We start from the raw sequence: 72,089 nt of genomic DNA, 5'->3' as shown, positions 1-72,089 counted from the left end.
ATATGCAGTGCTTCACGTATGGTGCTTCGAATGTAGTTCTTCAAGTGTCGTCCTCTCATTGATGACTTGTGCCGAAATCAATTGCCTCATTACAACTTTGACAAAGAAAAACCCAGTGGGACAAAAACTAGGTACAACTCTTCACATGTAGTACCTCACATGTTGTCTCGTACTTTACATGTAGTTCATCACATGCAATACGATGTTCAAAGATCGACGAGTCTAAGGTTAATTGCCTTGTTAAAACTTCGTCAGGAAAAACCCAGAGAGACAAAACCTGAACCAAATAAAAAGAGTACGATATTAAGCAAACTTAAACATAGTTGGACTCGAATATGTTGCCTCATTAGAAACCTTTCCAAGTAACAAAACCCTGTGGGAAAAAGCAACCTCGGAGAAGAAAAATAGTTCAACACACCATTAGATGCTCCTCCTGATGTCAGACAATTTTCATTAGTCTAATGCATTCAAAAGGAGTTTATCACACTTTACTTTCGTGACTTGAATATAAGACCATGTTGTTGATTCTGGAAGTTACGTTACTTAACAGACTATCATGTTTCATTTTTTTGATTCAGATAATTTCAGAAATATCAGCGCGGTCTTTATGTCTTCAACGTTCAACATACTTGATGTTTTTAGTGTTGTCTCACTAAAAACCTTGCCGACTAACAAAACCCTTTGGGAAAAACTATTCTCGGTCGAAGGGAAAAAGAGTACAACACAACTTCTATTTCGAAGTAAAATATGTCGACATCATATCCTTGGATCCTCCCGCTGATGTCGGCATCTCCCCCTGATTACTTTCAGGGTTGTTCTAGACAATTCTTTTAGTCATGTACTTTTTGAAAATGAAAATCGTCAATGACTTAGAAAATAGTCTACCATATCTCCCCATGATTACTTTCGTTAGAAAAGATATTATTGTTCCTTCATAATCAACAACTTTTGGATTGCACTTTCATTATTCATTTTTATGTGTTTGCAGGAATAAAACAATTTATGTGAATGGTTACTTTTAAGTATATGATTACATTCACTATACCATTCCAATGACGTTGCGTTGGCGCTGACCATATCTAGCTAACAAGTTCTCTGAGGATGCAAATTTTGATCGAGTACATTATTATGCAAAGTTTTATTATCGCATGTTGGACCGGAATCAGTTTTTTTAGGAATACAATTTTGTTCCCATATTTGATAAATAAGAATAAGGGGGATAGGAATAGGATTTTTGATTCTCAAAAGGTAAGGAACTCAAGACCCATGTGGATAGTAGGTTTAGGATTCCTTTTCTCAAGGGAATTAGGATTTCTGAAAATGAGATTTACTTTCCACCATCATGACACGCCGTAAGAGTGTTTGGACACTTTAAGTTTTGAGATGTTAATTTTCTGATTTCATTAAAAATGTAAAAGTTTTTTATGAAATAAATTACTTTTATTTCTGACTTTTTTTATTGATTTTTACAGTAAAGTAGTTTTACTTTTTGGTATCCGAACACCCTCGATTAAATTAGGCCAAACCCTCTTCCCAGCTTATCGATCAATCACTTTAGAGTTATATTTTCATCATCTTCTGCGGAAAATAAATCATGAGTCTCAATAGGTACAGTTTCTCTATGAGGAGTGTAGCTTGATAATATTGTTTGTACCCTCTATGAAAATAGCCCGCTAGTCAAACCCACCTAGCCCATTTTCATTTTCGCTAACCCAAAAGAAGGTTCCAGAAGTTTCCACTACCCAAGTTACTTGGATATAAATTTTACCTCGTCGATAAGGTCTAACATATACTATAAAAATACATTGTTTTATAGTCTAAACCCTAAAAAAGTACGATTTTAAATGCTTTCTAACCTAGATAAAAACCATTGCATCAAACACATCAATAAAATATATTTCCATATACGTATTTATCCGTGGATGTAGGCATAACTCATCGAACCACGTTAGATTCTTGTCTTCTTTATTTATCTTTGATTAATGTTCTTGCCTTATTTCACATCGTCATTATTAAATCAATTGGGTTTTGCGTTAAAAGTTATTTTTAGTACAAATAAATACAATAAAATGTTTGTAACTCTTCTGACATTATCTTTGGTGTGAAGTCGGTTAGCCACATAATAAAACTTACTTTTGTTGGTATTTTATTTTTTAAAATAATCTTACTGGGACACCAATGCACACTTTTTTGTCCCAATTTTTTCTCACGTACGGGTGCTTCGCAATTATGTATAAAGCTAGTAGAAATAAATTCTTGAAATATATCGTAGCAACATTCTCCCAGGATCAAACATTACGCCATCATTATTCTTTAAGACAAAACATAATGACAATTTTTAATAGCATATCGACTGGAAAACTTCTCCCAAAAACATTTAGATTTTATAAATGAACGTTTTACAATAGCCATACTGAATATCATTAACCACATGAGAATCATTCTTAATAAAAAGTCCTTGATAGTGTCAAAACTTACGGTGTGGTGAATAATTTTTTATAATTAATATAATATTTAGCGACTGCATGATGAGTGGTGTAACCTTTTAATGTTCAAACTAATGTTTTCTTATCGTTGTAGTTATTAACAGTATAACGTGTCAGGATTCATGTTTATAAAATAAAAACATGAAAACATAGCGTGTGGTGGCATTGTTCCAATCCAATAAAAAAAAATCTATTTGACATGAAGTTGGGAAAGAAGAATGTTAGTATCTATAATAATACGCACTGAGCAATGTATTTGCCTGTGATTTTACTTTTTGAGACGAATTTAGTGAACCTAGTATTTGTCTACTTGTAATCTGGCTTCTTATAGGCATCATATACTTGTTTATGATACTCATATGATAAGAGAAAGGTGAATGAAAATTACACCATGTATAATTTATATATGATATAATAGATATGGAACAAATGTTAATTATTACCATGGGTTGTCTTTTAGCATCATCAACCTAGCTAAAACCCTTTGACATTTGTTTTATTTCAAGATTTGGTTAGATGGTATCGACAAATTGAAGGAATCTTTCCAAATCTTCACTGCGAAGTTGTTGTTCAATCCATTTCGAAAATCATCTTCCACTGTTACAATATACCTTCCTTTAGGATGTGGTCAAGCCCAGGAAGCTTTTGTTTTAAATTCATCATAGAAAAGAAACTCGATATATATGTAAACCTAATGATGACATAATTGTAAATACTCTGCTAATTCTTATCAATATGTGTTTATAATATATATTAACAATAGTTCGTTATTAAAATTAAAAGAAACCTGGTATATATGAAAATTTGATGATTACTTAATGCTAAATACTGATCTACTCACTGTTCTCAACTTGTTTATAACAAATATTATCTTGAGGCGACAACTTATTCACTGAATATAAGTTTTTTCAGCTTTTGGGGACCATTTACCGAGTTTTATGTAGTCTATTTTCGAAGACGATGGATTAAACATATTATTTCCGAACGAAAATCGTAAAACCTTCCTCTTACTCATCATTTCTACTTCTTTTCCAGTTATTTACTTCTTCTATAAAGTTAAGGAAGAAACAACTTTTGGTGAGCAAAGAGAGGATGATATATGAGATGTGATTTATTTAGATCATCTAGTGACCCTAATTAGAGAGAGTAGATAAGAACCGATTCAGAAATATGTTCCTTCTAATCATATTCTACATCTCGAATCTTACGCCAATGGTCATGGCATCTATGAAAAGTTTGTTTGTACACTAATAATTTCTTTCTTACAAGAAAAAACACTTGGATCTTAACAAAATTAACTGTGATGAAGAAGTTAAGGAAGTTCTTGTTTGATTTTAAGGTTTTTTTTTTTTGGTTTTTCATTAATTAAGAAAGGAAATAATTTTATTAATTCTCTTTGTTTCCTTTGTATCTTTTTATTTTCTTTTTTGAATATTTGCTTTGGAATATATTTCACCTTTTCTTGCCAAAAAAAAAAAAGAAGAAGAAAGTTATCAAAAAAACTAAGGGAGATTAACAAAACTCTTTTTTGTATATCGCCAATTGATGAACCTATAATGTAGTCTAATGAATATGAATGTATTTAGGGGGTTTCATATAAGTATGTGCATCATTAACCTTCCACAAATTGAAGCATGGTGATTTAACCACGAAGAACATAGTTCTTTCTGTAATTCAAGGAAAGATTGAGGTGAAGGTCACATAGATTAAAGAGATTACCGATATAAAAAGTGGTAGGTTTTTTTGTTCAACGTCACTCTTGGGAGTAAACATATACGAGGCTCTATTCATTATTATTCATATATACCATGATTCGGGTAACTTTGGCTTAAATATAGAAATATCAGTTCGGAGAGCTTACATTCCAATTGTTTGGGATATTTTTGTTTGTGGACCTTATTTGACAAATGCTTACTATAGATTTTACTTCCTCTATAAATGTTGTTAGTGTTTGATGATAGTTACATTGAATGCGTATTTTGGTTCTTGATCGAATTTATATCTCAAAGCTATATATTTATGCTTGAAATGATATTTCCCAACATTTTTTGTTGTTGAATAAGTTTTGTTGATTTTTATCCCTGGACTTTTCTTCTTTAGCTTCTTTCAGATCAACTGGTTCATCGAAAAGCCTGTAATCTAGGTTTTGAAAGAAATATTGTAAGCATGGTCTTTAGCCATTCAATTCTCAGTAAATGTTTAATATTTAATTCTTTCAAGTTCCCAAATCTTAATCCGAGGTTACAACATATAAAACAAAACTTCATGAACCTTGACTGCTCCTAAAGCCAACACACGCAAATTTCTACCGTAAATTGGACGACTACTCCATCATTTACAAGCTCTTTACGGTTGTTCTCACTTGTCAAGCCTTCACATAGTTGGGAAAAAGTATGTGATTGGTTTCAGTCATAAAATTTCAGTGTGTAAATGTATCTAATTAAGGTGGTGATGCACTTGTCACTTTCATTTATTTGATTGGCGAGCAGCATAGATAAATCAGACCATAGCTTATGTTTTAACTGTTGGAGACAGCAAGAATATGATTCTTTTGACCGTACTTGATGTTACAAAATGTTTACTCCAGTTTAAGTTTGATGTAAATGCTTGTCAATTGCCTGCAAGGTGCGCTCAATGCTGTGTTGGGGTGTATTAGCTATATTTTTCACTACTATCATTAGTATGAGAATTGCGATTAGTCTTCAATTTTTCCACCTTTCCCCTCTTTATCTTTATGTATGAACTATGGAGGTGAAATATAAAAGGATTCTCATATGTTCTGTTGCATTTTTCTTAGGTTTCCATTGGTTGCGAGTCTGTAATAAACTACAAAGTACCAAATTGTGAGCATTGTAATGCTATGTTGTTTTATCTGCATACTAGATCAAACTTTTTTATGAGGTCACGTAATATACGGCAGCGGCAAACGGGTCAAGTGAACCAAGCAAAGCATGATTCAGTACACTGGAGGGCCTCTAAAAGCCCACCATTGGTCATTGGTCAGATACTTTTAGAACGTGCAATTGGGGATATCAAAACTAATTGGGGGATAGAGAAAAAAGACAAAAATTGGATCCAAATATCAAATCAGGGTCACCCCTTATCTAAGTATTTTTTTAAATCCTAATCTACTCCTCACTAATCAGGTTTAGTGGTTAATAATAATTAGTAAAAATCTTAAGTATTTGTTAAATGATTAGTATGTATTTGTATATGGGTGAGTAAGATGAGAGTAGAAAGATGGAAAAAAATTGTGAGGGACAAATTTTTTTGGTGAAAGTGGAGGATGATTGTGAAGAGAGAATCGCTGCTAAGAGGTTGAAAATTTGATTTTTTTTCTTTGAATCCACCATTGTTGCTGCTGAAATAGCTCGGTGCCAGCATTGTATTCAACCAAAAAAACCATGCCAGCATTTGTTGGAAATTTTCATAAATGTTTGCCACTATCTGGGGGACAAAACCTTTGTTTTTTTCATAATTTTTCAATCAAAACCTTTTTTTTTGTTTTAGTTAGTCCACTGTCGGCAAAGTCAGTTAATTATCGAGCATGCCGGTACATATGCCGGCATAGTATGTTGCTTAAATTTCTATGCCGGCACATGATGAAAAGTATCCAGAAAATAGATTTTTTTTCACTTGACTACCGGCATTGATAGATTCATCACTTCCGGCATGGCCTTCATCATTTCCGACATGTTCTTCATCACTTCCGGCATGGTCTTCATCACTTCCGGCATGACCTTCATCATTTCCGACATGTTCTTCATCACTTCCGGCGTGGTCTTCATCACTTCCGGCATGGCCTTCATCATTTCCGACATGTTTTTCATCACTTCCGGCGTGGTCTTCATCACTTCCGACATGGTCTTCATCACTTCCAAATGTGAAAAAAAATAAATTCTTTTTAAAGTGAGGAGCCGGCAGAGAAGGAGAAGAGAATTTGAAAGGGAGTGGGAAATTTTAGAATTTGAAAGGGAATGGGGAACATTTGGGTTTCAAAGCTTTTAACCTAAAAGAAATTAATAAGAAGTGGAGATGGAAATGGGGATATGATTTTGTTTTTTGATTTTCAGTTTTTTGATTTTTATTTTGAGGGAAGGGTACTTTAGTATTTTACCCCCAATAACACCCCTTAGCAGACACTATTGGTTGGGGGAAATAATTCATATCCCCCAATAGTGGGTTCTACTTTTAGCCTTTAGATTTAAGGGGAATTATGCAATTACCCCTACTTTATCTATTAATTTTGAATTTCCCTTACCTTCGTATTTTTCATTCAAAAAAAACACTAATTTAGTGCCTGCGTCAATCGCACGATTTGGTTGACTTAATATATATTTTTAATAGACGATTCTACCCTTCACGTGATAACGCACCTTATTTAAAAAGATCCAAAAATGACGACTGAGTTTGGGGTTTTTGTGTTTTAGGGGTTTTTAGACCGGTAATGATGAAAGGATAAAGTTACATTCATATTAGAAGTAGAGTAATCTTGACAAGTTTATGATTTTTGATTTCGTTGTTGTAGTGAAAAGGTAAAACAATACAAAAATGAAACTATTGCTTGAAGTAGTAATATGAATGGCAGTGCAGTCTGATTATTCAGATCACTTTTTATTGGTGCACTTTTATTAGGAAATAATATATATGAGAGTCTATATTTAGGAGATATGTCTATGTTTAGAGTTTGATCTTAGTTAGGAAAGTAGTTTGAGTGGTCGACAAGTTTGTGAACAATATAAATAGGTTGTTAAGCCATGAGAATTAATATACCAAGATTATTATCAATGTAGTTTATTGCTTCCGCGCGTTTATGCTCTCCTCTCTCTTGCTCGATCCTTAACATGGTATCAGAGCGAGGTGAGAGGAAGAGAGAGGAGAAGGAGAAAGAGATATAGAAGTTCTATTGTTTTTCGTTTTAGGGTTAAAAAAAAAGAATCGTTGTTTTGGTTGCTGTTTGCGTGAAGAAGAAAGAAGTTGAAGGTTTGTCAAGCCTTGTTGCTGTTGCTGAAGTGTTCGTTGGTAATTGAATTACGTCTGTGAGTTCAATATGTCAAAGCTGGACTATTGATTAAGTGCTAAGGTCATCGCCGGTAAAACATTGGTTTAGGTGAGTTCGTTGATGCTGAAAAAGTTTGAGCATGAGTTGATGTGTTTATGGTCAATGCTCATCTGCATGGAGCATGGCAGCGATGGGGACGATGAGTGATTGGAACTGATACCACAACATGTGACTGTTGGAGCTGAAGATGACAGCAATAGAAGATAGTTTCGCTATTACCATTGGAGGTGAATAAAACTGAGAGATACTCGACGCTGTGAAGGCTTGGTGTTATCGATCATGAATCTGTGATGTTGCTGATAACCATGGTTGATCATGGTGGTGATTACAGAAAAAGATCTCAAACTGGTGATGAAACTCGATAGAAGAGAAGATGATGTTGCTGCCAGCGAGATGATGGGGATCGAATTTATTTTGTGAGAACGCTGAGAAGGACCCTCATGATTAATGGTGCGATGTGCTGGAGTTTTAGGAGGCTAAGGTTCGCAAGTTTTTACAAGAAGAACCTGCAGCTCAGATGGTTTGGTTGAGATGAATTTCAAGGTGTGTGGCTAAATTAGGGTTTGATATGAACAAGTGATGGCAGATATGGCGTCGCTGTTTGCCGGAGGTGTAGGGAAGGTTGTGAAGTTGAGTCAGGGACAAGGAAGTTCGAGTAGAACCGAGAATATTGCATGCTAACTAAGGCATGTTTAATTAGTTTTGGTGGTTCTTAATTTGTATTGCATGGATTAATGTTGATGTGAAGGAATGTTGCTGTGTTCATCAAGTCAAGGATGAACAGGGTATGGTACGTGGTGGTGATCGATGTTGAAAAATAATGGAGCTTGAGAAAGTCAGCTTGGCAGGTGAGAATGGTTTGCTTCCAAGGTTGAGCAGAAAAGAACTTAACGATTGCTGGCAGATTAAGGATGGAACTCGAGCCATGGAGTTTTATCTGCACTTGGTGACGAATATCGACGATGGAGATAGGCCATGACCGAGAGAAGTAAAGGGACAGTGTTGATTGATGGTGACAGCTGTGGGTGAGATTTGATTTTACTGTTGCTGCCAATGATATGGAAGAAGGTTTTCGGGTTCTAGGTCATCACCGAGAGAAGTAAAGGGACAATGTGTGAAGAACATGCTCGATTCTGTGGTCGAAAGAAAGTTTCCTGAAATCAACAGGGAAAGTTACGGTAAAAAAAAAATTATGTGAGGAAATGTTATTGGAATATTGTAACAGTTACAGATGAATATCACTGTTTGTACCAGTTGGAAAACATAAGATGATAACAGAAAACGTGTGATAGTTTTCTGGCAGAGATGCTGCAGAAACCAGATTTGATGATGATTGAGGTAGTAAGCAAGGGTTGTTGTGGCAGAGCATAGGTTGATTTTGGAAGGTAAAGAAGCTTAAGGTGAGTGGTTGTTTGAAGGTTTAAGTCAAGAATTAGAAATCAATGAGGATGGAGGATCAAAGCTTGTATTGCAGTCAAGAAGGATTGGTACGGTTTGATGGCGGATCAAAGGTATTTCAGTAAAAAGGACTGGTACGATTTGATTAAATTGACTAGAATTTAGAAACTTAGAATGATAAGGTAAGTTGAGTGGTTATGTTTGAACTTAAGGGAGGATAGTATCATATTAAGCTCAAACATGGTGATTGAAGAGTTTGTGGCAGAAACTTGGAAGTCTTACAAAGTGTGGCAGACTTTGTGTTAGTTATTGCTTGTGGCAGAAGCGTAACAAGAGAAAGATTGTGAGAAAATCTTGAAAAACAAAGAAGTGTGAAGGTTTCGCAACAATAGCGTGACTGGAACAAGAGAAGAAGAAACAACATTCATGTTGTGAAAAAAAAAATCACCAAGACGTGATGAGAAAAAGAACAACAATAATAAGTTAAAATCCTATGAGTTGCCGAGAGAGTACAAAAAGTATTCTATCGAATAAACCAAGAAAACAAGAGTACAAGAAGTATTCTTCCGAAGATGGGACCGTAATGTCCTAAAACTACAAAGATGGGACCGTAATGTCCTTAAACTTCCGAAGATGGGACCGTAATGTCCTAAAACTACAAAGATGGGACTGTAATGTCCTTAAACTTCCGAAGAGGGGACCGAAATGTCCTTAAACTACGAAGAGGACCGAAATGTCCTTAAACTACGAATATGGGACCGTAATGTCCTTAAACTACGAAGAGGACCGAAATGTCCTTAAACTACGAGGATGGGACCGAAATGTCCTTAAACTTCCAAAGAGGACTGAAATGTCCCTAAACTACGAAGAGGACCGAAATGTCCTTAAACTATGAAGGGGACCGAAACGTCCTTAAACTACGGTCTGAAGATTTTTTTATTTTTTTCGCGAAAGCGTTGAAAAAGAAAGAAGAAGAAAGAAGAAAACCGAAGTTAAATTTCTTTTGTCCAAGATAGGCATTCGTGATCTACATGCTCCATCTTGAGGGAGGGTATTAGGAAATAATATATATGAGAGTCTATATTTAGGAGATATGTCTATGTTTAGAGTTTGATCTTAGTTAAGAAAGTAGTTTGAGTGGTCGACAAGTTTGTGAACCATATAAATAGGTTGTTAAGCCATGAGAATTAATATACCAATATTATTATCAATGTAGTTTATTGCTTCCGCGCGTTTATGCTCTCCTCTCTCTTGCTCGATCCTTAACAACTTTCCATAGGTTTTCGTTGTTGATACTCCGTATTGAACGACAATCTTTTAATTGTTGTGGTCAGTATATAACTCAGGTTACTAGGAAGAGTAATAAACTTGCAAAATCATGGAAAATGGATTTCAATGTTATAGATATACTTGGTGGTGGTACCAACTAACGTCCACTAGTTTTTGTAGACCTAGTAAGATTGAGTGATGTACCCGTTTTGTCAAAACTCTGAATTCTCTTTTGGCTAAACTCAGAATCAACATAGTTGGTGAAGCTGAACATAAATTATTGTGTGGGGGTAAAATTGGGGGTTTAAAAATCATACGAAGCTATTCACATCGTGCAATTGGCACAAGTACCATGTAAAAAAAAAATTGGGTAGAAAATTCAAAACAGGAGGAAATTTATGACAATATTATAATACTGATTAATTAATGACCTTAATTAAACCCTCATTGAGATTCAAAATCAAAAATGAAAATAACCGAAAATTACTTGGATTGGACTTACTTTGAGATCTAAGACATAAAAGAATATATTCTTCTTCTCCAAATTGACACACTCCAAATACATATAACGATGAGAAGAACTTCCACAAAGAGAGAGAGTTAACAACTCCATAGAGATCGGACTTCGGAAACATAATAAAACAAAAGAATTAGTTATTTTCTTATTTTTCATATTTTACTCCTTAGGACACCAAATGATCTAACACTCTTAAGACCCAGGACCTGGCGAGATAGCCATATTTGGCCCTCTGAAAATGGTTTACCATGGATTATTGAGTCAAGTGCTGCACATTGAGACGACCATCTCAAGTTGAGCGGAGGCTCATCTCAATATATGTTCTACAACAACAATTATTTCTCAACAGCTAAACCACGCTTATTTTTTCGAAACCATAAATATTACATTCATTTAACTTACTTTACACATACCAAATTCAACCTTTTGTATATTTTTTTTACTAAAAATCTTTCCAATTATTATTTAACTTCTCTAACGGGTTTTTAATAACTTTGTGAGAGTTACGTGAACTATGAAAAATCTTGTGGAGTTATGCAAAGTAATCTAATGTCTTAGAGAGGTTTGTAGAGTTCTGGAAAATTGTAAAAACAAGTTTTACATAAAAATCTCCATAGATCTAAGTTTGTCAACAATCGACGGTCAACAGGGAATTGTACTGATAAATATGACAATACATATCCTTTAGCTTTATATTTATTAGTTAAAAACAAATTTAGCAAATAATTGATTGTATGATATATTGATGTTTACTTTCAGCTTTGGTGTGAATACATATTCCGGTGTTGGTGTACCGAGACTTTTAGACTACATCAAAAAATATTTCTCTCACACTTAGGGTTGAAGGCGATAACTAATATAAAAATCAAAAAGATGCAAAGGTAAATAATATGTATGTATGGAGATACCAACACATTATTTTTTTTTATACAACAATATTCCGGAATTCAAAAAATTATCAGAGTGTATTTGGACACCATTTCAGAACTTACTTTTAGGCTTAATTAAGTGAAACAACCAAAAGTTATTAACTTCTTACAAGCTTATTGTATTCACTTATTACCCTCAGCTTTACTCTTTGCTAATAAGTCATGGCTTCCTTTCCTTTTGTATCTTAACAATATTCTGGAATTCCAAAAGTTATTTAGATTAAAAGTTTACAATTTTTCTTGTTTCTGATTTTTGGAATTAACTTCTACAATGCAAATTACCCCTTAGTATTGTGATTAGCACTGTTTCTTGGTTATTTCTTCTGTAAAATTAAGACACTGATAAGTCTCTTGGTTATTCCTTAAAAGGTCGTTTCTTCCTAGTCGGCTTCAAATTAGGCAATCCAAATAGATATAAAACACACAGAGTTTTGATACCGTCGATTTATAACTATAGATTATACACATTGTATCGAGCAATAAAAAAATTTAAGAAACCAAAAGTTTTTTTTATTTAGGTTGGTTTAAAAATTGGTGAGACAGATAAATATGTGTGGATGTAAAATGGGGATAAAAAAACAGTAGAAGGTACAATTTATACATCTCATGGCTGTCGAGAACTTTTTACTCATCTATAAGGTAAATAATACCCTCCGATACTTATATATTTCCTCCATTTCAGAGAAAGAGTTATATACTTGTAGTATTTTTTTTCAGACCAAGAGTTATATACTTGTAGTATTTTTTTTAGACCAGCCCATTGTGGTCTATGAACCATATACATTGGTATGACCAGTCCAGCAAGTGAGCATAATGATTGTGCATCATAGAGTTACAGACCAAGTCAGTACTCCACCGTAATGGTGCAATGCGAAGCCATAATAGCGCAATGCAAGCCATAATAGCGGTATACTGTACATACCGTCAAGTGCTGAGAATGGCATAACGCTACAGGGCCAGTGAAGCACAAAGGTGGTGCTACACTGTAAAGTACATTGGCTAAGCAATGAAGCTTATTGGCCAACACAATGAGGATTCATTGAGGGATTGGAAAGACATGGCTAAAGTGACAGATGCAACATGTGATGTTGGCATTGATGCATATCCGTGGAACTGAGTTGGCTCAAACTCAAGGATGATGCAAGAGAGTAGAATAGATCAAGAGTTGGTATATGTCATATATTCAAGGTTTTCCAAAGCTTGAATAATGCAAACAAGTTGTTAATCCAAGAGTTGCATTGTTGTTGTCAAGCTAATTGGCGAAGTGAAGCATATATAACGCATGAGTAAATAGAGTGAGCTTAAGGAGCTGTCCTCGATGTTTGAAGCATAAGGATTGTCCGTGCATGTGTTTAGAATGATAAGCATGAAGGGATAAGAGAGCTGAACGTTGGCGCAAGACAGAATCCAGTATGGCACAACAAGCGTACAATACGGCTCAAGTGACGGTTGCAAGTCAGTTACGAGCTTCACAAGCATGACAATGACGCGTGATGAAGAGGAGCGATTATAAAGGATTTTATAAGCATGGGAGAAGAGTTCTAACTTCTAGAGAACAGGTGTTGGACGATTGGCATGAGTTAGAGAAGAACTGGCAAGTTGGCACAGTTGTTGGGGGTTACAGATCTGTTTTATGGGACAGATGGTTGTCCCATGCGTGTACAACAGTTGTACAAGGTTTGGCCAAGTGAATCTGCTGTATAAATAGCCCTTAGGCATGGAAAATTCGGCAGGTTAGCATATGTAAGAGTGAGGCTTGCATACATGAGTGAGAGACTCAAGTTAGGAGAACTTTTGTAACACTAAGGCTTGGTTCAAGGTGAACAAGTCTGTGTAAGTCCCCAGGCGGGAAAGTCTTGTATTTTCTTCCCTTTGATGAAATAAAAAGAGTTGATTGTGTCATGTTCTAAGTGTTCTTGGTTGGTTGATTGTTGTTGGTAAAGTATGTCAATGATTGAATGCATTATGTGGTGCATTTGATGAGTTTAAGTAAAGAGAAAGAAGGATAAAGACTTCCGCTGATAAACCTGAAGAGTTGGCTATTTGCATTGGTCCAAACTTATATGGCTGAAGTGCAAGTGGGTGAAGCTTTATTCACGGAACCATTGTGCTGCCGGGTTACACTTTCGCAGAAATTTGCAAGAGGCATACTTTGAGGAAAATGAAACTGGGGAAGGACAAAAAGTAACTCTCGCAGGCAACTACCCTGGGGGTGATGCAAAGGTTTGGTGGAGAACTATGCTGCATGAAGATGAAGCTGCTGGTTATGCCAATCCTATGTCATGGAATGACATGAAAGATGGACTGAGATGTCAGTTCTTGCCGAGAAATGGTGCTTGGTATGCAAGGGAAAGTTTACGTAGGCTAAAAATGACTAGTACACCACAAGCCTATGCTGAAAACTTCCTTATATTGGTGAAAGAGACGTGTGGCATGAGTGAAGAAGATCAGATGTTCCAATTTCTGGATGGCGCAAGTTCAAGTGTGATTGCTGAACTTAAGAAACGAAAAGTGCAGAGTATCCAGATGGCTATGCAGATGGTAAGAGAGCTTTCCAGTAGCACAACGACTGAAGATGTGCAAAGCTACGAAGGAAAAGCCAAAGGAAAGGAAAAATCTGTTGGCAGTAAGCGGAAGCATGAACCGAAGGAAGATGAACTACTCCCTTCATCCTGGAAGTATAGGGGATGTTTTATTTGCAAAGGTTTACATTTCACTAGAAGTTGTCCACTCAAAGCGCAACTGAATGCATCAGTTGGGGATGATTATGGGAATCATTCTACCAAGACTCGTGAAGTCCGAAGTGAAGGTTCAAGGAAGAGACCTCGTAGCGAGATTGTCGCTCACTTAGACAAAATAAACTAAGCTAAAAACAAGTGAGTGTTGTTGTCTCCATTGACAACACTTTGATGCCGAAAACAAGAGTGTTTTCTGGCCTTGTTTTATGTAGCTTAAGTTATTGGTTGTTGCAAAGTCTGTGTGTAGAGTTTGGTTGTACAAACTTTTATTTGAGTCTTCAAGTTTGTATATACTTTGCTTTGGTGTAAGCAAGTTTCTTTGTTAATGAAGTTTTAGCTTTCCAAAAGTGATCAAGTTGATCAATCATGTAATGGTACATGGTCTTGTTGTGTAAGAGCATTAATGAATGAAGGTGTTTTCGTTTATAAAGTCTTGCCTCTTTATTTACGATGTAAAGCTAGTTCATGGGGAGATGATGCAAGTAGCATTTTTAGCCTAATGTATACAATGGCAAGACAAGTTGAAAGATAATAATCAAAGCATAGGATAAGGGTCCTAGTTGATGTAAAAGTGATGTTGTTGTTTGGGGATTGCAAAATGGCACGACGACAGATGGGCGGCGACAGTGCAAGCAATACAGCAAGTTAGAGATCATTTTATCAACAAGCATGAGTTGGGTAGAACTCATGGCCTTGGCGAAAGATACACACTTTCCAGGCAATTAGTAATGCAGTTCAACGAAGTATTTGGAGACATATTGGCTTTGAAGGCATGGCGTATGGACAGCTAACGGGTTAGCTAATGATATGTCCAAAATATAGTTAGTCACTGTTGCGTAGATGGGTTGTGCAACTCAATAGTTTTGCTATATGGAAGTTGAGCAAAGAAAACTTGTCATTCTAGTTCGGGTATGCGAAATGGCATAAGTATAAAGATTTTATGCTTGGTGGCCACATTCAGAGAAATGAGTTATTGAATGATGTTTTGCATAATCAGAGTTCGGATAGGCATGAAGTATTGAATGTCGGTGTCTTATGCAAAGAGAACCCTTGTTTACTTTATGACGTGCTTAGCGAGGATCACGGAGAACAACAGTTCAAAGGCGAGTGCTAGCAAAATTGATTGAAAATGAATCCAAGTCGTTTATAAGTCCTTGTCATGTTGAGTTAGATGCAAAAGGAAAAGTCGGGAGGCGAAAGACTATGTCAATGATCGTGGTGATCAGATTAAGAAGAATCATTCAGTGCGTACACTTAGGCGTAAATGATTCATGCGAAATTCGGGCCGAAAATGAATTGGCTAAGAAGGATTTCAGGTTTGCATTTGGGTATTGATGCATCATTTGAGTAGCATCGTAAGCGTAGTGCACGACGCCGAGAAGTGGCTCAAATATATGAGAATAATGACAAAGAAGTAAAGCTAAGTGATGCTGATGCTAAATCATAGAATTTGGCGAAGGGAGTTTTGCAAAAGCCAGCAATGATTGCTGAATTTCAGAAAGGGTTCTGAAAGTGCATGCAGCGAAGGTTGAGACAAGTATGGTGTTCATATTGGGTCGCGTTCAACGAGGACGTTGAACGGATTAGGTGGGGGAGGTCTATGACCGGTCCTGCAAGTGAGCATAATTATTGTGCATCACATAGTTGCAGGCCAAGTCAGTACTCCGCCATAATGGTGCAATGCGAAGCCATAATAGCGCAACACAAGCCATAATAGCGGTATACTGTATAGACCGTCAAGTGATGAGAATGGCATAACCCTACAGGGCCAGTGAAGCACAAAGATGATTCTACACTATAAAGCACATTGGATAAGGAATGAATCTTATTGGCCGACAATGAGGCTTCATTGAGGGATTGGCAAGACGTGGCCAAAGTGACAGATGCAACATGCGATGTTGGCATCGATGCATATCCGTGGAATTTAGTTGTCCCAAACTCAAGGATGATGTAAGAGTGTATAATAGATCAATAGTTGGTCTATGACATATATTCAAGGTTGGACAAAGCTTGAATAATGCAAACAAGTTGGTAATGCAAGAGTTGCATTGTTGTTGTCAAGCTAATTGGCAAAGTGAAGCATATATAACGCGTGAGTAACTAGAGTGAGCTTAAGGAGATGACCTCGATGTTTGAAGCATAAGGATTGTCCGTGCATGAGTTTAGAATGATAAGCATGAAGGGCCAAGAGAGATGAATGTTGGCGCAAGACAGAATCCAGCATGGCACAACAAGTGTACGATACGGCTCAAGTGCAGTTGCAAGTCAGTTACGAGCTTCACAAGCATGCCAATGACGCGTGATGAAGATGAGAGGTTATAAAGGAGTTAATAAGCGTGGTGGAAGAGTTCTAACTGCTAGAGAACATGTGTTGGAATATTGGCATGAGTTAGAGAAGAACTGGCCAGTTGGCACAGTTGTTCGTGGTTACAAAACTGCTTTATGGGACAGATGGCTATCCCATGCGTGTACAACGGTTGTGCACGGTTTGGCCAAGTGAATCTGTTGTATAAATAGTCCTAAGACATGAAAAATTCGGCAGGTTAGCATATGCAAGAGTGAGGCTTGCGTACGTGAGTGAGAGACTCAAGTTATGAGAGTTTTTGTAAGACTAAGCCTTGATTCAAGGTGAACAAGTCTGTTTAACGCCCCAGGCGGGAAAGTTTTGTATTTTCTTCCCTTTGATACAATAAAAAGAGTTGATTGTGTCATGTTCTAAGTGTTCTTGGTTGACTGATTGTTGTTGGTAAAGTATGGCAATGATTGAATGCATTATGGGGTGCATTTGATGAGTTTAAGTAAAGAGAACGAAGGCTAAAGACTCCCGCTGATAAACCTGAAGAGTTGGTTCTTTGCATTGGTGCAAACTTATAAGGATGAAATGCAAGTGGGTGAAGCTTTATTCACAGAACCATTGTGCTGTCGGGTTACACTTTCGCAGAAATTTGCAAGAGGCGGTGTGACAATTGGTATGGCAGACCCAACATTGGTCTTGAATCTTAAATATACTCCCAAAACTTACACCCAGACCTGGAACCAGAGTTTTTCCTCTTGATCGTTCGAATCTACTCGGGAAATTGAACTTCGCTTGCTTCTTGTTGTTGTAATTAGGGCGATTTCTCATTTGATGCATTATTTGGGAATTTGGTGAATGAATTGCTTCCTTCACTTACATATTTGCTCCAATATAGAGAAAATTAGGTTAGTGGCTTTACCCATCCTTTAGATAGATCTCACCTATTCTTTTTCCTTCCCCTGTAGACACCAAGAGATAGAAGAGAAGATGGTTGCTCTTGCTGCTGAGGATTCGTCCGAGAAAATTTGGCGAAGTACACCTTCGCAACATAGGTATTTCATTTTAACACACTGAATCTGTTATATTATCTAATTTGGGGTTTCTGATTTGAGGGGTTTGTGTTAATAATCACGATTTTGAGAGATACATCCAATTGAGTTTCCTTTGTTCAAACTTCAGGCGTGAATTAAAAGAGCTCTTGGAGAATTCTAGAGGTGATTACATCATTACATTCTCATATTGGATGTTTTTCGTTCTTGGAACCGCTCCATACATTCATATGATTTTGTTGCTGAGGTCTAATTACGTCCTGTACTTTCAGGATCTTTAAAATTTATTGGAAGAAAATATTGTTGATGGGGAAAGAAATTATACTCAATATCTGGTTGCGCTCATTCACGTTCTTAAAAAAATAGGCATGGTATGATTGGCTATAACTCAATCTCTAGTATTTAATTTCTCCCTATAATGTAATCTCTCTTGTGTTGCTGTTAGTGACTTGTTTTTCCCTTCGCAACGATGGGCTCATGACAGATGCTCCAAGAGCTTCATTGTATCTTAAAAGGAAGAATCGTTTTTTAGGGACTACTCAAAAAATTGGGGGACTACTATCAAGTTTTTGGGGTGATTATTGGTAGTAATTTTCAATCACCCCTTATCTGATTATTTTTAATACCTACTTTACCCTTGATGATTGACTTAGTTAGTGTGATGATTAATTAGTGTTAGTGTAATGATTAATAACTGATTAGTTAGTGATTAGTGAGTTATTAATAGGATTGTTTTGTTATAAACATTATCTTGAGAGAGAACAAGAAGAAGAAGATGAGCGAACCTAAAAAATCTTTTTTTGAGTGATTCATGTGATGATATGAGTGATTATGATATAAGTTTAGTAATTATGATATGAGTGATTCATGTGATGATACCTCAGAATCAGAATCAGAACCCCCTTCACCTCCTAGTATATTTGTCAATACTTCTAATGATCCAAATATGAGGTATTTGTTAGATGATGAAAACTTTTGCCCCAAACTCAAGCAAACCAACCAAATGATGGATTTTATCAGCCACAACCTGAAGAGGAAGCTATGGGTACTCAGGTATGTCTCATATTTAGTTAATCACTACGGGAAAAATCATCATTGACGACACTGTATTAGCGTTGTAGTACACCTACGACAACTCCATTTTATGCAGTGCGGGTATTGTAGAAAGTCCAAGCTTTTATACAATACTTTACTAAGAGTTGTAAAGGGTGATGTGATTCATGGTTCGACAATATTTTCCCAAAGTTGTGATTCTCTTTCCATTTTTTTTGAAAGCCTAACACAACCCTTTCTTGTGTTGTAGTAATATCTTGGACAACAAAGGATGCGTATCGTAAAAATATGTAACACAACACTTGTATAAGTTGAAGATCTATCTTAGACAACCTGGGATGTGTATCGTAGAAATATGTAACACAACACTTGTATAAGTTAAAGGACTATCTTAGACAACCTAGGATGTGTATTGTAGAAATATGTAACACCTCTTATTACTATTATGAATAAGATTTGAACGACACTTGTTAGAGTTGTAGAACTATGTTGGACAACACCTAATTATGTCGTAAAGACATTCGATTCACAACCATTGGTTTTTGTTGTTGAAATATGAAACAAAACTCTTATTAGAAGTTGTGTGCATACAACTATTTTGAAAAAAAAAAATTATAGCTGAAACCGAATTGCCGAAAGTAATTTACATTCACATTAAGCTGCTAGTGTAACACATTTACATTCATTCAAGTTAGCCTGCCAGTCTTAAACACATACATTCAAAAAATGGCAGTGATGTATAGATGTTTGTTACAAAAGTGGAGTTTCCAAAACACACTCTAAAAAGATTATGAAGATTAAGATGTCTATGAGAACATCCATTGAATTTCTGGTATCAGTGATGAGAATCCCAGGCAAACACAAACCTTTTGGGCCCATCACCATCAAGAGGAGATGCGTAGTTTACGGAAAAAACCATCTAAGCAACAGCAGCTGCTGCAAAATGTTGTGCACCAATAATCTTTCCATTATAGAAGTTGTTACTTGTTCCTGATGCACCACATCCTTGAGATTTTGTGAAAATCCATGCACTAGCGGTGCTGCAATAAAGAAAAACAACAATCATATGGTTAAACTCACGTTCATCAAAAGGATATCAAAAGCATAATAATTCTGTAGTTTTATGATATTCTACAAGCGTTAGCAGTCTGAAGAGTTCAACCGTAAAACACCCATAATTGAACTAGATATAAGGTAAACTCGATAAAATAATTTAAGAGAATTATATATATGTGCCGATATTTGAGAGAAAAAGATGAAAAAAATCATTTTCACTATGTAAATTACCAACATCAGTAAATATAGGTGTGCTTAATGACCATTCACACAATCAAATGTGACTGGCTAATTAGCCGCTAGAAATATCCATAATAGCAGGATAATAACTAGGAAAACCAATTATGAAACTATACCTGGCTTGATGATTTCGCTAGGATTGGATTTGTTCAGAAGCTGCCTGCCATTGGGATGGGTTATGGAAAACTGGAAGCCACATAGAGCCTCAGTCAAGCTCAGTGAATATTATGCAAAGAGATCATCAAACTTCTGTTTGAACTTAGGCTGCTCCTTCTGTTGCAAGTTTGCAACACCACGAAAATATCTCCTGCAACTGTATCAGGCTGCAATAATGAACATGGGACCTATTAGTTACTTTGAAGACACAACAAATTTCATATCCATCCATGTTTTTTGATTCTTGCTCCTACGTGAACATATTTTTTTGGACCAATCTCTCAATCTCATCTCCCATGTTCCTTGGTTTGAATACCACTACACAACGAAGTACCACATATATAAAATTCAACTTTCATTCATTTCGTTTGCTGAGACCCGCTGAAATGGTGGTATAGATTATGGAGGTTGTCCTAATAAACTAGATTGGGGTTTACAGGGTACTGAATTTGAAGATGAATCACATTATGCACATATCAAATTCACATAAAATTTGTTGTCCCAGATAAAAGTATTGGGGAATTTCGAGATGCACTCATATGCAAACAGAATCCAAAATGAGAAAGCAAAACTGTTACAGTTACGAAATCACCTATCTTATCAAATCGATACTAGAGTTCTTGTCCCAGTGATCCAAATCCATGAACTGGCCAAATCTACAAAAGCAACAGCTAAAAAGTGAACTTTTACTCCTACAACAAAATTAGTGACGAAAATGCTTGGGAACTGCGAAATATCACTACCAATTATAGCAAAGCCAAGTTAATTCTCACATCAATTGCGCAAAAACATTGGACTTACACATCAAAAAACCTATATGTTAGTGAGCCACACAATTGGGTTGCTGGTGGATAGGATTTTGACAGTAGATGTGATGAATTTCTTAGTGTTTAGAGCGAATTTGGGAACAAGACTGGCAATGTTCAGAAGGTGAGACAATGGTGGTGCCGTGAGGATAAGATTGATGAAATGGGTTCACTGATGGAGGCTGATGAGGATAAAATGAAGAGTCCGAGCACTGTTGTGATGTCCATAAAATTGGTTCTGTGGTCTGGGAATTATAAGGGTAGTTTACCTCTGAATCCAGAAGCAATATTTGCAACACTTCTGTGCAATTGTGCACATATTGCAACTTAAAAAGGTATTCAGTTTAAAACAACCTGTATATGCAATTTTCACGATTATAGTCAGGACAGAAGTTCATTGATTGGGATACAAATATAATATTCGACAAGATTCTTTGTAAAATTGTTCTAGCATCCATCTAGAAAGGAAGACTGAAATGGTTTGGGCCAAACCAAAAAACCTTTTTTTTTCCTTTTTTTTTTACTATTGCTCAACAAAGTACCTAAGGTTAAGACCTATATTATTTAGTGAACAATCTGGTTTGCAACTGGACATCCCAGTTCTTATCACTCTTCTTTTTCCACTTGGAAACAATCACATGTAACATGCCTGCTATAGCTTCTTGATGTGCAGATATATCCGTATGACTTACTGGTAACATTACTAGTCTTGCAATATCTGTGTGTCCCTCAATACATGTATAAATGAAAGAACAGACCAAAACAAAACTTTCCCTGAAAAAGACCTTGCCTTCAATAAGACCATACGGGATAGAACCAAAACGGCGCGAATCATTTGAGGAATATATGTTATCTTCCTGGATCCAAACATGTCCTTTTGGCACCTGTTTCAGACCAGTTAAAAAAGGTAGTAACATTAACAACATCCTTGAGAGACACTTAAATTATAATGGAACCAACACAATCTTGAAAGAAGAGCAACACATAATTGAAAACTTGTTTCATAGGTTCAATTTTTGTAGAGTTCCAACCAACATACACAATTATTACCGTAATAGTTCGACATTTCTCCGAATTCTTGGGGTCGACAATGTAAGTTACAGTATCTCCTTCCATACCCATAATTCGCTTAACAACAAACTTTTTTGGATTTTCAGGTGAGCGTGCAGTCACTATATCTCCATTATGCACCTTCCCTGAAAGATTCAATACCTTTTCCGACAATATCCAATCGCCTGTTAGATTCAGAGTTGGTAGCATACTAGGACCATGCCCCTGAAAAGATACAGAAAAAAATGACAAACCCTTCAAACATAATTGTCTCAGATAATAGAGAATTTGGAGTTCGGATTTGCTTACAAGAAGAGGACTGCAGATGTAGGTGTTCTCAGGGAACTTAAACCTCTTCTGTACTACAGAAGTCAGTACTCTAATCCTCCTTTCCTTCTCACCTATAAAAATCCAACCAACAAATCAAATCCCTAATTCATCAGATCTATACAAAAATATATATACAAACAACAGGTAATAGTTATTAAGAGTTTAGTTTTTATACCAAGAACATTTTGGGTTCTAGTAGCTCTGATGATGATTTCTGTCCCCATAGCATCCCCAAGATACAAAACTCTAGCTCCAGGTACCTGAAGTTGCAAATCAAACATCATTAGTGTTAAAACAATGACAAAATTTAAAAAAAAAATTAAAAACACAAAGTGAAATCCCAAAGATCATACACAAACAATACTTACAATCCAAATATTGTCAACACCGCCAAGTATAGCAGCAACAAGCTTTCATTCCACCACCACCACGACCTCCTCCTCTGCCTCTACCACCACCACCACGGCCTGTAATTCGATTCAACTTCAACATCACCTTCTTCAATTTATTTACAGCTTCACAACATCAATAAAAATTTCAAATCAAACATACACATCTCTAATCCTTCCCCTAAAACCTTAATTTCAATGTCATTCACTTGATTCAATTACATCCAAGAACCCTAATATCTATTCACCAAACCCATCTTTAATTTCTCAATTTCTAACTCGATTAACGATTCACAAAGAAAACCCTAGTTCTCGATTCATAACAGGACTCAATCTTCTTCTTCATAATTGGCAGAAACACCAATTCCTTCTTATTTTATACATCCTCACGATTTAATTTTCCTCAAGCCATACCTCAATTTCACCTCTGGATTTTCAACTGAATAAGAGCAGAGAAGAAGAACGAAAAAGAAGAAAGAAGAAGAGAGAATAAGAAGAAGAGAAAATGAGTTTCAAAGAAGCCATAGCCATTGCAATTTGAAAAGAACCGATCTACAACTTCCGTAAGTTTTTTTACATAAGAGAGTGATCGAGAAATAGATTCTGTGGTGAGTTTGGGTTTTCTTTTGCAAGGGAGGCGGAAGAAAAGGTTAGAGACGAAGATAAGAGAGGAAAATGAAGAAATTGTGAGAAAGGGAGACGAAGATAAGGTTAGAGACGGTCCAGATTTGATTTAAAGATGGTCATACGGATTAAGGATACTTTTGGACGGTAGAGATTTGATTTAAGACTGTCGTACGTATCAAGGAAAGTGTGTTTTCATTGTGCTTTGTCTACGTGCTTCCGGGTTAAATTTTGATTAGTCACATAAATCATGAAGTAATTTCGACTAGTCATACATGTCATGAAATAGCTTCAGTTCACACTGCAAGACTCGGGTTAGCAGGATACACCATTTAAATCGATAAATATGAAGTTTTTTGTGTTTTCTTTTTGTTTTCGTTGTGCTTTCTCTTTGTGTTTTTGTGCTTTCTCTTTTTGCTTCCGGTTTGAATTTCAACTAGTAACATAGTTCATGAAGTAGCTTCAGTTCACACTTCAAACCTAGCATGATACATCATCGAAATCGATAAATATGAAGCTCAGAGTCGATTTGAACTTCAAAAATGGTATAACGACATAGAAACTCTAGGAAGGTTCTGACTTCAAACTTGGAATGATACATCATCGAAATCGATAAATATGAAGCTCATTGTCGATTCAAACTTCAAATGTGGCGTAATGGCATACAACCTATGAATCAGGAAGCTCCAGGAGGGTTCTGACTTCAAACTTAGCATGATACATCATCGAAATCGATAAATATGAAGCTCATTGTCGATTCAAACTTTATAGGTAAGATTCCTTCAGAATATTCTACGAAACCTTAAACAAACCTTATTTCTGCATATTGTATGCAAACCAGGCTCTGAGATCGAAACCTGGCCGCGAATTGACTACTCTAAAAAAATTCGTAAGAACGATGAATTTAACCAATATTCATAGGTAGGATTCCATGGAATCTTCTCTGAAACCTTAACATAAACCCTTTTTTGGTGACTTCGAGAAAGAAAGTGACTCCGAGCTCGAAACCTTGACTACTATAAGTCAGAAACTTTGTAAGAACGATGAATCTAATCAATATTCATAGGTAAGATTCCATAGAATATTCTCTGAAACCTTAAACAAAACCTTTTCTAGCGACTTCGAGAGAAAAAAATTGCTCCGAGCTCGAGACCTGGCCGGGAGTTGACTACTAGAAGTCGGAAACTTCGTAAAAACGATGAATCCATCCATTTACAGATAAGATTCATTTGAAGTATTCCCTGAAACCTTAAAAAAATCCTATTCTGGCATATTGTATGCATACCATGGCCCCGAGATCGTAACCTGGTCGTAAGTGGACTACTATAAGTCGGGAACTTTGTAAGAACGATGAATCCATCCATTTACAGGTAAGATTCATTTGGAGTATTTCCTGAAACCTTAAACAAACCCTATTCTGGCATATTGTATGCATACCCTGGCCCCGAGATCGTAACCTGGTCGTGAGTGGACTACTATAAGTCAGGAACTTCATAAGAACGATGAATCCATCCATTTACAGGTAAGATTCATTTGGAGTATTTCCCGAAACCTTAAACAAACCATATTATGGCATATTGTATGCATACTCTGGCTCTGAGATCGTAACCTGGTCGTGAGTGGACTATTATAAGTCGGAAACTTCGTAAGAATGATGAATCCGTCCATTTACAGGTAATATTCCTCCGGAATATTTCCCGAAACCTTAAACAAACCTTATTCTGGCATATTTTATGCGTACCCTGGCTCCGAGATCGAAACCTGGCCGTGAGTGGACCACAATAAGTCGAAAACTTCGTAAGAACGATGAATCCATCCATTTACAAGTAAGTTTCCTTCGGAATATTCCTCAAAAACTTAAACAAACCCTATTCTGGCATATTGTATGCATACCCTGGCACCCAGATCGAAACCTGGCCGTGAGTGGACTACTATAAGTCGGAAACTTGGTAAGAACGATGAATCCATCAAAATCGATAAATATGAAGCTCAATGTCGATGACCACGAAGCTCTGAGAGGGTTCTGACTTCAAACTTAGCATGATACATCATAAAAATTGATGAATATAAAGGTCAGTGTCGATTCAAACTTCAAGTTCGGTATAACGACTTACAAACTATGAACCAAGAAGTCTGAAAGTTCACACAAACGATGAATCCAACCATTCACGGGTAAGATTCCATAAGAATATTCTCAGAAACCTTAAACACACACAAATTCGTCAACTTCGAGAAAGAAACTGGCTCCGAGATCGAAACCTGACCAGGAGCGGACTACTATATAAGTATGAAAGCTCGCAAAAACGATGAATCCAACCATTCATGGGTAAGATTCCATAGGAATATTCTCAGAAACATTAACACACACAAATTCGTTTCGAGAAAGAAAATGTCTCTGAGATCGAAACCTGGTCAGGAGCGGACTACTATATAAGTCTGAAACTTCGCAAAAACGATGAATCCATCCATTTACTGGTAAGATTCCATGGGAGTATTCTCAATAACTTCGAACTTCCGGGTTCACGAATTTGATCCTGGAAAAGTTTTCGGATATTTCTACCCAATCTCAATAACCCTAAGTTAGTGATTTAACCTTTGTTTTTTTGTAGAAGTGAGAAATTTTTTGCAGAACCAGATAACAAAATATTTTTTTGCTGAAGTGAGAATTTTTTTTGCAGAAGTTAGAAAAATTTGTTCTATCCTTACAACGACTTTTCTTAAGAGTTGTGGAAGGTGATGTATTAAAAAAAGGCCAAAACTTGTGAATGGTAAGGATGGTTGATTAGCTAGACTTCCATGCAGTAGATTCATGTTCGAATCTCCCCTATAACCTCATTTTTTCCAACATTCTATATTTTTACTTCAACAACACTTATAAGTGTTGTTATACGTTTTTATTAAAAAAAAAAGAAAAAAAAACAAGACTTGTGAACTGTAAGGATGGTTGATGAGCTAGACTTCCATGCAGTAGGTTCATATTATAGGCTTAGTCACTACCTTTATGAAACAGAGTTGTTATAGATAAATGTCGTCACAACTCGTTTTCTTAAGGAGCTGTCGTTTGTTTTCTTAGCGCCACCCCTTGTTTCCTAAGGGTTGGCAGTGATGATATGCGACAACTCTTCCTTTGAAACCAGTTGTAAAACAAAGGACTTTCTACGATGTTTAGCGAAGATTTGTAAATCTCCAGTTGTAAATGTATATTTTTCCCGTAGTGAATGTAGCTTGAATTGTGCAAAAAATTGGCCAAGTTGAAAATTTCAGGCGGAAATTTCAGTTAGGTCAACCTAGTTCGGTTATCTAGTCTGCAGAATAGGTAACCGAACCTTCTGAATGTGTAGTTTGGTTACTAGATTTAGCAAACGCAGGTAACCGAACTACATGTTAATGGTGGTTTTTGAGAGTTCTCTTATGTTTTTCCAGAAACTGTAACCGAACTATTTTTATAGAGTTTACAGTTTATAGTTCGGTTTAGTGGACATAAATACTGTTGTTATCGAACTTTGTGTTCGGCAAGATCGCAAAATATATATATATAGAGCGTTGCTAACCGAACCTTTAAGTTCGGTTTAGTCGAATTTTTCATTTTCATGGCCGAACTTTTGTATAGAAAATCTAAAGATCGAGTTCGGTAAGGCCCCAAATTATTTCGGGAAACTACATAACCGGTCGATAAAAATATTTGCATTACCCAACTTGTAAGTGTTAATTATTTATGGTATGTGCTATTACTTGGAGGTTCCATGTGATCCAATAGAACCAATGGAAAACCAACCTTCCCCAGTTGGTATTATGTACGATGACACATCCCATCACTACATGAATGACTTGGTATTCAAAGATCCGGAAGAGGCAAATTGTTGGGCGAGACAACGTGCACAAAAAGACATGTGTGTATTAGTATTGAATGGGAGAGAAAGCAAACCTCGCTTTGAAACGGTTTGTGAGAGAAGCGGTGATCCCGATAAAAGCCACAAGAGGAAGGGTTATGTTTATAAAGGAAAGACAAATAGGAAGAAAAAACTTTCTCAAAGAAGATTAAATGCTCATTCAAGCTTGCATTTAATTACAACGAAGATAAGGGTGGATGGGTTCTCTATAGGGTTATACAAGGTTGTCATAATCATCCTCGTCAGGAGCATCTTGAAGGACATTTCATGGCGGAAAATCTAACTCCTAAAGAGATGGAAAAGGTAGCTAAAATGAGGACAATGGGTATTTCACCCGTTCAAATGCTCCAAATACTAAAGGAGGATAACAAGGATAACCACTCATCTTTTTCCACAATTTACAACGCAATTGAGACAACTAGAAGGAAAGAATGGAGAGATAAACAAGTAATACAATAATTTTTTTTTTTTGCCCAAGATAAAAACTACGCGGTTCAAGAGGATGTGGATTCAGAAGGATAGATAACACAACTCTTGATTGCACATCCGACGAGTGTTCAATTGGCTAAATGCTTTCATGAAGTTCTAATAATGGATTGCACTTATAAGACGAACAAGTACGATATGCCATTGTTAAATATTGTTTAGAGAACTTCGACAACGTCACCGTTTACCGTGGCGTTTTGTTTCTTAAGAGATGAGCAAGAACCTAGTTACATTTGGGCACTACAACAAGTTAAGGCAATCTGTCGAGGTGATGATATTCCTAGGGTTATACCGATAATGAAGTCGCACTGATGAATGCAATAAAGGTAGTGTTCCCATTAGCACATAATATGATTTGTACGTTCCATATATGGTGTAATTTGATTCATCGGTCCAAGCCAATAATTTTTCCACCCAAGAAAAAAGGATATCAAGAGATTAAGAATCTATCGCAAGATGCAAGAGCGGATGCAAAAGAGAAAGTTGATAAACAATACGAACTCAATTACGCTAAACGGGTTGCTTTCAACGGTAAATGAGAGGCATTGTGTTGGTCTCTTACCGAGGAAGAGTATTATCTAAATCTCGCGGAGTTTATCGCCCATTGGGATACTCCCGATTACCCCGATGTTGTATCGTATGTTCTTCTCCAATGGTTAGAACCGCACAAAGAGAGGTTTGTTTATGCCTATACCAACCAATATAAACACTTGGAAAATCAAGATACAAGTTTGGTAGTGTCGGCTCATCAACGGTTGAAGAAGAATCTCTTTGGATGTGTTGATAATTTCATAACCGTGTGGAATGCTATGGAAAATTACTTCAAGCGCGACATTGATAGAATTAAGGAGAAGTTCCAAAAAGGCGTATATTCAAAATGACCGGAACATATGCTAATAACCCATTGTTCAAGGGAATCCATTACAACGTGTCTCGGGAATGTATGAAGTTGTTGATTATAAAACTCGAGTTAATTAATAAGTGGGAAACCAAGCGGGATGAGGTATGTGTTTGTAACATGAAGAAGTCTATGGGACTCCCTTGTCGCCATATGATCATCAACTACGAGCATGGCGTAATCCCTTTAAGCGAGTGTTGTAGTTTTGAAAGTGGTAGTAAAAATTCGTTGCTCGGACTTGTAAAGATTTAAAAATAAAAATATATACACAATATTTGTCACAATGGGCGTGAGGTACTGGGACTAATGATTCAGCCAATTTTCATAACATAGGGCTCAATGATTTATTCTCAACAATAATCGCTCAAAACATAAATTATATGGACTCTTATTTTTCCAAAGTAGATTCTCAAAACATTGATTGTAAATGTTAAGCATGGAACATCAAATCACCTAAGCTAAGCATGACCCATCTAATCAAATAACAACCAATTTAATTAAATCATATTTCAATTATTTTTTAATGCAAAAGTCTTAAAAATAATTAACAAAATTACCCATGTATGAAGCTCGGCCTCCTCCGTCGTCCCAGTGATGGGTTCTAACTCCGCATATTGGAAACGCGTTTATAATTGTTGCAAACACCGTTACAAAGAACGATAAATGAAAAGTGCTGTAGTATATAGAATACTACGACCCACAAATGACAGTCGTTGTTTCTGTAGTATGAACGACTGTCTCTGGTTGTCCAATGTTCTTCGTGTTCTTGAGTTGCAGCAGCAGAAATGGTGGCTCTGCAACTCGATTTTTCTTCACTCTGTAGCCTCCAAAGCTTCCCCAAACTCTCGACAGCCTTCTACTCTACCCCAGAATTCTTTTTATACTCAACAGGTAGACGAAATCCTTTGCAATAACTCCCAAAAATCTTCCATTACTCGGACAGTTCATAATATATTTTTTTTTCTTTTTTATTTCGATTACGTATCTGCAGCTGTTAATTTCATGGAAACTCACCTTAATTGTCTTCTACACGGTCCAAAAGTGTGTTAGAGTCCTCCATGCATCATCAGAACACGTTCGAATTCCTCCAAAAATTCTCTCAAACCCGTGACAGACATGAACTGCCCTGTTCCCAACTCGTGAATTTCCTAGACGATTCTAGCCAAATTCGATCGGACCCGACACCCAAAATATCTTTCTTAGGCTTAGTCACATCTTCCTGCCAAGTCTCAGCCATTTAATCTCCCTATAACACGTTAAAAAATTCGATCAAACTTCTGCCAGTTCTCATGCACGTTTTCCCGCCAAAATTCAGTTTTTGAAATGAAGAAGATGGTGTCCCCCTATCCAAACTGGGGGTGCGAATATCAATTGGGGTGGAAATAGTAATTTTTTCTAGATTCCTCCGGCACATTTCTGGGACGCTTCCGGTGCATTTCGAGGGTGCCTTTAGTACTCTATCCTCGGGTGTAAAACACCACTTTTTGAGCCAATATCGCCGCAAGAGCTTATTTCTCTAAGAATTCCTACAAAGACATAAAAGAACACAATAAATACAAAATTGAGCACTAACAATACATACAATAGAGGCATATTAGACACATACATGCGTCTATCAGCGAGATTGATCCATTTTGGAAGCATCTAAGTTTCATCCCTCCTCCAAAAGGGGAAGAAGCCGGAGAAGAATTTGGTGATAACGAAATGGGGAGAACCATACTAAAGATGTATCGAGGCATGAACAAAATCCAGAAACAAATCTTTCGGGATGACATGAGGACAATCATATATCCACAAACTTCGGAGAATGTTTATGAACCGTCAAAAGGAAAAAGCAAAGTAGGCCAAGCAAAAAAGAATCTAAAAAACAACTAAGAGAATATGCAAAGGTGTTAGGTAAGAAGAAAAGTGAGCAAACCGCAAATACTAGAGATCCTTGTGCCCATGAGTACACCGCGGAAAGTTACTTGGAGAACGCAAAGAAACGGGATAGGAGTATTGAGGAGAAGGTATAGTCAGCCCAGATGATGAATTGGGAAATGGATTAAAGACCAGCTACATAATGAGGAACGAGAAGGATACCTTAATTATGTCCATGGGTTCGAACGACAAGCGGTGAAACAAACAAATGCCATAGGGATTCCGATTAAGAGCCTCTCCAATGGAATGTGTGTGAAGGAAAAAGTCCTAATCAACGTAGGATCCACAACAATATTTATAAAAAATCATCTCCAACCCATTGATGTGAAGATGATTGGCAAAATAAAGTTGGACATCCTCTAAGTGAACCTCTAGTTTTAGACATTCACTTAGAGGATGTCTTCCCATCCTAATCACATTTTTGTTAATAAAAGTCAATGAAAAATAAAAATGGCAAGGATTCTAACCAATAATATGCCTACAAATAAGTAAACAAATAATAGAACACTTTATGGGTTGGAGATAAAAATTCATTTTCCTAATATTGAGAATTTTATACTCAAAGGATGTCTTAGAAGTGATGCCACATATGAAATATTCACATTCACCGTTGGAAAAGCTCTAATGAAGAAATAATAACCTTCAAAGAAGTCAGGAATGAAAAACCACATGAAATTAAAGACCCGCTCATGGTAATAACGAACAATCTAACATATGTTTCTTATATCAATCATCATAGTTTACTCAAATCTTTTAGGAAGGTTTCCAATTTTCTTCTCATCACAAGTGTATCATAAAGAACGAGAGAAATCCGAAAACATGCCACAAGACAACGTAGATTGTATCTCTTGTGGTCCGGAAATGTGTGAATTTATTAAGGAAATGATATCCGAACTGAGTTGTAGACCAGGGACGGGCCTAGCAAAGGGCTAACCCGGGCTATATCCCGTCCCTTAATTTGGTTAGGAAAATATTTAGTATATACGTCCCTTGGAATTTTTCTATCAGCCCAATAGGTAGACACAAAATAGCCCAACCACCCATGCCGAATTATGTAATCACTATCAGTGAATAAGCCCAGCGGAAATTATATGTGTCAAGTTCGTTAAAAATGAAACCTATTTTGAGGCATACTAGATTTTTTTGAGGCATACTAGATAATGTCAAAATAGGATCGCTAAATAAAAAAAAACATCACCCCTCATCCACTATTTTTGATAATGGCATAACTACCCTTATATAATTAGTGTAAATGATTATGATTAGAATTGATTAATTATGAATTTTAAGAATTGATTAAACATTAAATTATTAGTGGTGAATTAGTAGAAAAATCAAATTTATGTGAGAGAGTTGGGATTTTTGAGAGGAAGAAGAAGAAGTGAAGAAAAAAAGCTCGGGTTTTGATTTTTGAGATTTTAGTGATTAGAAGTGACCAAAATGTGTGATTCAAATTAGAGGTAAACTTCTATCGAGGTTTAATTTCCTTTTATAAGTTGAATCTGCCAAAAAATTGAATATTTAAAACCCAGATCTGCTGACCAGATGAACAGTTCGGCTGTAACTTTTGAGCCGAAACTTGTCAGCCGAACCTAGGTATAATTTCAAAAAAACAGAGGTTCGGCTCAAAAGTTATCAGCCGAACTTCACTCAGAAACTGAATCATCCACTAGGTTCGGCTTGAAAAATTGAGGTTCGGCTGGAAAATTGAGGTTCGGCTGAAAATATTATAAAGTCGCATTAGCCGAACATAGTGTTTCTCTAAATCATACACTAAGTTCGGCTCAAAATTGATACTGCAAGATCAGCCGAACTGATCTTCTGAAAACCCTAATTTCATATTTGAAATCATATTCTACCGATCAAACAAAATAAAATCAATCAAAAACAAGATGGGTTTGTTACACATACATTCTAAAATACATCTAAGAGCAATTGAGATTTGGATTTCGCATTCCAACGTCGCTCACTTCGATTCGTGTTTCCTTTGTTTGATTAATTTCTTTATTGAATTGGAGTCCTAGATGTTTAAGTTTAAAGTTTATTTTGATTTTTAATTTTATGTTTTTGAGGATAAGGGAGCTATGACAAATCGAAATTATTTAGGGATATATAGGTCATTACACTACCTTTAGACACCCCTTATAAACCCACCCTAGATAATATAATGGATGAGTATGCCTCAAAAAAAAAAAAATGAGCATGCCTCAAAATAGGTTTCTTAAAAATTATGTTCTTTGTGAAAGATTGTAACTGATGCAGAACTTAAACTTTGATAGTCCTTCTAATTTTCAATTTTTGATTTAGCTTGTCAATTTAGGATGTTATGTTCTCGTGAACTTCAATTTAGTTATGCCTTCTCGCCCAACTATAACCACTCTCATAGACATGTCTCAAATAAAAAAAATTCGCGGCTTTCCGCCGCCTTGCGAGAACTTGCATGCAGCCCTACCCAACGAAATTTTCTGGGTTCCCTGTCGTAGACATTTAACGGATCCTGTTGATGACATCAAGGTAAATGCTCTCTGCTCACGGTTCCTGGCATGTTTATGACATATATCATCTCGTAATGGCACATGAATTAATTTTTTTTCCCATGATATGTGTCGTAGGTAAAATCTGTTCTCAGCATGTTCTTAACCTGTATCAACGTTAAATGGAAGCTTATTGATTGAAATTTATGTGTTATTTACTTCATAATATTTTCACATCATAACTCGCTGTACATGACTCGACGGGACAAAAAAGAAAAAGGGAGGTGAGCTCTGCTATCTAGTTTTGTGTTTGATATCTATCCTAATTCCCTGAGCATGTATTCGTGGCTTAAGAAGTGCTTTATTGATAGTCTGGAACCTTGGATTTCCCGCAACATTCATGCTAGAAGTATATAGTGACTGTTTCGTTGTCTCTCCGTATGCTTTAATTGTATGAGAAATACCCTGTCTCCAATCTACAGACTTTACATTTTCCCATCTCTGATAAGTTTTTTTAACTGTATTTACGAATGGTCATTTTAGTTGTTTTGAATTGATGTTGTGTATTTACTCTTGATTTTGCTTAGGAGCTGGAGCAAGTGTCAGGTCAAAAGGAATCTTGTTCTCTGGATAGCTGATGGCGGCCTGGCTTAAAACCTTTTTACTATCACCAGTTTGATCATTTTACTTGCTTCCTTTCTTAGTGTTGCATGGCCATTCAAGTTCTCTTCTGCTATAAGTTTACGCTCGATATCCAATTAAAAAGTGTCTGTCACTATATCAGATGTCTCTCTCTTTCTTTTGCCTAATTATAAGAACATGTGTTTAGTGATTGCTGAAATGGTGATAGAAATATTTGAGCAAGCAGAGTTTAGTACCGCTGAATGTAAATGATCTGCAAAAAGTTTTGTACACTAGCTATTATCACTCGCTGTAAAATGAGCACTGTTTGTGGGCGTCTCCACAACGTTTCTGCAAAAACCTACGGGTTTGGTTAGTTTAGTCATCTTTAACTATAGATTTTACGGTCCATATTTGTGATCCGTATGTTGCAAAGTTAGTATAAAAATTTTAGATACTCTTTTTATAAAAATTCTCTCCAATGGTAGTTGGATGGTTAAATTTAGTTTTGATTTGGCAACTCGAGTTTGGATGAGAGTATCTATTTTTAGAGACACTCATCCATACCCACGACATACGTTTTAAGAGTTTTAAACTATTTTTCTGTTAAACATCCTTAGAAAATAAGATAACCCAATATATATCTATACTCCGCTGGAGATTGTTTTTGAAATATAAAGATGTATCTAAATTTTATGTGGCCATATCAATAAAATCTGATTTTAGTTAATCTCCACCTAAAATACATATCCAAACACCATTGGAAACACTATTAGATTTTTAACACCATTGGAGATGCTATTAGATTTTTGAGAAAAAGAAAATCTAACTCCCACGTTATAGGTTAGGGTTTCGATTCAGAAAAAATGTTTTAAAGTTAGATTTTTGTGAAACATGGTTACATGTTGTGCCCTCACAAACAGTACATATTGAGGGTGAATGAACCACTATATGACTGCAATAATAGCCTTCTTTGGAAGCCCATCAAGTTTTTCGGCCCAATAAGTAATTATCTAACATTATGCTCAGACTTTATATATATTTATATATCGAATGGCCCGGTCCTTCAAGCTTGACTTGCCCACTTTGAACTGAATAAGTGTATTTCGGTAATATAAGATTAAGTTGTGAAGATGAATTCAAATCTGTTGTCCTTTTTGTGTAATTTTAAAAAGATGAAGTAGGCGATTCTGACGATTGTCAAGGCGGTTGATCGTGTGATGTTGACTTAGTCAATTTTTGTTCCCTATCCATCTTCTTCGATCGATTTCACTAAGGTTCTTCAATTCCAACAATCCTTAATGATTATTTGAGATTCCTTCTAATCTTACTGCTTGCAAATTTTATAAATTTAACCTTTTGTTACCGTTTATTACTTTATGTTTTCAATTACTTAACCCTAATTTTTTAAATCTTTTAATTTCAAATCTTAGATGGTATAATCAAATCTAGTTTGAGTATTTCTGTTTTCTAAACCTAATTGTCCCTCTGTAGAATGATTAAATTGTTTTCTTAAGTCGGAAATGTTTTGAGTTGTTTTTTCGACTTGTTGTAACTAATTTTAAAGTTTTTTCTCTCCAAAATTTGCTTTTAAGATTAGTCATGGGATGAAGGAGGTAGCATGCATAGGGGCCTGGTATTTCATCATCATGAGATTTGTGCACAATAAAAGTTTTGGAGTTTTTGATTTTGTCTACTGCTGGAATTGTTTCTAGTCTTTTCTTCAATGAACCTTCTAGTCTTGGATTGTGTCAGTTATACTCAGAGAATAATAGTCATATTTGGTTTGCTTTATAGTATCATGAGATCCTACTTAGGTAGGGATTATTAATTGATTTGGAGGTAATTTTATGGATTAGAAGACTCAGCCCTTATAATTCCTTATTCTTGATGATATTGTGAATTTGTTTATGGTTTAGATTCATGATTACCTATTATATAAGCCTTATGAGATACTCCCTATGAGATACTCATTGATTATATCAATTGTGGAGGTTACTTGAAGAATGGTTTATACAGATTGGACTATTTTTTTTTTATTTCTGTAGATTATTGATACTTTCAAACAATCAGAATATTTTTATTATTGCCTTGGGCCTATCTCAGAAGATCTTCCTATAAAAGGTTTTTCTATTGCTGTTGTATATTAAATTTCTGATTATTATTCTTTAGTGGATTCTTAACAACAACTTTTTTACACTTGGAAATCTTTCTCCTTAGCATGAGTCTGAGCCTCTTTCTTATTCGGGGTTCTGTAATGTCTATTGAGTTATAATATGATATTATAGAGTATTTATTTTATTTTATAATTCACTCTTTCTTGTATGTTAGCTTATATAAATATAAACCTTTCAACTTCTCTTTTTACATTCTCTCTGAAAAAGATCTGATCTATAGTTACTTCTTTTTTAAGAACTCTTGGTTGTGTTATAGTTTTTTCAAGTTCATTCTTCTCTGATCATGGCTATAGCTGAAGAACATGTCAGAGTACTAGATTTAGATTCAAATATTGAAGAATGTCCTTTTAGATTATCTGGTTTGGTTGCTGATTAGTACATGAATTATCACAAAACTTCAGTCAAGCATTAGCTTAATTAATAGGGTTTGGACTATCAACTCTTCTGATTTTAAGTTAACTAAGCCTTATATTCGGGGATCACAAGATTTTCCTAACCTTTTTGTGATTATGTTCAAGCATAAGAAGGATCTTGATTTAACAGTTGCAGCTAGGCCAACTTTACTTTTTGGCCAACTATTCGATGTCCAACCTCTGAGGGACCTAGAATCTGTTTTTGATCTAGAATGGAACACTACCCTAATGCATGTGCATATCATAATTCCTACCGCGCTTATCAACAATGGAAAGTCTAGAGAAATTATTGGAACATATTGGTTCTATAGATATACTTGAGACTCCTTTGGGTAACTTTTATGAAGCAAAAGTGATGGTTAATTAATGCAAAAACAGAAAATACAATGATCAAAAATAAAAAGAGAACTAAGGAAAAGAGATTACCATGCTTAGGAAAATAGTGTGCTCCATTAACTTTCTTCGCACCACTATCTTTTTTTTTGCGTTTTTCATATCTTGTTTGACGGATCGCTTTGTGTTACCAAGCTTTTGAAATGGTGTTCTTTTTTTCTTTTCTCTCTGTTATTTTTTGTTTTTATTTTGCTTTTTGTAATGAGAGGAAGATAAGAAGGGTTCATTATATAGAGACCAGGATGAAGAAAACTCAGTAGCTCCATTACTCTCTTCTCTGCATCTATGAAAATGACTCTCTATTACTCTTTCTTTGCAATCGCATCTCTGGTTCAAAATGATTGGGGTGGTTGGTTAGAAGTTACTGTTAATTGAATAGGTTAGAGAAGGACGTAAATAATTATCCAATGGCCATGATATTAGGGTAAATCTCCTATCAAATAACTAGAATTATAAATAATATTCATACATTTCGTTTTCTTTAGTTGAAATTGACACGTAAAGAGCTAGGATAATCCAATTTTCAAGACAACTAATCTCTGCAAATGTATTAACACTTGTTATAGAAGTTACTATCAACCCCACTCCTCTATGCCAGAAGTTATTACCATCACCATTTACCATCCATTCTCTTTGGTTTCCATGACCATTGGATCTGTAAAAGAAAAAAAGAATCCCATGGTTAGAGGAAAAAAATAACAATAAGAAGTGAGCAACATATTTGCATGTGACTTTCCTCTTGGAGACAAATTTAATGAGCTGAGCATTTTCCATTTTACTTGTTTCCTGGCTTGTTATAGGTATCATATACTTGTTTATGATACTCTTATGATATGAGAAAGGTGAAGGAAAATTATTAAAGGTATAATAATATATATATGATAATAGGTACGGAACATATGTTACTTATTACCATGGGTCGGCTTTTAACGTCATCAACCTAGCTATACCCCGACATGTGTTTTATTTCACCATTTGGTTAGCTAACATCGACAAATTCGAAGAATTTTCCAAATTTTCATCAGTAGTAGTTGTTCAATCCATTTCGAAAATCATCTTTCATTATTTCGATATATCTTCCTTTAAGATGCAGTCAAGCTCGGGAAGCTTTTGTTACCAGCTCATCATATAAAAAAAAATCGATATTTACAGAACCCCATGATGATATAATTGTAAATACTCTGCTCATTGTTCTCAACACGTGTTTATAATATATATTAACGAATTTTTTTCTTTAAAATTAAGAAAATCGATGGAGGAACCAAGAAATTGCCAAGATGAATCGGGAACAACTTTCATTCAACTCACAAGAAGATTCCTATGATAACGAGGCAGTGCCGGTAGGATTAAGTTTCATAGATTAAATTATTGACGTCTCTAATTTTCCTTTCACACCAAGTAAACTATTCAGGCTACTAACCTTTTAGACAAGGTCGATCGTAGTTATAAATAGTGTAAAAACCAAATTTAAGGACATACTTTGAGCATTCCAAGAAGTTAAAAAATCTAAGATAACAAGAGGTAAGTTATTACAATGCTCAGACTTTTAGCCAAATACATTCCCAAGAAGCAGTAGCTAACAGAACTATAATGATAGCAACAAAACAACCTTAGGTTTGTAAACACATGGATTTAGACATATTTCTCAAATTTGTAGGTTATACCAGTATGTAATTAAAGATCTTCAAAACTATATTTGAGTGCCCTAAGAACATCCAAAAGCATTTCAGGGAGTCGAGTGTGAAAGAAGTCATAGAACCCATACGAAACATCACAAACTTCTTTATGCAAGGGAAACACAAGGAAAAAAGCATAAGCAAGAGAAATATATGGAACTCGTAAAGGTAAACTGGAGGCTATGTTAACTCGTAAATCTTTTTTTTTTGAAAGGGAAAGGTTAGATTGCATTATGTAAATAAAAGATGCAGAAAGTAAAAGCACATTACAGTGCTACTAGGAGTCAAGGAAAAACAATTTTAAAATTCCTTAACAATTTGGAGACATTGAGCATTCACCTTGTTTCCAGTGAGGTCGAAAAAATTATCTCTGCCGAGAGTATATAATACATATGTAGTTGTAGTTCATTTGACTTTTTCCTCGTCCATTACCAACTCATCTTTTGTAACTTTCTCCGTTGTCTTCACACTATTATTTTTCAAATTAGTAAACTTGAACTTCTTCAACTGCTTTTGATAAATTCGCACTTTCCACCTCTTTAGCACCACTGCTGAACTCTAGTTCGATCTTAGATTCATTCTAACCAAGAGTTTCTCTGGACAATTTAGCCAGCTCTTCCTCACTCACGTGTAAAAACAACATCCACGCTTTCCCTGATCACTTTAACGTTTGTAATCTTCTTCGCATCATCATAACCAGTAATTGTCATCACGTCGAAGGGTAGATGAAATGTTCAAGTATCTGGACAAATCTCTCACAAAAGGCGGAGGATATCTCGTATACATAAATTTTCAGGTATTTACGGTAACATGGTTCGTGCTTTTTCCCCACCTCAAACACTAGTGTTCAAACAGGATAGCTAGAGGCGTGGTGAGATATGAAAGTTTTTGCCACTTACGGATGGGGGTCCACTATCTTAGCCTAGTTGTAAATTTTCCCCGATATCACATCATGGATTTCTTCGAGAATCGGCGGGTTATGGGGAATCGTACGAGTAAATATGAAAATATACATATCTATTAGGAAATAACATATGAGAGTCTATATTTAGGAGATATGCACATTAAGTTGTGAGAGTTATATTAGAAAAGTGTCTATGTTTAGAGTTTGATCTTAGTTAGGAAAGTACCTTGAGTGGTCGTCAAGTTTGTGAACAATATAAATAGGCTATTAAGCCATGAAAATTAATACACCAAAATTATTATCAATGTAGTCTTTTAAGCTTCCGCGCGTTTATGCTCTCCTCTCTCTTGCTCGATCCTTAACATGGTATCAGAGCCAGGTTGGAGGAAGAGAGAGGAGAGGGAGAGAAAGCCGAAGAAGTCTTTAGTTTTTTTTGTTTGGTGGTAGAAAAGTTCTTTAAAGAAGAAGAAATAAGTGTTTGAAGGCTTGTTGGTGTTTGTCTCATCAGGTGAGATTGACGATGACTGAAGTCATTCATGGGGTTCGAATCCGTTTTGAGAATGCAGAGAAGAACCCTAGTGAGTTTATTGATGAAGGGATGTGTGGTCGTGTTTAAACAAGTCAGAACTTGCTGTGAAGTTAACAAGATGAAGAGTGCTGTAGTGTGTTGAGTTTCTGTCAGTTCCGGGATGATTAGTTGTGGAGTCTGGCAATGGGTATTATCAACTGGATAGCACGAATTTGTGCTGGGCAGTGATGGCGAATAAGACGTATGTTTCTGCTGGAGTTTGAGAGGAAATATTGCTGGGGATTCTCGGTGATAAGAGAGATGGTGAAGAACGGGACTCTGTGAAGATGGCTTGAGCTAAAATTTGACTGCAAAGGAAACCGAGGATTGAATGAAGAAGAACAGATGACAGTTATGTCGCTGTTTGCTGAAGGTGGCTGGCTGTGACTGCTCGAGTTGTTAGAAACAACGTTGAGAGAAGCACAGATGGAGGAGATTGAGGAACCTATTGCCGTAATTTGGTGATTGAAGTGATGGTGTTGGATGGTTATCCATCCATGGTCTGATGTTGGTAACTAAGTAGAGATGGTGTTAATGGAGATTAAAAAGGTGCTCGACTAGTTTGAGATGAATTAGAAGATTATGGTGTTTCTGTTGAATTGAATGAATGTTATGAGTGTGAATGAAATCAAATTTGTAGGGAAGAAGATGTGGCAAGAGTTAGAAACCAAACCAAACTCTTTCCTTCCTTGTAGTTTGTGATATGCACATAAGGTGTTTGTTTAAATGCCTGAGTGGTTTGCAAACATAAGCTTGACTGAAAGTAGTCTACCCTGAAGAGTGGGAGAAACAACAACAACGTTGAAGAAGGAAGAAAGAAACGAGACAAGAAAAGATTGTAATAAAATATTGAAAACAAAAAAGCGTGACTGGAACAAGATAAGAAGAGAATAAGAAACAACAAGATTGTGCGAAAAGAAAAAAAAAATCACCAAGAGATGATACGAAAAAAACAACGATAGTAGGTTAAAATCCTATGAGTTTTCGAGAGAGTATGAAAAGTATTCTATTGAAAAAAAAGAAACCAAGAGTACGAAAAGTATTCTACTGAAGAAACGAAGGGGACCGCAATGTCCAAAAACTACGATCGGGACCGGAATGTCCTTAAACTTCCATTGGGACCGAAACGTCCTTAAACTACAAAGGGGACCGTAATGTCCTTAAACTATGAAGGGGACCGAAATCGTCCTAAAACTACGAAGGGGACCGAAATGTCCTTAAACTACGAAGGGGACCGAAATGTCCTTAAACTACTAAGAGGACCGAAACGTCCTACGAAGATGGGACCGTAATGTCCAAAAACTACGAAGGGGACCGAAACGTCCTTAAACTACGAGATGGGACCAAAAAAAAGTCCTTAAACTACGAAGGGGATCGAAACGTCCTTAAACTACGAAGATGGGACCGTAATGTCCTTATACTACGAAGGGGACCGAAACGTCCTTAAACTACGATCTGAAGATTTTTTTTTTCGCAAAAGCGTTGGAAGAAAAAAAAAAGAAAAGAAAGAAAACCGAAGTTAAATTTCTTTGGTCCAAGATGGGCATTCGTGATCTACATGCTCCATCTTGAGGTAGGGTATTAGGAAATAACATATGAGAGTCTATATTTAGGAGATATGCACATTAAGTTGTGAGAGTTATATTAGAAAAGTGTCTATGTTTAGAGTTTGATCTTAGTTAGGAAAGTACCTTGAGTGGTCGTCAAGTTTGTGAACAATATAAATAGGCTATTAAGCCATGAAAATTAATACACCAAAATTATTATCAATGTAGTCTTTTAAGCTTCCGCGCGTTTATGCTCTCCTCTCTCTTGCTCGATCCTTAACAATATCCTTTAGCTTTATATTAGACAAACTTATCAAATAACTGATTGTATGATGTATTGATGTTTACTTTCATCTTTGGTGCCTATACATATTTCAGTGTTGGCGTGCCAAGAATTTTATACTACACCTAAAATTTTTTCCCTTGTAGTTAGGTATATATGAAGGAGGTAACTGACATAGAAAGCAGAAAAATGCAAAGGTAAATAGTATGTATGCGTGGAGACACTAACACATTATTGTTTGGATACAACGATATTTCGGAATTCGAGAAAATAATCAGAGGGTGTTTGAATACCGTTTAGGAAGTTCTCTTTAGTCTTAATAAGTGAAAAAACCAAAATTAGTTTGGGATTAGTTCACAATTGTTCTTGCTTCTTATTTTTGGAATTAACTTTTACTATGCAAACAACTCCTTAGTACTGCAATTTCCAGAATTTAAGTAATCGCTGTTTCTTGGTTATTTCTTCCGTAATTTAAAATTCTAGTAAGTTTCTCGACAACTTCTTGATAGGTCAGTAAAATGCTCACGTTTCTCCGATACTTCCTGGCATGCTACAATCTAATTAATCCAAATAGATATATTTTCGATACTATTGATCTAGAATTGTAGATAACACACATTGTATCATGTGTAAAATTCCTTGAGAAATCCAACAATTATTTTTTTAGGCTGATATAAAAATATTGTTGAGAGAGATAAATGTGTTGGATGTTTGTCGGACGTAAGAAAAGGATAAAAAGCAGCATAAGGTACAAAAATAATCCCTAATTCTTCTTCCACAATAATAACCAACGGAAAATTGACTACTTTTTGTTATACATCTCACGGCTGACATGGAAATTTTACTCATCTCCAAGGTAAATAATACTGATACTTATATAGTTCCTCCTTTTCTGGAAAACAATTACATATTTTTTCTTCTTCAATTTGGCCTATTTTTATGATAATTTTAGGCTAACATGAAAGACCGATAGTATTTTGAAGTGGAGGTGGTATAATATTGTTTTTCAGATCAGCCCATTATGGTCTATGAACCATACATTGGTATATGCCAGGCCCAACATTGCTCTTGAATCTTGAATATACTCCCAAAAATTACACCCTAAAGAAGAAGAAGTAAGAATTTTCTCATTTGGATTTGAATCCAATCATCTTCACGTGACTAGTGTGATCCATCTCAGAGGGACTGATTGTCTTCCGCTCGTTACCGCTTATTCTCAAAATCAACATTTGTTAGCTCGTTACCGTTTATTCCTAAACATATATGATTTTAAGGTAACAAAAAAAAAACGCCTCTACACGGGAGATTCAACTTTGCTTGTTTGTTGTTGTAATTGTATATGATTTTTCATTTGATGCATTATTTGGGAACTTGGTGAATCAGCTGTTTTTTCGTGTATATATTTGCTCCCAGATGTCAGATTATTTGTTTTTTTTCTTTTATTTTGAGTCAAATCTGACTCGCGATCTGACTCAGACATGATTCATGATTCAGACCCATTTAAGTCAAGGAATAAAATGTCCCCAACTCATGAGACCAAGTCACTGAATCATATACTTTGAATCAAATGAGTTAAACCCGACTCAAAAAACGAATATATTGAATCAAATTCAGATGAGTCTGGTGATATCAGTCAAATCGTCAATTTCAGATTAAAAAAAACTAGGTGTTACTCACTGATTCGACTAGTTCCTCGATCCTCATCTAGTCACCTGGCAGGCCACAAAGCAGAAAACCCATCACTAGAGTTCAGACATTTCTGAGGGTAAAATTGTATTTTAACTCTTCTATTTCCTCTCCCCAATTTCTTGTTGTAATGGGAAGAAAAATAATAATACTCCCAAAAATTACACCCTAAATCAGACCTGGAACCAGAGTCTTTCCCCTCTCTCTCTCCTCTTGATCGATCGAAACAAAGAAGAAGTAAGAATTTACTCATTTGGATTTGAATCCCTTCATCTCCCTGTCACTACTGTGATCCATCTCAGAGGTACTGATTGATTTTTGTTTCCACTTTTTTCTATTCTCAGTTGGTATAAGAGGAGTAGGTCACAGGTTAAACTTTCGATTTCAACTTGTGATTTCATTGAATTAAGACTGAATTTGTGCTGGGAATTGGATTTTGATTAGATGAAAGAAGGTAGAGATGGTTCAAAATCAACATCTGTTAGCTCGTTACCACTTATTCTCGACATTGATGATTTCAAGGTAACAAAATCACACAGACTACTACTTCAGTAATTGTTGCCTCTTACTTGCTCGACGAATTGAATTTTGTTTGTTGGTGTTTTTTAGGGTGATTTTTCATTTGATGCATTATTTGGGAACTTGGTGAATGAGTTGCTTCCTTCATTTCAAGAAGAAGAAACTGATTCATCTGAAGGTGGAGGAATACATGATGGTTTACCTTATGGACATTCAAGAATACCATCTGATGCTGCCGCGAAAGCAGCTGCACAAGGAGGTGCAGGACTTACGACGAGTCCGTTATTTCCTGAAGTTGATGCTCTTTTGAATTTGTTTAAGGATTCTTGTAGGGAGTTGATTGATCTGAGACAACAGGTATGTTATTGTGGAATTGGACTGATGAATTGCTGTTATATTACCAGGAATTCTTCTCTTAATGAGTGTATTTTGTTTTGAAGGTTGATTCGAAACTGTTGAATTTGAAGAAAGAGGTTTCTGTTCAGGACTCTAAGCATCGAAAGACACTATCTGAGGTTAGCACTGTCACAATTAAAATGTTTCTGTTGGATTTTGCGTCTTTAGATATCGTTTTTGTGGAAGAGGATACAAAGGGATGATAATTTGAAACCTTCAAAGTAACTTACACTTCATCATAGTTGTGTATGCTAAGTCACTTATAAGTTATAACTGGAACACCCATAATATGATATTGATTCCTAGATACTATACATAGGCCAACATGGACTTCAATTTTCAAATTCGAGGTGGATATTTTAGGTCTGATAACAAGGAATATGGATACAAACCTACTTGAAGTAGCCCAGAATTATCTAGTGTGACTGGTCGTCAAGACTCAAAATAGCTACTCCTAAAATCACCAGACTTCTACAGAAGATGACCTCATCAAAAGTCATGCTATGTAATCTATATGTAGGTTCAAGTGTCGATTAACGGCAGTAGCTCTTTGTCCCTTCCAGCTCGAGAAAGGTGTAGATGGCCTATTTGATAGCTTTGCAAGGCTGGACTCACGTATATCTAGTGTTGGACAAACTGCTGCAAAGATCGGAGATCATCTGCAGGTAAACTACTTCTGTCTATTGAGCAGCTGATACTATCTTTATTGTGTGATTCATATTTTACGGTATACAACTATAGAACACTTTTTGGTTCCTCTCAGCTTTTCTCTTTTCTAACAAATGTGAATCGTTATTTGTCAGAGTGCAGATTCTCAAAGAGAAACTGCTAGTCAGACGATTGAGCTTATAAAGGTAGTGAAGAAGAAGTACTAGGTTTTATCTTTGTTCCCATCTTTCTTAAGTATCGCTTTAACCGAATGTTGGTAATTTATAATGCAGTACTTGATGGAGTTTAACAGCAGCCCTGGCGACCTAATAGAACTTTCGCCTCTATTCTCTGATGATAGCCGTGTTGCTGAGGCGGCTTCAGCTGCACAAAAACTGCGTATGTTTGTTAGTTCGGTGTAAATTGTATTTTTCTCTCCTTCCAACTCCGAAAATATAATGTCATCTAGCCTAATTTTCATGATTGTCTAATGATTATTAGCAGAAAATTTAAAGAACTAAGACTTACCTTTTAAGCAAAGGTCTGTGCAGAACTTAAGGGAAGTTGTTTTGGTCTTTTATTGAGAGGAACGTTCATTTCCCCATATTATTTACTTTATCATAGTCTTTTAAAACTTTAAGTTAGGCCTTGCATCATTATGGAAATGTACTATGTAGACACATAGTGTGTTTTTTTTTTCTTCCTGTTGTTTGTTGGAAAAAATATTACTAGCAGGGTAATTTCAGGGCCTAGCTTCGAATATTATGAAGATTGTGTTCTATATTTAGTAATTGTAGAATAATAATGTTCAATGACATTTCAATTCAGGGGCATTTGCTGAAGAAGATATAGGAAGACATGGTATGTCTGTGCCTTCTGGTATGGGAAATGCAACTGCGAGCAGAGGTTTAGAAGTTGCAGTTGCGAATCTTCAAGACTATTGTAATGGTGGGTTTTGGCATCTCCTCTGTTTCTCCATTTGTTTGTCAGTTCCTTTCTTGGTTACGTATTTATGCTTTTTATGTTTCTGTCCCTTGTTTAGAACTCGAGAATAGGTTGTTATCCCGGTTTGACGCAGCATCGCAAAGACGAGAATTATCAACAATGTCAGAATGTGCTAAAATCCTCTCTCAGGTGAGTTTCTGGATAATGATATTAATAGTTGAACTGTGATGCTATCTTGGATATATACTATCTGAGTTTGTTCTCTCTTATTCAAGGACTTCCCTGTTGTATCCTAGATGCTACGTTTTTCTTGTCGACGGACTCTTTTAGGCAGGGGCGGAGGCACATGGAAGGGTGGGTGTGCAATTGCCCACCCAGCCCAACCGACTCCCAAGCCCAATTATGATCATCTAAGCCAAATTTTAGGCATTTTAGCACATTTGCACCCCCTGAAACATGTGTTAATTGATAACTTGCCCACCCATTTTCTAAAACCTGGCTCCGCCCCTGCTTTTAGGGCTTATTTTTCAGCTAGAGGTTTCATATACTTTTCTTGAGATGGTTCCGAAGGGTTACCATGTAGGGGAACTTGAGTTGTTGAGGGAAGGTTTTCTTGTAGCAATCTGTTTCTTACCTATTCATTTTGTACATGCAGTTTAACAGGGGTACAAGTGCCATGCAACATTATGTTCGAACTCGACCAATGTTTATGGATGCGGAGGTAATGAATGCAGATACCATGTTGGTTCTTGGTGATCAGGGCTCACAAGTTAGTCCCAGCGATGTTTCACGCGGACTTGCTTCGTTATACAAAGAAATAACAGGTTTGCAGGATTTCCCTTAATTTATAGATGGGTTAATTATCTTCGGGTAATTGATATTTTTAGGATTTTTCTACTGCAGATACTGTGAGGAAAGAAGCTGCCACGATAATGGCTGTGTTTCCTTCTCCTAACGACGTCATGGCCATCCTCGTGCAGGTCTCTCTCTCTCTCCCCTCCCTTCTAGGGATGATTTTCTTTTAGTGTTGTAACATTATCTCTTAATTTACGTAGCGAGTTTTGGAGGAACGAGTAACAGCACTTCTGGATAAGCTTTTAGTGAAGCCATCTCTTGTGAACTTGCCTCCAGTTGATCAAGGCGGACTTCTATTAGTGAGTTGAAACTGAATATATTCTTGAATATATGTTTATTTACTTGCCAGTTGAAGGCCAATCATGCCAATCCTAATTTCTGTTGTTGTTTGGGGTGAGGTTGCAGTACCTTAGAATTTTGGCGGTGGCATATGAAAAGACCCAAGAACTTGCAAGGGACCTGCGAGCTGTGGGGTGTGGTGACTTGGATGTAGAGGGTAATGCAGTTTTAACTCATTTGCAGTACTCTCCTCTATGTTTTGGAAGATGAACATATTAAGTTGAGCAAAGTCACTTCATATTTTGAACTTGTGTAAATTTGCTTCTGCGTCATTTTCTGACCTAGAATCGTCTGTATACAAAATGAGATCACCTCCTTGCTGCAAGTTGATCTAGTATTAACCAATACAGCAAACAATTGACTTTTATTTTTTTCTCTTTTCGAAATGACCTAAGAAATTACTTTAAGTTGTCTTTGGATTAGGAACCATAAATTGTGGGCAATATGGTCAAGGTGGGTGGTGTTGTTATACGCACTAATAAAATCTACCTTTGGCTTTGATGGTCCAGGTCTCACTGAATCCCTGTTTGTTGCCCAGAAGGATGAGTATCCTGAACATGAGCAAGCATCCCTTAGACAGCTCTTTAATGCAAAGGTATTACATTCTGTTAAACCTTTCTATATGAGAAGGTCAAGCTAAAACCTGTAAATTTACTTTTGTAACATACATCAACCATAATAAGCATTTTCTGTGTAAAGATGGAAGAATTGCGTGCTGAAAGCCAAACTGAATCAAGTGGTACAATTGGACGCTCAAGAGGAGCTTCAGTGGCATCATCCCAACAGCAGATATCAGTCACGGTAGTGACAGAGTTTGTGCGCTGGAACGAAGAGGCGATTTCTAGATGCACTTTATTTTCATCTCTAGTAAGTTGTTGGGTTTGCTGTCGTATTGCAATACAAAATACTGGCTTATTGTGTTTTTGTTAAATCTATTGCTGTAATCCACTCCATGGATTACCCTTCGAGCAATACACCCCCGATATAATTGCATTGATTAACTTGTGATCGTTTAAGAATAATATTAGATCCCAATGTGATCATTGAGTTATAGGCATGGCGCTTCTCCTGCTAACATTTCAACTTCGTCCTGGTACTTCACTCTTATTGATTCCCATGGTTTCCTTGTGCAGCCTGCTACACTTGCATCTAATGTCAAAGCAGTGTTCACTTGCTTGCTGGACCATGTAAGTACTAGCTAGTTTTAAAATTCGAGTGAGTAGTAATTTGACACTGAATTTACCATGTTTAATTTTTTTTCTCTTTCCAGGTTAGTCAATATATCACTGAAGGGCTCGAACGGGCAAGAGACAGTCTTAATGAAGCTGCAGCGTTGAGGGAAAGATTTGTGCTTGGCACTAGTGTCAGTAGAAGGGTGGCTGCTGCAGCTGCATCTGCTGTAATTCCCTACCAATTCCTTCTCTTTTGCATTTGAGTTTTTCCATATTTTTTAATGCTCCTTTCATTAAGATTGCGAGTAACTTTTTCTTTTTTTAGCTTGCAACAATCAATATAAAATGTGATGTTTGTGTAGGCTGAAGCCGCTGCTGCTGCAGGTGAAAGCAGTTTCAGATCTTTCATGGTTGCCGTACAGCGTTGTGCTAGCAGTGTGGCTATAGTTCAACAGGTGAGTCCCTTAAGTTACTCATTCCTCTTTCTTTTTCATTTTTGAATTTCCCTGATGAGGAAAAAAACAACATGTATGATTATGGATTCCTGACGGTTGTTGTATTGGCAGTATTTTACCAACTCTATTTCTCGGCTCTTACTTCCTGTGGATGGTGCACATGCTGCATCTTGTGAAGAGATGGCAACAGCTATGTCCAGTGCAGAAGGTGCTGCTTATAAAGGACTTCAGCAGTGCATTGAAACAGTTATGGCTGAGGTCTGTAAAGTTTAAAATTTCAACTAATTCTTTAGTGTGGGTAGTCCTCTTATATCTCCTTGATAAATATAGTAGTCAATAAGTGAATCAGTTTTTTCGTTTCTCTCAACCCGTGTTTATTGGTCTTGAAACCATTGTGTAGGTGGAGCGGTTACTCTCTGCTGAACAGAAGCCCACAGACTATCGATCACCTGAAGATGGAATGGCTCCTGATCACCGTCCAACAACTGCCTGTACGAGGTGTGCACCTGCTTAACCCCAATCAGAACTTTATGAATTTAGAAGCTGGTTTCTGACATTTTTCGTTTCTCCTTATTAGAGTTGTTGCGTACCTCTCTCGTGTGCTTGAGGTTTCATTCACTGCTCTTGAAGGTCTAAACAAGCAAGCTTTTTTGACAGAATTGGTATAGTAATCCATTTCTCTCAAATATCCGGATGATTAACCTCAGAATAAAATTTCAAGAATGTGTACTGCTATACTCATGATATAACCTTAGAGCAATCTTCCTATGTTTACTGCCTTATTCGATCATTGCAGTAACACCAATGTTTTTGGTTACATTTCACTGCTGATTGAGGTGTTTTTTGATTTTAGGGAACTCGGTTGCACAAAGGACTGCTTAGCCATTGGCAGAAGTACACATTTAACCCCAGGTAATGTTCTTTACCTCTATGCTTCATGATCTGTTAATACTGACTAGTGACTACTGTCAGATTAGATGGTCATTGTCGTCTTTGTTTTTTTTACTTTGTTAGCCCACCTCCTCTCTTTTTTTTCTTCAGTGTTTCCCTGAAGGCTTTTGTTAATGAAACTTCATCCTTTAGTGACCATTCTTAAAGGCAATACCCGTATCTCAAACTTCCTCCTCTCACTCTGCCTCCAATTGATCATCCTTGGTTAATAGAAGTGCCAGAAAAAGAAAACCCTGGGTGCAGAAGATGAAAAGTTTCATCTCAAGGAATTTGCCAGAACAAATCTACCATTTTAGGACCCAGTTTGACAAGTAGCAGAAGAAAGTAAAGCCTGACCAAGACATGTGATAGTACTTGGCTGTATGGATTATGGTTGTTTACTTGTTCCCTAACTAATATAGTCACCAGTCCGTTGAGAAAAACCTTTTAACCAGAGCTGGTATATTTCTTCTGTATCAACGAGACAGTAAGTGTGTTTGCTAGGGTGTAGATGTTGATATCTGGTGATTGGCGAGTGTAGATTTTCCACGTATGAACTCACCTCATTCAAAAAGTTATGATCCTATCTAAATTGGGTTTGGATTGGTAATTATAAACTATGTATAACCTGTTTCTCTTGATTTCTCAAGCCCAAAAACTTTCCAGATAAATACTGTTTCCGCATTTAGTTCTACTTTGGTTGTACCTATTGAAGTGGGTCTACCTTCATCTCCTAACTAGTGAATTTTATGTTTCTCTTCTGAAGTGGTGGGCTGCGGCTAAAACGTGATATAACAGAGTACGGAGAATATGTGCGCACCTTCAACGCTCCATCCGTTGATGAGAAGTTTGAATTGTTGGGCATGTGAGTATATCACCTGAGTTTTGTTTCTGTTTTCGTCTGTACTTGCTTTTATACCTTTTTTATCTAAAAACGCAAAATATTATTCATTTTTCAGCATGGCCAATGTCTTCATTGTTGCACCTGAAAGTCTTGCCACTTTGTTCGAGGGAACCCCAAGTATCAGAAAGGATGCACAAAGGTAACTTTTTTTGTGTATTGCTTACACTACTTACTACATCCTCATACAAATGGACTTCCATCCGTTGAAAGCTGCTTGTAATTTACTTGAGAGCTTCTTGGTAAATGAAATAGTGATTTCGTTTTGGCTGTTAATCAACAGGTTCATTCAGCTCAGAGAAGATTACAAATCTGCAAAACTTGCATCCAGGCTCAGTTCCTTGTGGCAAAGTTCTAGTTAATACAGAAGTAATTGTATGGTGTCATGTAACTAATGCGATGGGGGGTCTTCACCAACTTCTGGCAGACAACAATTTTTCTATCACTGGATAAACATGAGGAACCAAGCAATTGCAGAAGTAAAAAGAAGATTCATAAATGACATATGATATGCCTGTAATCTTCCTTTGCCCCCAATTAAACAACACATTCTTTTTGTTTTTTGTTTTTTTGGTCTTGTTGTATCTTGTGAGTATATACAAATGGATTTCTGTAACTTGTAAACGCCGTTGACTGCTAACCCTTTAGATAGTCGTTTGGGTTGCTTTTGAAATTCAGTGCAAAATAAGTTGCACTGACACTTACATATGCTGCACAAGCGAGAGTTCAATCTTCCATACTTTTGAAGTGTGGCTAGTAGCAGAAACATTCATAAATGTGATCACCCCGAGGGTAATAGACGCTAACTTGTGCGCGTTGGGAAAGTGAGGGACTTGCCGTATAACTTAGCTTGGTGACAAGCCTTCCTAGTGCAAGTGGATCAGCTTGGTGCCCTACCATACATTATTGTCTAAATGCAAAGGGAACACAAGCATCACACGAAACAAGTATAAGAAAAGCGTGGGCGGGAACGTGGTATTAGACTCCATGATGCATGGCATTGCCACCTCAGATTTCTCAACTGAATACCAACAATTTAAGATAAACATAACATCCTAATCCTCCTGTTGTGTTATTAAAAAGACCCAACTAAGATGAAAACGCTGGACTCATTTCAAAACCCCCAGAGAAATTCTGCTTCTTTCTTCAGAATTTTCAACTCACCGGGATAAGAGGAAGAGGAGTACTTCAATATATATAGAGGTTCGGAATTTAATTGTTTTCTTTGTTTTTCTTTGACAAAGTTTATTAAATTTGTCTAGAATTTATATTCCTGAAATTATGTTTTTCTCTTCCTACCTGAGTTGGGGATTTTGTCAATCTAGCATGGTAATAATTAAAAAAGGATGAAAAAGAAAACAAATAGTTTTATGGATGGATTAGTTTTTGCTTGCTTCAAGAAAGTCAGGGTACGACAAACAAAACCATCTTTTGGCCGAACAATTGATGAGATAACTTCTCCTGCTAGTGTAAGTGATAAGCTTCTCCATTTCAGAAGCACTAGCATATAATTAAGACTAATTCTATGAATTTGTTAGAATTAGGATTACGGAGGGCATTCGTATTCGATTGAATAAGCTTGTACGTATGTCTGGTTAACATTTGTTGCTATATTTTTTTTTGGTGTTAATAGATTAGATTTGGAAACGAAAATTTTGAACATTGCAATCTTGACCTTCTTTGGATTTTTTAATTGTCAGATGGCAGCATCGTCATTAGGCATGCGAGGTGGTAATACATTCTTGTTTCAGAAAGCAGAAGTAAAAGTAAAGACCAGGTTGAGATGGTTAATTGAGGCACATTCGACTAATGTCCTTCTGTATCGTCGTCATCTGAAATTCAGCAAACAAGAATACTCGATTGCAAAAATTGTTCGCAACATTAGAGCAGCAGTGGGTTCCTCTTCTGCGGCATACTTGGATACTGATTTCGGTACGGACTTAGAGTTGGTCCGCCACAAATTGGAGAAGCAATCGCGAAGGGACAATGCTGTTAGGGAAAATAAGGTTGAAGTTTGTCAGGAGCAGGTACCTACCATATCGGCCGAAAAGCTACATGAGTGGATGACATATTCAGTGTCCGAGGTATATATTCCTTTCTTTTAAGTTTGCCGGTGAATTTGCAGGAAATTAATCTTGGCTCGTATAAGTTGCATTTGAATTGATTTTCTTTAGGTACCTTTTTTATATGAACTGAACTGGATTCCCCTTTTGTACTCAAACATCGACAGATTGTGAAGAACATCGGCGAGGTGCCTCTTCTTGTGCACATTTACTCATCAAAGAATAAGGGAGGAATATCACCAGTAGGATCCCCACTTACTGCCATACCAATATCCATAATTGATAAAAAGAAAGCTGATCCGGATACCTGGGTTGGTGTTACTAGGAGATGGGAAGAAGGAAATCCCGTCCCTGATGGGATTATCCTGGTTGAACAACTAAATGTGGACAACCACAGCTACAATGGTATCAAAGTTGAAACTCCCAATATGACCAACATTAGCAGCAGCAACACAAAAACATGGGGGGTCGTGATCCAGGGTAGAGGAGTTGATTCTGCTTCCTCATGCTACATCCTCAAGACATGTCGAATCGGGTCATTATTAGGATTCTGCACTCACTTCTGCTTGATAAAGGCTAAATGTTTTGCGGAAGTTGCAGATATACAGCTAAAGAACTCATGGCTGCTTAATCAACTAAACAATTAGAGGAAGTGGGACTTCCAAGACAGGATTAGGAAGCTGTTTATTTGCGAGAGTGGGATTGATGGAGGGATATAGAATGTAAATAGATGCGAACATTTCTCTAGACTGTAATATAGAATCTCCCTCAATTGGGTTTCCAGGAAACACGATTCGAGATAGAATGTACAAGATGTAAGGATGGCATGCTGTGTCTAAAACATGGCATAACTGAGTTTAAAACGACATCCTACGACCATATATCATCAATTGAGTTTTACTCTTCCATAAAAGTTCATCGAATATTTAACAATCGTATAAATACCAAAACACCAAACATGTCCAGCTTTACAGAGACTTGTCATAGCTTTCTACACTACTTCAGCAACTTTAGCGGGCTTTGACAACGATGTCCTTTTCCGGACTTCAACATAATTGTCAATCTAGTCTTTTATCAATTTCTTAACAAGCTGCAAGCATGTAGTTTAAACTTCGCGACAGTCAAACAACAACACAATTGAACTCAGATAGAACTGTGACTAACGTCGACGAATTCATTGTTACCGTCGTATCAATGCATAACATCACATATTCCATCTTGTGTGTATCCCTTTCCTAATCTTGCTCCAAACGTACATCAACGTTGCGAAATCTGATAATCCGTCCTTCACACAAAGACCCAATCACACCCATCCATAATCTGAATCCTTTTTGGAAACTTCCTCAAGCTCCAAGCTATTCAAGATCCGTTGCGTTTATCTTCTCATGCTATGTAGAGAAAATAGCTTGACAGAAAACTATATCGTTCTTGAACCAAATTTCTCAATAGAAATGTTTACCTTCATCTCTATAGACTGCCACTATTGAAATCAATTTCAATAACTGTCGCAGACGAGCAAACTCCCAAATACTATCATTGCTATAATGTAGCTCTTACCAACCGGAAAGTCTCACACTGATTATCAGCAAATAATATAGCCAATTGATAATAGAGGTTGACGGAAAAACATGCCGGAATTGTAGCCCTCTCAAATTCATGCATCGTGTTTTCTCCAAGCAGTATGCGCTATTTTTCATAGCCACACCACGACGCATATATATTCTATAGTATTGTATCATTATTCTTTAAACTCTTGAAGTGTCCAAGCGGTACCTTTTTAATTCCTCACAACGGGTCTTCAACAAAAATAGGAACGTATCCGCAACACAATAAACCAACTTGTTTCTCCAAACGATCTTGCAACTTTAACTAGCTCCTGTCGAAATTAAATGGTGTACAACTAAACAACTCTTCGACTGAACATCATCGTCAAGAATAAAAGATCACAAACTATCTACCTTCTCCATCAGAAAGGGTACGAAAGAAAATCCAAAACAATATTCTCCTACAATACAATGTCAAACTCAACACAAATAAACAAACCCTACAAACTATGTCGAAAAATTGTTTCTTATAAAAGAATAAGAAACCATAGTGTTAGAGCATTGCTCGGTCGACCTCGCATGCGTTGCTATCTCAAGCATGTTTGTCAATGTTAGTGATCAGAACTATAAGTCTTGATTTCTAGTCTATTATAACAAAGTCTCGGACTAGGATAGAAAATTGTAGTTGACCTCAAGGACTTCATGGCGATTCATCATGCAAGAAGAAGAACTACTCAAGGAACCGGTGGAACTTCTCGACAAAAAGGTATGTGAAGAATTGAAGTTATCTGTCACTCAAAAGTCTATCTACTCTATCTCTTACTCTTTGAAACAAGAAGTCTTATGCTATATATATAGACTTGAATTATACACATTTGGTATTTCGAGCCGAGTATACCTCACCTATCTATATCTCGAAATATGTGTTGGTAAGATTTTCGCTTCGACCAAGTTTATCTTTTCCTAGTGACGAAAGTCATGATATGTTTCAATCACTTTGAAAATTGCTTTGACGAGAAATGGTGTAACAACTACATAACGTCCTGTAAGAATGTTTCAATGATTGAAATGAGAGTTTAGATTACATAACCAATGGTGGACATAAACATTGTTGTGGAAACACATTTATGTATAAGTCCTATTCCTTGAACCAAAGTTTGCGAACTTTTTTGATCAAGAGAAACCGGAGAATGACGTGATCCAAGTCCACGAACTGCCGAACTTCTCATCCCGAGAAATTCTGCTGGAGTTGACAAACTAGATGCGTCCGCGAACCGGCGGAAAGTCTTTTCGGAAATTTTCTGCTGGAGTTTGTAAACTCTACCGGTTGCTTAAGTCCGCGAACCTAGTTTGTGAACTTGAGAAAGGTTATATATCTGAAGATGATTTCTGAACTTAAATTATAAAGACTAAGGAATACAGTTTGCAAACCGTGGCTATAAAAGTTCATGAACCGATTCGAGTGAATCAAATCATCTTTGCTTCAATTGTGTCTTGTGTAGTACATGAGATTTCCTTGCAATTGAACAACTCTCTTAACTAGTTCATCTCAGTCATTTGAACTAGTTATGGTGAAGAAGAACATGGTGGATATGAAATGCTCATATGGCTAACCTTTTGGTAAACTATTATTGAACCAACAATACACGCGTTTGGGTAGAGTTAACAAAACCTAGAGGCGTGTAGTTCAAGTGCGTATAACAAGCTAAGTTTTTGATCTAACGGTTGAGAAATATTAGCTTGAATCTAAATCAGGTTTTCATCTAACGGTGGATATTGTTTCCTTTGTAACCAAGGCAAAACCTTGATTTGAAAGACTATATATAGAAGACATCTAGTATTGTGCAAAACTAATCCCCACACCTTGCGTGTGATACTAGTTTGCATACTAGAGTCAATTCTCCTTTAACCCTCTGGTTTTCTTTTCTCAAACCAGGTTAAATGACTTAAAGACTTCATTGGGATTGTGAAGCCAGACCGATACTACTTCTATCGTAGTTGTGTGACCTGATCTTGTATCTTCTATCGTACGAGTACAATCATATTGATTGGCTTGAGATTTGATATCTCCGATAGGCAAGATATAAAAAGTAATCACAAACACCTTCGTCTCATCGTTTGTGGTTCCACAACATCTTGTTTCGTTACCATACGATTAAGATTGTTGTGAGGTGATTGATTAATCTAGGCTGTTCTTCGTGAAGATAAGACCGGATTATCAATTGGTTCCTGTTCACCTTGATTATTATCAAAAGACGTAATAAAACCTTTAGGGTTTATCCGTGGGAGACAGATTAATCCTTTGATAGACTTGTCTGCGGGAGACAATTTTTTTTATTGTTTAAGCCTGCGATTTTGGATCGTAGAAACTCTTAGTTATGGGTGAGATCATCCAAGGGAATCAAGTGCGCAGTATCCTGCTGGGATCATAGGTGTAGGAGAATAACTGTACCTTGGATAAGTTGTAGATTGATTGGGGTTCAACTATAGTCCAGTCCGAAGTTAGCTTGGAGTAGGCTAGTGTCTGTAGCGGCTTAATACAGTGTGTGTTCAATCTGGACTAGGTCCAGGGGTTTTTATGCATTTGCGGTTTCCTCGTTAACAGAATTTCTTGTGTCTGTGTTACTTCAATTTCCGCATAATATTGTTTTATCTTTATGATTGAAATAATGCAGGTTGTGCATTTGAATCATTCAATTGGAAATCCGACCTTTGGTTGTTGATTGATATTGATTGATCCTTGGATATTGGTCTTTGGTACCATCCAAGTTATTCCTTGTATTTGATTAGAACTCGCAGTATTGCTTGAGTAAATCAAATCAAAAGAGAGATATAAACTCGTTGATGTACTTTTAATTGATTGAGTCTTGTTGATTCTCTTAAAAGTATATTCGAGTTTGTCCATACAACTTGCTAAGCGAAATATTGGGTGGTGTTGTTAGACCCCCGCCTTTTCAATTGGTATCAGAGCAAGCAAACACCGTAAACCTAATAAGTTTCTGTTTGTTCGTTCCTTATATATTACCCTATGGGAAATTTCTTTGGAAAACTTGCTCTTGGCATCTGTAACGCACGCCAGAAATCCTTAAAGATTGTTCAAAGATTATTATGGCTAAAACCTCTTGTTTTTCATGATAATCTTACTTCATATAAAAGGGGAGATTTAGATGTTAAGAAAATCAGAAGGAAAAAATAAAAAGAAGGATAGATTGAGAAAACGCTCAATACGGTCAAGGATATGGAATCTCACTGGATTAACTCTTGATCTCTTTGAGGAATACTGTCGCAATGGATCAATTTATAAAGATCTGTTCAAAGCATTCGAAGGCGTCTTTAAATTCTTAGAAAAACTTAAATCTGTTAAATCTAAGAATCATTCCGAAAAGGGTTCTGTATATGTTAAATCTGTTAATACTGTACAACCCAGAAATCGTAGGTATCCTTCTTCTAGCCAGTACAAACGAAGGATAGAAAGCTCTAACTGCCCTGACTATCATCATTACTTTGATTATACTACAGGGATTGTTCACACATATCAACCAGAAATTTCGCATGAGAATTCCTCTGCGCATTTTTCCTCTTGGTAACAAGGCTGGCATTTCCCCATTTGTATATATCTTGGAATGGGGCAATAAATGGTTTAAGTTGTGTACAATATTGTTATTCGTTGTTTGAATATCAATTTTAGATTTCTATTGCATCCGTTGTCATTCACATGTGTGTGGCCGCGGAATGCATAACCTTTAATGTGCAAATGGCTAAGAAAATCCCATCTTTCTTATGTGGGTCGCAGTTCATAAACGGGTCCAAGCCCATGTGGCCTTATAAAGAAGAAGTTCGCGCACCCTAATCTTCTTCTTTACCCGTCCGCGTACGTGAACCTAGGGTTTTATGTATTTCCTCCACTAAAGCCTCCTTGGAGAAATTGAAATAAAGGGTGTTCAAATCTCACTCCAAGTAAGTAAAATCCTCTTGCTCCTTTCAATTTCTTAGATCTATGATGAAGTCTAAGGGCACAAAAAGGAGTTCTAAAAACTCAAAATACTCTAGCTTGAATCCTACCTGTGACCAAAACTCTCTTAGAATTAGGTTTGTGGATGATTCTTGTGCTAGAATGTTTGATAAGATTTCTTCAAAAGGTTTCATTCTAGAAAAGAGGTTGGATTTCTCTAGTGGGCATGAAGAGGATTTGGTATGCTTTACAAAATTCAAGCTTGGAAATATCTTTGATGGTCTTGGTCAAGGGTTTGATTCTATTACAAGGATTTTCTATGCATGTATTCACGATGTTGATTATAACAAGATGGAATTCAAATCTATGATTGGTAAAGAAACGTACGTCTCCCTAGACCATGTGATGAACGTCCATCTTGTGATGATATCTCGGTTGGGCTTTGTGGCAAGAAGGTCGTTTGGAGTCAAGGAAAGTTCCCTACTAATGATCTTAGTATTACTTTGATAGCTTTTTGAAAACTTGGTATTCCCAATATTTGTCCATCCACAATTGAAAATTATTGGTGGAGTCGTGAGTTTGCGGAATTGGTCTATTTCCTTGAAACGAGTATTCCTAGTCTCGATATTTGTGGTTTTATTATCTCTCAAATGATTTCGATGACTTCACCTGTCAAGACGTTGGGATATCCATGCTTGATCAGTCAAATTTTCCATGATCGTGGGTTTGATTCAATTGGCAACTCTCTTGGGGTTCCCAAACTGGTTCGTCCGTGTACCTTTAGGCGCATAAGGGAAAATGCCTGCGAGCGGCAAAGAATCGCTTTTCTTGATTTCAGTGACCCACCACCGTGAGCCTTCTTCAAAAAATTCAGGTGTGTGTAAGGTTGATTTAAGAGTAAAGTGTGTTCAAGAACAATTGTCCTTGGTTGCAGCGAAGTTTCCCGAGCTCAAGGAAGATTCGAACGCAATTCAAGCATCTTGGAGTATCTCTGATGAGGAAGAAGATAAGTAATTCGTGTTCTTATTATTTCCTAGTATGTCTTCTTTTTGATTTAGTTGGAAGAATAACTAGTGCTTGAATAGCAATGATTGTGACTACACATAGCTATTATTTTTCATCTTCTTGTTTCTTTTTTAGGTTTTTAGGTTTAAAATTCTAAAAATAGTTGGAGGATGATGTTTTGCAGTATTAATCTTTGTGATTTGTTATATTGCAATTTTTTATGGGATATGTATGGTTGCGTCCGTGAACCTGAAGGTCCCATATGTTGTCAAAATTAAAGTCGTTCGTGAATTGGTATTCACTACTGATTAAAGGATGAATAGACTTTTGACAAATACAAAAGTTAAGCCTACATTTTCAATTTTTTGATGGAAGATAGGTTAAAATCTTTTGTTTTCAAGGATTATGTCTATTAATATTTGTTATGAATATAATGATGGAAGATAGAACGAATCCTTGTGTATTCCACAGTAAAGATCTTTATTGATCCATATCCTATGTATTACTGTGAGGCTCCGTAATGTGTCTTATGTTGATCACGATACAACGGATTTGATTATTTTATGATTGGCTTTGTTGGTTGTTCCGTGAGGTATGTTATGTCGAGCATTTTGAACTAAATTAATCATCTCGTTTGGTTATTTAGTTATTGCTCCGTAAGTTCTCTTATGTCGAGCAAAATAATTGACAATTAAATTGATTACTTTCATGATTAGTTTGATTGTGTATTCCAATTAGATTAATTATGGGTTCTCTTGTAATTAGTCTATTTGAGTATTCATATATTTCATAAGCCTTTGTGTTGAGTATATGAACGACTATCCTAATCATTGTCCAATGGTTATGTTAGTCATATGTTCCGTAAGTTTTCTTATATGAGCATAATCAATTAAGTTGATCACCTTGTGTGTTTAATTTGATTGTGTATTCCGGTTAAATTAATCATGGGTTTACTTGTGATTAATTTTATTGAGTTTTTGGATATAGGAAATCATTCTCATGGTTTTTGGTGTCCAATAAAATCCTTCTTTTCTTGTGAAATTAAGGTCGCTCTTGTTGTTTTTTTGGGAATGACATTAAATGGGGAAGAGTTATTTTGAATTTGTGCTTAATTGCCATATCTTTGTGGGGAATACGGATGTGGAATATTAGAGGGGTTATCTTGTATCTTTAAACTCCTTGATGAATGCTATTAGCTTCGGATATATGATTGCATCTAAATTAAGTTGGTATGTATTCTTCTTTTCGTCATGAAATGTCTCTTACGGAAATTTCATTATGATCCCGTTCTTGTACCTTTGCCAATTTTATTGACAAAAGGGGGAGAATTAATATGTAGTTCACACTACAAATACATATGGTTTTCGGATCATTGTGTAAGGAGGAGTGGTTTCCATGTGAGATGGAGTATTGAATAAGGGGGAGTGATACATATCACCATAGTATTATTGTTGAAGTTTTGATACAATTGGACTTTGACACTGTGTAATAATACTATGACATTATATAACAATGATCGAGACCGATGCTTTCTCATTGTTATGGATATGGATCTTCAACAACGGTGATACTAAACTTACAACCTTTGGGATCATTGGAGTACTTGGAAGTGACGAATATTTCGAGGAATGTTGAAGATTAGACTATGGAATATGAGCCACTAAAGTTTCTTTATCTTTTTTGTGTTCCATATGTATTGATAGTTTTGTCACTAAAATTGACAAAAGGGGAGACTGTTAAATCATTGCTCGGTCGACCTCGCATGCGTTGCTATCTCAAGCATCTTTGTCAATGTTAGTGATCAAAACTATAAGTCTTGATTTCTAGTCTATTATAGCTAAGCCTCGGATTAGGATAGAAAAGCGTAGTTGAGATCAAGGAATTCATGGCGGTTCATCATACAATAAGAAGAACTACTCAAGGAACCGGTGGAACTTCTCGACAAAAAGGTGAAGAGTTGAAGTTATCTGTCACTCAAAAGTCTATCTACTCTATCTCTTACTCTTTGAGACAAGAAGTCGTATGCTATATATATAGACTTGAATTATACACATTTGGTATTTCGAGCCGAGTATACCTCGCCTATCTATATCTCGAAATATGTGTTGGTAAGATTTTCGCTTCGACCAAGTTTATCTTTACCTAATGACGAAAGTCATGATATGTTTCAATCACTTTGAAAATTTCTTTGACGATAAATGGTGTAACAACTATATAACGTCCTATAAGAATATTTAAATGATTGAAATGAGAGTTTAGATTACATAACCAATGGTGGACATAAACATTGTTGTGGAAACACATTTATGTATAAGTCCTATTCCTTGAACCAAAGTTTGCGAACTTTGTTGATCAAGAGAAACCGGAGAATGGCGTGAGCCAAGTCCGCGAACTCAGTCCGGGAACTGCCGAACTTTTCATCCCGAGAAATTCTGCTGGAGTTGACGAGCTAGATGCGTCCGCGAACCAGTGGAAAGTCTTTGCCGATATTTTCTGCTGGAGTTTGTAAACTCTACCGGTTGCTTAAGTCCGCGAACCTAGTCTGCGAACTTGAGATCTGAAGATGATTTCTGAACTTAAACTTAGAAAGCCTAAGGAATGCAGTTTGCAAACCGGGGCTATGAAAGTTCATGAACCGATTCGAGTGAATCAAATCATCTTTGCTTCAATTGTGTCTTGTGTAGTACATGAGATTTCCTTACAATTGAGCAACTCTCTTAACTAGTTCATCTGAGTCATTTGAACTAGTTATGGTGAAGAAGAACATGGTGAAAATTGAAGTTATCTGTCACTCAAAAGTCTATCTACTCTATCTCTTACTCTTTGAGACAAGAAGTCTTATGCTATATATATAGACTTGAATTATACACATTTGGTATTTCGAGCAGAGTATACCTCGCCTATATATATCTCGAAATATGTGTTGGTAAGATTTTCGCTTCGACCAAGTTTATCTTTACCTAGTGACGAAAGTCATGATAGGTTTCAATCACTTTGAAAATTTCTTTGACAAGAAATGGTGTAACAACTACATAACGTCCTGTAAGAATGTTTCAATGATTGAAATGAGAGTTTAGATTACATAACCAATGGTGGACATAAACATTGTTGTGGAAACACATTTATGTATAAGTCCTATTCCTTGAACCAAAGTTTGCGAACTTTTTTGATCAAGAGAAACCGGAGAATGACGTGATCCAAGTCCACGAACTGCCGAACTTCTCATCCCGAGAAATTCTGCTGGAGTTGACAAACTAGATGCGTCCGCGAACCGGCGGAAAGTCTTTTCGGAAATTTTCTGCTGGAGTTTGTAAACTCTACCGGTTGCTTAAGTCCGCGAACCTAGTTTGTGAACTTGAGAAAGGTTATATATCTGAAGATGATTTCTGAACTTAAATTATAAAGACTAAGGAATACAGTTTGCAAACCGTGGCTATAAAAGTTCATGAACCGATTCGAGTGAATCAAATCATCTTTGCTTCAATTGTGTCTTGTGTAGTACATGAGATTTCCTTGCAATTGAACAACTCTCTTAACTAGTTCATCTCAGTCATTTGAACTAGTTATGGTGAAGAAGAACATGGTGGATATGAAATGCTCATATGGCTAACCTTTTGGTAAACTATTATTGAACCAACAATACACGCGTTTGGGTAGAGTTAACAAAACCTAGAGGCGTGTAGTTCAAGTGCGTATAACAAGCTAAGTTTTTGATCTAACGGTTGAGAAATATTAGCTTGAATCTAAATCAGGTTTTCATCTAACGGTGGATATTGTTTCCTTTGTAACCAAGGCAAAACCTTGATTTGAAAGACTATATATAGAAGACATCTAGTATTGTGCAAAACTAATCCCCACACCTTGCGTGTGATACTAGTTTGCATACTAGAGTCAATTCTCCTTTAACCCTCTGGTTTTCTTTTCTCAAACCAGGTTAAATGACTTAAAGACTTCATTGGGATTGTGAAGCCAGACCGATACTACTTCTATCGTAGTTGTGTGACCTGATCTTGTATCTTCTATCGTACGAGTACAATCATATTGATTGGCTTGAGATTTGATATCTCCGATAGGCAAGATATAAAAAGTAATCACAAACACCTTCGTCTCATCGTTTGTGGTTCCACAACATCTTGTTTCGTTACCATACGATTAAGATTGTTGTGAGGTGATTGATTAATCTAGGCTGTTCTTCGTGAAGATAAGACCGGATTATCAATTGGTTCCTGTTCACCTTGATTATTATCAAAAGACGTAATAAAACCTTTAGGGTTTATCCGTGGGAGACAGATTAATCCTTTGATAGACTTGTCTGCGGGAGACAATTTTTTTTATTGTTTAAGCCTGCGATTTTGGATCGTAGAAACTCTTAGTTATGGGTGAGATCATCCAAGGGAATCAAGTGCGCAGTATCCTGCTGGGATCATAGGTGTAGGAGAATAACTGTACCTTGGATAAGTTGTAGATTGATTGGGGTTCAACTATAGTCCAGTCCGAAGTTAGCTTGGAGTAGGCTAGTGTCTGTAGCGGCTTAATACAGTGTGTGTTCAATCTGGACTAGGTCCAGGGGTTTTTATGCATTTGCGGTTTCCTCGTTAACAGAATTTCTTGTGTCTGTGTTACTTCAATTTCCGCATAATATTGTTTTATCTTTATGATTGAAATAATGCAGGTTGTGCATTTGAATCATTCAATTGGAAATCCGACCTTTGGTTGTTGATTGATATTGATTGATCCTTGGATATTGGTCTTTGGTACCATCCAAGTTATTCCTTGTATTTGATTAGAACTCGCAGTATTGCTTGAGTAAATCAAATCAAAAGAGAGATATAAACTCGTTGATGTACTTTTAATTGATTGAGTCTTGTTGATTCTCTTAAAAGTATATTCGAGTTTGTCCATACAACTTGCTAAGCGAAATATTGGGTGGTGTTGTTAGACCCCCGCCTTTTCAATTGGTATCAGAGCAAGCAAACACCGTAAACCTAATAAGTTTCTGTTTGTTCGTTCCTTATATATTACCCTATGGGAAATTTCTTTGGAAAACTTGCTCTTGGCATCTGTAACGCACGCCAGAAATCCTTAAAGATTGTTCAAAGATTATTATGGCTAAAACCTCTTGTTTTTCATGATAATCTTACTTCATATAAAAGGGGAGATTTAGATGTTAAGAATAAATCAGAAGGAAAAAATAAAAAGAAGGATAGATTGAGAAAACGCTCAATACGGTCAAGGATATGGAATCTCACTGGATTAACTCTTGATCTCTTTGAGGAATACTGTCGCAATGGATCAATTTATAAAGATCTGTTCAAAGCATTCGAAGGCGTCTTTAAATTCTTAGAAAAACTTAAATCTGTTAAATCTAAGAATCATTCCGAAAAGGGTTCTGTATATGTTAAATCTGTTAATACTGTACAACCCAGAAATCGTAGGTATCCTTCTTCTAGCCAGTACAAACGAAGGATAGAAAGCTCTAACTGCCCTGACTATCATCATTACTTTGATTATACTACAGGGATTGTTCACACATATCAACCAGAAATTTCGCATGAGAATTCCTCTGCGCATTTTTCCTCTTGGTAACAAGGCTGGCATTTCCCCATTTGTATATATCTTGGAATGGGGCAATAAATGGTTTAAGTTGTGTACAATATTGTTATTCGTTGTTTGAATATCAATTTTAGATTTCTATTGCATCCGTTGTCATTCACATGTGTGTGGCCGCGGAATGCATAACCTTTAATGTGCAAATGGCTAAGAAAATCCCATCTTTCTTATGTGGGTCGCAGTTCATAAACGGGTCCAAGCCCATGTGGCCTTATAAAGAAGAAGTTCGCGCACCCTAATCTTCTTCTTTACCCGTCCGCGTACGTGAACCTAGGGTTTTATGTATTTCCTCCACTAAAGCCTCCTTGGAGAAATTGAAATAAAGGGTGTTCAAATCTCACTCCAAGTAAGTAAAATCCTCTTGCTCCTTTCAATTTCTTAGATCTATGATGAAGTCTAAGGGCACAAAAAGGAGTTCTAAAAACTCAAAATACTCTAGCTTGAATCCTACCTGTGACCAAAACTCTCTTAGAATTAGGTTTGTGGATGATTCTTGTGCTAGAATGTTTGATAAGATTTCTTCAAAAGGTTTCATTCTAGAAAAGAGGTTGGATTTCTCTAGTGGGCATGAAGAGGATTTGGTATGCTTTACAAAATTCAAGCTTGGAAATATCTTTGATGGTCTTGGTCAAGGGTTTGATTCTATTACAAGGATTTTCTATGCATGTATTCACGATGTTGATTATAACAAGATGGAATTCAAATCTATGATTGGTAAAGAAACGTACGTCTCCCTAGACCATGTGATGAACGTCCATCTTGTGATGATATCTCGGTTGGGCTTTGTGGCAAGAAGGTCGTTTGGAGTCAAGGAAAGTTCCCTACTAATGATCTTAGTATTACTTTGATAGCTTTTTGAAAACTTGGTATTCCCAATATTTGTCCATCCACAATTGAAAATTATTGGTGGAGTCGTGAGTTTGCGGAATTGGTCTATTTCCTTGAAACGAGTATTCCTAGTCTCGATATTTGTGGTTTTATTATCTCTCAAATGATTTCGATGACTTCACCTGTCAAGACAGGTTGTGCATTTGAATCATTCAATTGGAAATCCGACCTTTGGTTGTTGATTGATATTGATTGATCCTTGGATATTGGTCTTTGGTACCATCCAAGTTATTCCTTGTATTTGATTAGAACTCGCAGTATTGCTTGAGTAAATCAAATCAAAAGAGAGATATAAACTCGTTGATGTACTTTTAATTGATTGAGTCTTGTTGATTCTCTTAAAAGTATATTCGAGTTTGTCCATACAACTTGCTAAGCGAAATATTGGGTGGTGTTGTTAGACCCCCGCCTTTTCAATTGGTATCAGAGCAAGCAAACACCGTAAACCTAATAAGTTTCTGTTTGTTCGTTCCTTATATATTACCCTATGGGAAATTTCTTTGGAAAACTTGCTCTTGGCATCTGTAACGCACGCCAGAAATCCTTAAAGATTGTTCAAAGATTATTATGGCTAAAACCTCTTGTTTTTCATGATAATCTTACTTCATATAAAAGGGGAGATTTAGATGTTAAGAATAAATCAGAAGGAAAAAATAAAAAGAAGGATAGATTGAGAAAACGCTCAATACGGTCAAGGATATGGAATCTCACTGGATTAACTCTTGATCTCTTTGAGGAATACTGTCGCAATGGATCAATTTATAAAGATCTGTTCAAAGCATTCGAAGGCGTCTTTAAATTCTTAGAAAAACTTAAATCTGTTAAATCTAAGAATCATTCCGAAAAGGGTTCTGTATATGTTAAATCTGTTAATACTGTACAACCCAGAAATCGTAGGTATCCTTCTTCTAGCCAGTACAAACGAAGGATAGAAAGCTCTAACTGCCCTGACTATCATCATTACTTTGATTATACTACAGGGATTGTTCACACATATCAACCAGAAATTTCGCATGAGAATTCCTCTGCGCATTTTTCCTCTTGGTAACAAGGCTGGCATTTCCCCATTTGTATATATCTTGGAATGGGGCAATAAATGGTTTAAGTTGTGTACAATATTGTTATTCGTTGTTTGAATATCAATTTTAGATTTCTATTGCATCCGTTGTCATTCACATGTGTGTGGCCGCGGAATGCATAACCTTTAATGTGCAAATGGCTAAGAAAATCCCATCTTTCTTATGTGGGTCGCAGTTCATAAACGGGTCCAAGCCCATGTGGCCTTATAAAGAAGAAGTTCGCGCACCCTAATCTTCTTCTTTACCCGTCCGCGTACGTGAACCTAGGGTTTTATGTATTTCCTCCACTAAAGCCTCCTTGGAGAAATTGAAATAAAGGGTGTTCAAATCTCACTCCAAGTAAGTAAAATCCTCTTGCTCCTTTCAATTTCTTAGATCTATGATGAAGTCTAAGGGCACAAAAAGGAGTTCTAAAAACTCAAAATACTCTAGCTTGAATCCTACCTGTGACCAAAACTCTCTTAGAATTAGGTTTGTGGATGATTCTTGTGCTAGAATGTTTGATAAGATTTCTTCAAAAGGTTTCATTCTAGAAAAGAGGTTGGATTTCTCTAGTGGGCATGAAGAGGATTTGGTATGCTTTACAAAATTCAAGCTTGGAAATATCTTTGATGGTCTTGGTCAAGGGTTTGATTCTATTACAAGGATTTTCTATGCATGTATTCACGATGTTGATTATAACAAGATGGAATTCAAATCTATGATTGGTAAAGAAACGTACGTCTCCCTAGACCATGTGATGAACGTCCATCTTGTGATGATATCTCGGTTGGGCTTTGTGGCAAGAAGGTCGTTTGGAGTCAAGGAAAGTTTCCTACTAATGATCTTAGTATTACTTTGATAGCTTTTTGAAAACTTGGTATTCCCAATATTTGTCCATCCACAATTGAAAATTATTGGTGGAGTCGTGAGTTTGCGGAATTGGTCTATTTCCTTGAAACGAGTATTCCTAGTCTCGATATTTGTGGTTTTATTATCTCTCAAATGATTTCGATGACTTCACCTGTCAAGACGTTGGGATATCCATGCTTGATCAGTCAAATTTTCCATGATCGTGGGTTTGATTCAATTGGCAACTCTCTTGGGGTTCCCAAACTGGTTCGTCCGTGTACCTTTAGGCGCATAAGGGAAAATGCCTGCGAGCGGCAAAGAATCGCTTTTCTTGATTTCAGTGACCCACCACCGTGAGCCTTCTTCAAAAAATTCAGGTGTGTGTAAGGTTGATTTAAGAGTAAAGTGTGTTCAAGAACAATTGTCCTTGGTTGCAGCGAAGTTTCCCGAGCTCAAGGAAGATTCGAACGCAATTCAAGCATCTTGGAGTATCTCTGATGAGGAAGAAGATAAGTAATTCGTGTTCTTATTATTTCCTAGTATGTCTTCTTTTTGATTTAGTTGGAAGAATAACTAGTGCTTGAATAACAATGATTGTGACTACACATAGCTATTATTTTTCATCTTCTTGTTTCTTTTTTAGGTTTTTAGGTTTAAAATTCTAAAAATAGTTGGAGGATGATGTTTTTGCAGTATTAATCTTTGTGATTTGTTATATTGCAATTTTTTATGGGATATGTATGGTTGCGTCCGTGAACCTGAAGGTCCCATATGTTGTCAAAATTAAAGTCGTTCGTGAATTGGTATTCACTACTGATTAAAGGATGAATAGACTTTTGACAAATACAAAAGTTAAGCCTACATTTTCAATTTTTTGATGGAAGATAGGTTAAAATCTTTTGTTTTCAAGGATTATGTCTATTAATATTTGTTATGAATATAATGATGGAAGATAGAACGAATCCTTGTGTATTCCACAGTAAAGATCTTTATTGATCCATATCCTATGTATTACTGTGAGGCTCCGTAATGTGTCTTATGTTGATCACGATACAACGGATTTGATTATTTTATGATTGGCTTTGTTGGTTGTTCCGTGAGGTATGTTATGTCGAGCATTTTGAACTAAATTAATCATCTCGTTTGGTTATTTAGTTATTGCTCCGTAAGTTCTCTTATGTCGAGCAAAATAATTGACAATTAAATTGATTACTTTCATGATTAGTTTGATTGTGTATTCCAATTAGATTAATTATGGGTTCTCTTGTAATTAGTCTATTTGAGTATTCATATATTTCATAAGCCTTTGTGTTGAGTATATGAACGACTATCCTAATCATTGTCCAATGGTTATGTTAGTCATATGTTCCGTAAGTTTTCTTATATGAGCATAATCAATTAAGTTGATCACCTTGTGTGTTTAATTTGATTGTGTATTCCGGTTAAATTAATCATGGGTTTACTTGTGATTAATTTTATTGAGTTTTTGGATATAGGAAATCATTCTCATGGTTTTTGGTGTCCAATAAAATCCTTCTTTTCTTGTGAAATTAAGGTCGCTCTTGTTGTTTTTTTGGGAATGACATTAAATGGGGAAGAGTTATTTTGAATTTGTGCTTAATTGCCATATCTTTGTGGGGAATGCGGATGTGGAATATTAGAGGGGTTATCTTGTATCTTTAAACTCCTTGATGAATGCTATTAGCTTCGGATATATGATTGCATCTAAATTAAGTTGGTATGTATTCTTCTTTTCGTCATGAAATGTCTCTTACGGAAATTTCATTATGATCCCGTTCTTGTACCTTTGCCAATTTTATTGACAAAAGGGGGAGAATTAATATGTAGTTCACACTACAAATACATATGGTTTTCGGATCATTGTGTAAGGAGGAGTGGTTTCCATGTGAGATGGAGTATTGAATAAGGGGGAGTGATACATATCACCATAGTATTATTGTTGAAGTTGTGATACAATTGGACTTTGACACTGTGTAATAATACTATGACATTATATAACAATGATCGAGACCGATGCTTTCTCATTGTTATGGATATGGATCTTCAACAACGGTGATACTAAACTTACAACCTTTGGGATCATTGGAGTACTTGGAAGTGACGAATATTTCGAGGAATGTTGAAGATTAGACTATGGAATATGAGCCACTAAAGTTTCTTTATCTTTTTTGTGTTCCATATGTATTGATAGTTTTGTCACTAAAATTGACAAAAGGGGAGACTGTTAAATCATTGCTCGGTCGACCTCGCATGCGTTGCTATCTCAAGCATCTTTGTCAATGTTAGTGATCAAAACTATAAGTCTTGATTTCTAGTCTATTATAGCTAAGCCTCGGATTAGGATAGAAAAGCGTAGTTGAGATCAAGGAATTCATGGCGGTTCATCATACAATAAGAAGAACTACTCAAGGAACCGGTGGAACTTCTCGACAAAAAGGTATGTGAAGAGTTGAAGTTATCTGTCACTCAAAAGTCTATCTACTCTATCTCTTACTCTTTGAGACAAGAAGTCGTATGCTATATATATAGACTTGAATTATACACATTTGGTATTTCGAGCCGAGTATACCTCGCCTATCTATATCTCGAAATATGTGTTGGTAAGATTTTCGCTTCGACCAAGTTTATCTTTACCTAATGACGAAAGTCATGATATGTTTCAATCACTTTGAAAATTTCTTTGACGATAAATGGTGTAACAACTATATAACGTCCTATAAGAATATTTAAATGATTGAAATGAGAGTTTAGATTACATAACCAATGGTGGACATAAACATTGTTGTGGAAACACATTTATGTATAAGTCCTATTCCTTGAACCAAAGTTTGCGAACTTTGTTGATCAAGAGAAACCGGAGAATGGCGTGAGCCAAGTCCGCGAACTCAGTCCGGGAACTGCCGAACTTTTCATCCCGAGAAATTCTGCTGGAGTTGACGAGCTAGATGCGTCCGCGAACCAGTGGAAAGTCTTTGCCGATATTTTCTGCTGGAGTTTGTAAACTCTACCGGTTGCTTAAGTCCGCGAACCTAGTCTGCGAACTTGAGATCTGAAGATGATTTCTGAACTTAAACTTAGAAAGCCTAAGGAATGCAGTTTGCAAACCGGGGCTATGAAAGTTCATGAACCGATTCGAGTGAATCAAATCATCTTTGCTTCAATTGTGTCTTGTGTAGTACATGAGATTTCCTTACAATTGAGCAACTCTCTTAACTAGTTCATCTGAGTCATTTGAACTAGTTATGGTGAAGAAGAACATGGTGAAAATTGAAGTTATCTGTCACTCAAAAGTCTATCTACTCTATCTCTTACTCTTTGAGACAAGAAGTCTTATGCTATATATATAGACTTGAATTATACACATTTGGTATTTCGAGCAGAGTATACCTCGCCTATATATATCTCGAAATATGTGTTGGTAAGATTTTCGCTTCGACCAAGTTTATCTTTACCTAGTGACGAAAGTCATGATAGGTTTCAATCACTTTGAAAATTTCTTTGACGAGAAATGGTGTAACAACTGTATAACGCCCTGTAAGAATGTTTCAATGATTGAAATGAGAGTTTAGATTACATAACCAATGGTGGACATAAACATTGTTGTGGAAACACATTTAGGTATAAGTCCTATTCCTTGAACCAAAGTTTGCGAACTTTGTTGATCAAGAGAAACCGGAGAATGACGTGAGCCAAGTCCGCGAACTCAGTCCGCGAACTGCCGAACTTCTTATCCCGAGAAATTTTGCTGGAGTTGACGAACTTGCTACATCCGCAAACCGGCGGAAAGTCTTTTCGGAAATTTCTGCTGGAGTTTGTAAATTCTACCGGTTGCTTAAGTCCGCGAACCTAGTCTGCGAACTTGAGAAAGGTTATATATCTGAAGATGATTTCTGAACTTAAACTTATAAATACTAAGGAATACAGTTTGCAAACCGTGGCTATAAAATTTCATGAACCGATTCGAGTGAATCAAATCATCTTTGCTTCAATTGTGTTTTGTGTAGTACATGAGATTTCCTTGCAATTGAACAACTCTCTTAACTAGTTCATCTGAGTCATTTGAACTAGTTATGGTGAAGAAGAACATGGTGAAGAATTGAAGTTATCTGTCACTCAAAAGTCTATCTACTCTATTTCTTACTCTTTGAGACAAGAAATCTTATGCTATATATATAGACTTGAGTTATACACATTTGGTATTTCGAGCCGAGTATACCTCGCCTATCTATATCTCGAAATATGTGTTGGTAAGATTTTCGCTTCGACCAAGTTTATCTTTACCTAGTGACGAAAGTCATGATATGTTTCAATCACTTTGAAAATTGCTTTGACGAGAAATGGTGTAACAACTATATAACGTCCTGTAAGAATATTTCAATGATTGAAATGAGAGTTTAGATTACATAACCAATGGTGGACATAAACATTGTTGTGGAAACACATTTATGTATAAGTCCTATTCCTTGAACCAAAGTTTGCGAAATTTGTTGATCAAGAGAAACCGGAGAATGGCGTGAGCCAAGTCCGCGAACTCAGTCCGCGAACTTCCGAA

The 72,089-nt window shown here is 36.4% G+C and overlaps 3 protein-coding genes across 7 annotated transcripts; 2 read left to right on the top strand and 1 right to left on the bottom strand.

The window, feature by feature from the left end:
- Positions 1 to 19,426: 19,426 nt before the first annotated feature.
- LOC113344240 (mitochondrial inner membrane protease subunit 1-like) lies at positions 19,427 to 23,506 on the bottom strand. Of its 3 annotated transcripts, XM_026588249.1 has the most exons (8): positions 22,804 to 23,506; positions 22,611 to 22,695; positions 22,415 to 22,506; positions 22,106 to 22,330; positions 21,846 to 21,939; positions 20,842 to 20,905; positions 20,210 to 20,416; positions 19,427 to 19,837 (listed from the first exon to the last, which is right to left on the bottom strand). In XM_026588249.1, the coding sequence occupies exons 2-6, from the start codon at positions 22,657 to 22,659 to the stop codon at positions 20,850 to 20,852; spliced, it is 516 nt and encodes a 171-aa protein (XP_026444034.1). In that variant the 5' UTR covers positions 22,660 to 22,695; positions 22,804 to 23,506; the 3' UTR covers positions 19,427 to 19,837; positions 20,210 to 20,416; positions 20,842 to 20,849. The 3 variants fall into 3 exon arrangements, with proteins under 3 accessions (XP_026444034.1, XP_026444035.1, XP_026444033.1); XM_026588250.1 differs by lacking the exon at positions 20,842 to 20,905; XM_026588248.1 differs by lacking the exons at positions 19,427 to 19,837; positions 20,210 to 20,416; positions 20,842 to 20,905 and having other exon boundaries at positions 21,528 to 21,939.
- A 20,022-nt stretch (positions 23,507 to 43,528) lies between these two features.
- Positions 43,529 to 51,244, top strand: LOC113344234 (exocyst complex component SEC10b-like). 2 transcript variants are annotated; one of them, XM_026588241.1, is made up of 25 exons: positions 43,529 to 43,688; positions 43,829 to 43,906; positions 43,994 to 44,260; positions 44,344 to 44,418; positions 44,863 to 44,964; positions 45,103 to 45,153; positions 45,241 to 45,346; positions 45,776 to 45,895; positions 45,990 to 46,081; positions 46,548 to 46,716; positions 46,796 to 46,872; positions 46,948 to 47,046; positions 47,153 to 47,243; positions 47,596 to 47,681; positions 47,786 to 47,953; positions 48,220 to 48,273; positions 48,357 to 48,485; positions 48,621 to 48,713; positions 48,825 to 48,971; positions 49,114 to 49,211; positions 49,291 to 49,375; positions 49,567 to 49,625; positions 50,410 to 50,508; positions 50,603 to 50,686; positions 50,828 to 51,244. In XM_026588241.1, the coding sequence occupies exons 2-25, from the start codon at positions 43,829 to 43,831 to the stop codon at positions 50,904 to 50,906; spliced, it is 2,508 nt and encodes an 835-aa protein (XP_026444026.1). In that variant the 5' UTR covers positions 43,529 to 43,688; the 3' UTR covers positions 50,907 to 51,244. The 2 variants fall into 2 exon arrangements, with proteins under 2 accessions (XP_026444026.1, XP_026444027.1); XM_026588242.1 differs by having other exon boundaries at positions 43,541 to 43,621; positions 43,729 to 43,906.
- A 358-nt stretch (positions 51,245 to 51,602) lies between these two features.
- LOC113344186 lies at positions 51,603 to 53,518 on the top strand. 2 transcript variants are annotated; one of them, XM_026588202.1, is made up of 3 exons: positions 51,603 to 51,747; positions 52,245 to 52,628; positions 52,775 to 53,518. In XM_026588202.1, the coding sequence occupies exons 2-3, from the start codon at positions 52,245 to 52,247 to the stop codon at positions 53,252 to 53,254; spliced, it is 864 nt and encodes a 287-aa protein (XP_026443987.1). In that variant the 5' UTR covers positions 51,603 to 51,747; the 3' UTR covers positions 53,255 to 53,518. The 2 variants fall into 2 exon arrangements, with proteins under 2 accessions (XP_026443987.1, XP_026443986.1); XM_026588201.1 differs by lacking the exon at positions 51,603 to 51,747 and adding an exon at positions 51,775 to 52,013.
- The last annotated feature ends 18,571 nt before the right edge of the window (positions 53,519 to 72,089 follow it).

The sequence above is a fragment of the Papaver somniferum genome, unplaced genomic scaffold, assembly GCF_003573695.1.
Source record: "Papaver somniferum cultivar HN1 unplaced genomic scaffold, ASM357369v1 unplaced-scaffold_75, whole genome shotgun sequence".
Taxonomy (NCBI): Eukaryota; Viridiplantae; Streptophyta; class Magnoliopsida; order Ranunculales; family Papaveraceae; genus Papaver; species Papaver somniferum.
The sequence above is the reverse complement of the archived record's forward strand: the minus strand, read 5'-3'. Positions and strand labels throughout refer to the sequence as shown.

Excerpts from the sequence above, each read along its gene's own strand:
- LOC113344240 (XM_026588248.1), bottom strand. The coding sequence starts at position 22,659 with ATGGGGACAGAAATCATCATCAGAGCTACTAGAACCCAAAATGTTCTT. Across the intron at positions 22,507-22,610 it reads TAGAACCCAAAATGTTCTTG|GTGAGAAGGAAAGGAGGATT; the intron begins GTATAAAAACTA and ends GGATTTTTATAG. Across the intron at positions 21,940-22,105 it reads AGAAATGTCGAACTATTACG|GTGCCAAAAGGACATGTTTG; the intron begins GTAATAATTGTG and ends GGTCTGAAACAG.
- LOC113344234 (XM_026588241.1), top strand. The coding sequence starts at position 43,829 with ATGAAAGAAGGTAGAGATGGTTCAAAATCAACATCTGTTAGCTCGTTA. Across the intron at positions 48,274-48,356 it reads TCACTTGCTTGCTGGACCAT|GTTAGTCAATATATCACTGA; the intron begins GTAAGTACTAGC and ends TTCTCTTTCCAG. Across the intron at positions 49,376-49,566 it reads AAGCTTTTTTGACAGAATTG|GGAACTCGGTTGCACAAAGG; the intron begins GTATAGTAATCC and ends TTTTGATTTTAG.
- LOC113344186 (XM_026588201.1), top strand. The coding sequence starts at position 51,891 with ATGAAAAAGAAAACAAATAGTTTTATGGATGGATTAGTTTTTGCTTGC. Across the intron at positions 52,014-52,244 it reads AGATAACTTCTCCTGCTAGT|ATGGCAGCATCGTCATTAGG; the intron begins GTAAGTGATAAG and ends TTTAATTGTCAG. Across the intron at positions 52,629-52,774 it reads TGACATATTCAGTGTCCGAG|ATTGTGAAGAACATCGGCGA; the intron begins GTATATATTCCT and ends AAACATCGACAG.